The sequence below is a fragment of the Carlito syrichta genome, unplaced genomic scaffold (genome assembly GCF_000164805.1).
Source record: "Carlito syrichta isolate Samal-C Ts95f unplaced genomic scaffold, Tarsius_syrichta-2.0.1 Scaffold288979, whole genome shotgun sequence".
Classification (NCBI taxonomy): Eukaryota; Metazoa; Chordata; class Mammalia; order Primates; family Tarsiidae; genus Carlito; species Carlito syrichta.
Window position 1 is genome coordinate 633,992 of NW_007233075.1, and position 56,408 is coordinate 690,399.

Here is a 56,408-nt window from a genome sequence, read left to right on the forward strand (position 1 = left end):
AAAAATACTGATTAATTATTAAAAAAAAAAAAAAAAAAAGTGCTGTTAAGTTGCTGGTAGGTGATCCACGAGATGTCTCCAAATGCAAAGGGTTAATTAACCTATTGGCATTTAAGAACTTGTTCTTACTAAGAGGTATTAAAAACAGCAAGAAAATTAATTGACAGCAGGTCACAACAAGATATATAAAGCAGGGGTCCCCAACCCCCAGGCCACAGACAAGTACAGGTCTGTGGTTTGGGAGGAACTGGGTCACATAGCAGGAGGTAAGTAGTGGGCAAGAGAGTGATGCTTCATTTGTATTTATAGTAGTTCCCCATGGTTCACATTACCACCTGAACTCCATCAATTGTCAGTGGCGGCATTAGATTCTCATATACTATAATGTAATAATACTAGAAATAAAGTACACAATAAATACAATGTGCCTGAATCACCCTGAAACCATCCCCCTACCCTGGTTCAAGGAAAAATTGTCAAAAAAGTTTGGTGATTGCTGATTGCAGAGGTCCTCCAACTTTTTTTTTGAAAAACAATATCCTTCCGCTTAGTTACAAACATAAAACTTTCCTTAAGAGGTCATCACAGGGATGTTTCATCAGTATTATATCTAAATAATTATTTTTGAGTATGACAATACACAGAACTCATCCTGGAAACAGTCAGAAGCCACACTTATGGCGACTATAACATGATTACCCTACACTGTGCAAATTGTGATGTACATTTAGTAATTCTAACAAAAAAATCCAAGTGTAATGACTGGCAACAAGTCCTCATTCTTATCAAGTATCCTGCTAGAAGACTGGGAAACTCAGACAAGGGAAAGGAGTACACCAGACGTTTCATTTCCTGTGTCTGACTTACTTGGAAATGAGCCTGCTGCCCCAACACCTCTTGATGCAACATGGGGAACAGGAGTATGTGACCAGGGAAAGACTCATGGAGTTTTAACTCTGCTCCTAGTAACTAGTGTGATTCCTGCAGGTCTCTTGCCTAGGTCTCAGCTTTTCATGAATGAAAACAAAAGAACATCCTTTCCAAATAATAGGAACCATACACATTTAACCTTTTGTACCTAATCTTCATTATTTTGACATTTTCTGAATGGTTATTTGAAAGGGCTACTGGAAGGCAGGGATAAGAACACAGGTTTTGAAGTCAGACAGATTGGGTTTGTTTCCCCCTCAGGACTAGCTGAGTGGCTTTCAGCAAGTTACCTAACTGCCTGTACGTCTGTTTCCTCCATAACATGGGAATCATGCCGCCATCTTTGTAATGTTGTTCTGACAATTAGCCAGTACATCAAGTGCCTAGTATGTACGTGCTAGAAAAGTGCTAGCCCCTAAAATGATGCTTTATAAATCTAGGCCATAACAGCCACCAGACCTGCTGAGATACACCATATGTGAGTATAAATAATCGTTTCTAGCTAAGTGAATAACATGATAGAAGTGATGCTCTCACCATTGCATTTTTCTTTGCTGCTTGTCTTTTCAGTCGTCTTCCTTCCCGTCGACTGTCTTTCTTTAAAATCACTGCAATTTCTTCCCTTACTTCCTGACTGTCTGTTGCTATAATCTCCCTATGGTGAGCCATCTGTGAGTTCTGTCTCAGGTATTCCATGAAACCATTCACATCTTCATTTAAGTACTCTTTTTTCTTTTTGTTCTTTTTATGTTTTGCTTGGGGTGCCGCATTTTTAAGGGAGAGTCGACTGGCTTCAGGCTGTTTACACTGGCTTGTTCCCTCACAGGACCCCTTCTTCATGTCCTCCCATGATGTTGCAGGTAAGGGTCTTTTGCTATGTGTGGTAGTGACTCGTGCCCACCTGGTCATGGTTTTATCAGAGGGGCTGCATCAGTCCTTAAAACAAGCACAGTTGGTTAGTCATCATAAAAAAAAACAACACTAAAGATACATGCCATGTCACTGTATCTCCCATATGTTAAACTTTTAAATATTAAAATACTATTTACTTCATTTAGGTATCTGTATACATATTTAATTTTATAATATGCTGCATAGATATGCCTGTTATAAATCTACGACTTACTAGAGAAACTACCACACCAGTTAAAAATAAGAGTATATATAAATACTTGCTTAAAATTGGAAAATAATTGTTAAGAAACCAAATTATTTCATAAAACATAAAATCCCATAGTAATACAGTGAATGAAGTTATTCCTTCAATGCTTTAGTTTTCCTGGCTATTTTATCATCTGTAAGTTCCAGGGCTACTTTCCCCCAATCTTCTTGATAAGTCTGCATTTCAGTGTGACAATCTGCATAGCAGATTGGTACATTCACAAGATCTTGTCCTTTAGCATAAGGCTTGTTGCTCTACCTATTCCTGGCAGAGTTATGGGTAAAAAAATACAAAAGCGTTTGCAGTCATGGGATGACACTGGGTCTGCTTCTCCTACTGCTCTAGTTAGTGATTTCAAATCATCTTCAAATCCATTTAAAATTATGGTTTAAATCATAAGATACATTTCATACAGAAAATTATATCTTGTTTTTATACCCTTAACACATATTCCTTAATATTCAGAAATAGGTCTCATTTTAGAGTACATACACATTTTAAAGAGGTAATTTATCCTAAGACAAATTATCTGCCCCAACATAAAATGAAACAATGGTTTGGTTACTTTACATACTACCTAGTAATTTGGAGGATTTTTTTTTCCTGCAATGAGTGAGAACAGCAGCCATAATGAAAGATTAATCACTACAATCATAATGCTTAGGTCATAGCAGACCACATATACCATAGTAGTCCCTTATGTTCACAATGGAGGTGAAAAACTCCTATTGCCTCATGACTCTGCTGCTGAAATAATGTCATAGTGTAAAGAATTACTCAGTAGGTGTAAACACACCTACCGCACTGCCAGTCATACAAAAGTGTAGTACTTATAATTCTGAACAGTACATAAAACTTGATAATGTCAATAAATGACTATTAGCAGTCTATGTATTTACAATGCTTTTTATCATTATTTTAGAGTGTACTCTTCTACTTATAAAAAAAGTTAATTGTAAACAGCCTCCGGCAGTTATCTCAGGAAGTATTCCAGAAGAAGGCATTGTTAAAAGTTTAAGAAGGTAAAAAAAAATTGAAAAATGTACAAATAGAAAAAAAGCTTATAGAATAAGGATATAAGAAAAAATTTTTTATACAGCTGTATAATGTGTTTGTGTTTTAAGCTAAGTGCTATAAGAGTCAAAATTTAAAACTTTTTTGTTTATAAAATAAAAAATTAACAGTAAGCTTCGATTTACTATTGAAGAAAAAAAATGTCTTATAACATTAGTGTAGCCTAAGTATACAGTGTCCATAGATTATACAGATTTTTCAGGTCAGCCTGAGCTTCCAGAGTGTCAGCTCAATGGGTCAGCTAGACAAGCCCCAGAGAGTGGTCAGCTCAATGAGCTGGCAAGCCTAGCCCTAGGAGTGTTGGCTCTAATGGACTGGCAAGCGAAGCCCTGAGAGTGTTGCTGATTTGGCGGACCCAAAAGTGTCTCAGCTTCAGAGTCTCTCCTACTGCTGGCAGCTTTTCTGGTTCAGCCAGCTCTGTCAGCTGGCAAGCCAGTCTCTGAAGTGCCTGGCTCCTCAGCTCTGATGATCTTCTGCAGCTCTTCAGGTCAGGGTTCTTGTCTCACATCCAAGAGGAATGAGGGACACTCTGGCTGGATGTTGAGAAAGCAGGATTTATTGAGGACAGAAACGCTTCCAGAGCAGGAGGGAACTGAGGGTTGCCAGTCTAGGGCGGAAAACAGGTCCTTATATAATCCCAAGATTGAGGTGATTGGTTAGCATTAGCTGTGAGCTGACAGGTTGTTTTCCAATCTCAGCAGCAGAAAGTCTGTTACTTTGTCATGGGGACTGCTCAGTCTTTCTGCTTAGTTGTTTACTTTGTTACCAGGGCGGCCCTGTCTGTCGGCCTGCCTGCCTAGTTTTTCTCTAGCTATCTCATCTCTCATAGAGACCACAGTGGTGAACAGTGATGTCCTAGGTCTTCACTTCCACAGACCATCACTCATGGACTTACACAGAGCAACATTCATCCTGCAGGGCTCCACTCATGGTCAGTCCCCTACACAGGTGTACTGCTTTTTACATTTTTTACTATACCTTCTCCTATGTTTGGAAGTGTTTAGACATAAAAACACCACTGTCTTACAGTTGCCCACAGTACTCACAGCTGTGCAGCGGTATAGCCTAGGGGCCATAGACCACAGCCCAGGTGTGTAAGGGCCACACCACACAGCCCAGGTTTGTACGGGCCACAACTCATAGCCCAGATGTGCAGAGGCTACAGCATCCAGCCCAAGTGTGCAGGTGCCACATCTCATAGGCCAGGTATATAGGGGCCACACATCTCAGCCCAAGTGTGTAGGGCCCATACCTCACAGCTCTGGTGTGTAGGAGCCACCATCCAGCCCAAGAATGTAGGGGCCACATGACCCAGTCCAGGTATGTAGGGGCCACATGACCCAGTCCAGGTGTGTAGGAGCCACACCACCCAGTCTAGGTGTGTAGGGGCCACAGCATCTAACCCAGGTGTGTGCAGGGGCCACACCATCTAGCCCAGATGATCTGGCCTAAGTGTACAGGGACCACACCATCTGACCTAGGTGCGTAAGGGCCACAGCTCACAGCCCAGGTGTATCACTCTGTGATATTCACACGACTTCTCTGGTCCATGTTGGAAACGCGGGCGCACTGAGCCCTCGGAGAACGGCCTCCCTCCCCTGTCGGTGCAGGGGGGTCCCCCGCGATCCCCCACATCCCGGGGGCCAAGCCGTCCGCAGGGCCTCTCCTGTCGGGCACGGCGGCCTTGCCGAGGCGACGAGACGCCCGGGTCCTGCGCTCGTGGGGCTGCCGCCAGCCCCATCCCTAGGCCTCCGCCCCACGCCCCCACGCTCCCCGTCAGGCCTGGGGACACCGACGGGGACCCCCCATAGCTCCGGGGCCCGGGACGTCGTCACACCGCGCGACTGCTTACCGTTCACAAGTCGTCCAGAGCTGCCGAGTTAGCAAGCCAGAGAAACCCGTCCCCGCCTCCGCCCCACGCCGGCCTCCAGACCGGAAGCACACGGCTCTGGGAGTGCGTCATTTCCGGCGCGCCCGTCGCGTGGCGGCGCCAGGGATGCGTTCTAGATTCCTTCCTGGCGGTGGGCGGGGCGCCAATATGTGCTGGGCTCGGCGGTCACGAGCAAGGAGCGTGCTCGCCCCGCGGGCCGTGACCTCGCTCGCGGGCGAGGCGGACAGGGGCGTCGGTGGGTGGGCATGCCGGAAGGCTTTGAGAAGATGACCTTTAACTTGGGCCAGGAATGCGGAAGCCGGAATGACGCTAGCATGGGCGGGAGAGCTCCGGTGTAGCTGGGGGTGTCCTGTGAGTCTGGAAGGGACGCCGAGGCCCGGCGCGGGCGCCGCGGAGTGCGAGATGGAGCCGAACCCGGACAGGCGGCGCCCCGCGTCCTCCCTGGTGCCGTCCAGCGACGCTTGAAACGTCACCGTTCGTAGCCAGAGGAAAACCGCAGGCGCCCGAACGACCCTCCTCCGCACAGACGCCGCCAGCCGCGCCCCGAAAGAGGGCACGTCCACACCCGCCGGATGCCCTGTGCCGCCGAGCGCTGGCCACGAAGCCTTTCACCTCCGCGGCTGCTTCCGCCCCGGCCCCGTCGCTACAGCTGCTCCGGGGCCCACCTTGCCGACCCCTCGACATTTTCGGGCAGCGGGAGCAGTGTCATCAGAGCCACTCCACTACTGCAGGCTCCATGGGCTCCCTCGCCTCTAGGCTGAAACCGGGGCTCCTAGGCACGCTGCTGAGCCCCTGCCTGCCTCACCAGACCCGCCTTGCACAGGCCCTTCCTCTTTGACCTCTACGCAGAAAGTCTCAGTTTCCCCAATGCCCGTGTCTCCTCTGTCTACGGCCCTTTCCACGTGCTCGTCTCTTTCCATGGCACTCCTTCCAATTCTTTGCACTCACCCTTCAAGGCTTTATTCCCAAGCGAGCCCTCAAAGGCCCTATCCCGCCATCCCCTACCAGTCCAGTCCCCCCTTGCGTGCTCATGGCAATCTGTACTTACTTATGGCGCTTCACAGTGTAATTACACAGTGAGTCATGTGACCAGTCGTTTATTGTGTCCCGTTGCCTGGTACATCGCTGTTGCTCTCTTCATATTTGCTAACTGACTAAAGCAAAAGACTTTGTAGTGTTTAAAGCAAACTAGGATGTGGCCCAAAAGTCATTGCGGTAGGGACGTTGGAATTTGGTAGGGTGAATATCACAAATACCCTAGGTCCTATGGTGGAGAAAGCTTAAAAGTTAAAAGAAAAAAAAAAGTCTTCCAACTCCTGAAGATAGGAGCTTCCTGAAGGATGGACGGTGCTGCTAACCCCAGTGGCCTCCACCAGCTGGCTTGGGCTCTAAACACCAATCAGGTGTCTTGAAGTTTTATCTTGCAGGTGCCAGGCACTTGCACATAATGTCTGCCACTAGAGGGCGCGTGCAACTAAAATTTGTCTTTAGTAACATTCATTCCCGGAAGTGGAGGAACGTCTCAATTCGTTTTTGTGCAAGTGTGTCAAAGATTAGTAGTTGAGTAAACAAGTCATAGAAGAAATTCTTTGGAAGTCAGAAGATAATACTACTATTATATTACTACCTGTAGTAAACTATTGGTAGTTTACTATCATCAATTTTACTAATAGTTTGCTGCTACTATTACTACCAGTAGTGAACTATTGCATTCATTATTCAGCTAATCCACCCAGTGTCCTGTGAGGCAGGTACTGTTATTTTCTCCATTTTTCAGTGAGGACACAAGTTCAGAGAGCTGAAATAACTTATCCAAGTTCACACAGCTATAAAGAGGTAAAGCCAGAATTTGAACCAAGATCTCAGTCCAAAAGCCTGTGTGCTCTACTGCCTTGAAGTACTTCAGAAGATTGTCTGTCTACTTGATCCACTTTGAAACATGCTTCCCTAAGTTACCATCGCTTATAGTGAGATTTTTAAAGACTGCATTTACAGTCCAAGGGACTATCTTTTTATTTTGAAATCCTGTAAATGTATTATTTTCATAACTATTATCAAGCAAGGTCAGTGTTAAGTGAGAAGCAAAGGTTTCCATGAAGGTTTCTATGAAGGGCTGGTACTTAATTTCTAAAAAATTATTAAGAGTATTATGTGTACTGAAAAGGATATAAAACGAAGTGATTATAAGACACATGTCCATGTAGGCATTACCTGATTCAAGAAACTAACCATTGCCAGATAATCTTTTAAATTATATTAATGTAATTTTTTCATTGAAAATATATTTTCATATTTCTTTTTTTTTTTTGAGTTGGAATCTCACTCTGTCGCCCAGACTGGAGCGCAGTGACATATTCCCGGCCACTGCAGCCAAGACCTGCTGGGATCCAGCATGCCTGCCTCAGCCTTCCAAGTACCCGGAACTACAGGTGTATGCTACCACGCCTGGCTAATTATTTATTTATTTATTTATTGTAGAGATGAGGTCTTGCCAAGTTGCTCGAACCCACGGGCTCAGGCAATCCACTTGCCTCGGACTCCTAAAGTGCCGGGATTACAGGTTGAGCCACTGAGCCCGGCCCATTTTTATATTATGAACAAAAATAGTTTGATGGTGTAAGTTTTCTACAAATCATCTCTCATGATAACTGTAAATTCTGGATAAAATTAAAAAACAGGATTCTGTTTGTGAAGATTCTGAAGACAAGATAAAGGACAATTGTGGAGAGGAATCAAGCAACAGTTGGCACATGGATGAGTATTCCTTGAAGTGGGGGCTTGGCTTAAAGGGGAGGCCACAGTCATAGAGTTGTGAAGCACAAATAGCTAAAGCTGATGGAAAGTTCACCACCATCTTTCTGACTAGAACCAGGGAAAGGATCCCACAGCAGCCAAACCTAGAGAGAAAGAAATTCTGGAGGGAAAACAGTCAAAGAATCCTGTGCTTTAAGTTCCACATGAGCATCAAGCTGGCCCCTGAAACACGTACACAAGACAAATTCAGAAGCTTAAAGAGATGAACTGAGGTTGAAATTGCCACTCACAAAACTTGAGACAAAGCCTGTGACACAAGTCTAAACTAGTTAATTGCCTGCTTTTTTTTTTTCCTTAAAGAATAAAACAGAACTCACGGTACTTACAAAAAAAAAATTGACAATGTCCGGGATAAAATCCCAAATGAGTTGATAAGCAAAGAACTAGAAAAATTTGAAATACTGTCAGGGAAAAAGATAACCAACAGATGGCAACGCTAAGATACCCAGATACTGGAATTATCAGATAGGGCCTTTAAGGGATCTGTTTTACTATGCTCAAGGAGGTAAATGAATGCTGTAAATTAATTAAGAGATAGGAAAAATGCTGTAAGTGAATTGAAAGATAGGCTATCTCAGTAGAGAAATAGAAAATATCAGAAAGAACCAACTAGGAATTTGAGAGCTAAAGTATATTGGAAATTAAAATGTACTAGATAGGCTTAATGAATGGAAATGGCAGAAAAAAGAATTGCTGGGTCAATAGTTATATGAATTTGTAATTTTGATAGGTAGTGGCCATTCTTCCTAGAGTTTATACCAGTTTATACACCCAGCAGCAGCGGTGCATGAGAATACTAGCATCTCATGCTTCCCCAAAGAATATATTGTTACACTTTGGGGTTGGTGCCAAAATGTCATATGTAAAATTGAAATTAGTACTCTGATATTGTTTGAAGCTTTGATTCCATTATGTTAAATGAAATTGAGCATCTTTTTATGTGTTTAGGAATCATTTGTATTTCCTTTTCTGCGAACCAATGGTTTACATCATTTGCCTATTCCCTATTGTTTTGATAGTTTTTTCTTATTGATTCTACAGCGCTGTATATATATGTTTATAATCAAATACTAATTATAAATATTAGATTAGGAATAGGAGGAATACAAGGCCCCTTCTGTACTTTAGGCCTAGCACTTAACCGTACTCTCTGTCTCCCCCGCTAGACTATAAGCACTAAAGCATCAGAATTATATGAATCCTCTGTGTCTTGTTTTTACTATTTATGTCTTGCTTATGTTACAGGATTGGTATATAGAAGACATTACAGTTTTAGTGAATGAACATGAGAATAAATAGAAGAAGAAAAGTAGATACTTTTATACTTGATAAATGTGTGAATATTAAATCAGAATGTTTCAAAACCAGTTGTCCAGTGTAGTATAAAACAGTAGCAACCACCAGGAAAAACAAAAACAAACAAAAGTGGATAGCTCATTCTCTCATTAATTCATAGCTTTCAAAGTAGTTTTGGCACATAAAGCTTATGCCATGACTTTGTCTTGCCTTTGGTATTGTCTAAAACAGAAGTTATTGCCATTTCTTGATGGGCACATCTGTGAACTGGGATCTGTGTCACCAGAATGTACCACATGTGGTACGGTTAGATGCTGAAGAGTTGAGAAGAAAGGATACAAAACATGGTATTAAAGAATACCCCAGAGTATGAATAAAGGAAGTTTATGCATCAATACTTCAGTTTTGTGTTTGCTTCAGAACAAAACACAGCTTTAGCTATACTTTGAATTTTAAAACACCAGTTAATGTTTATTTTCTTTTGTCCAGAAATTGTCAATGATAGCCTGTGGAAATGGAAGAACATTTTAAGAACCTTTGGATTAATCTTAATTTTAAGAACCTCTGGATTGATCTTAATTCTACAAACAGATTGAATACCCTATTGTAATATTAGTAATAATTTATATTGTCATGGGACCCTAAGGTTTGGGAAGTATTTTCACATAAAATATTCAATTAATTTTTTTATTTACTTCACAGATATTTTACCAACTGACTCTTAGGCACATTTTAAGGTGCCCTCCTTGATGTCTGTTTAAATTCTTAATCTACATGTAATACACATATTAATATGATAAATCAATCTTATCATGAAGTCTACTCATGAGCCAAATACTTGAGAGATGTTCTCTGCTCTCTCTAGTTTGGGGTAAAGACTGGTTCAGCTTAGGAGACATGCAAACTTGGTTGAACTGACTTGTGTGTATTTAAGAAGAGGAGTTTGTGTGAAGCAGATGAGGATCAGCTCTTTTTTTTTTTAGCCAATCATGGCTCACCGCAGCCTCAACTTACTGGACCTAAAGGATCCACCTTCCTCAGCCTCCTGAGTTGCTGGGACTACAGGCATGTGCTACCACACCCCACTAATTCTTTTATTTTTTATAGTGGCTAGTGATGAGGTCTCACTATGTTGCAGAGGCTGATCTTGAACTCCTGGACTGAAGTGATTCTCCTGCCTAAGCCTCCCAAAGTACTGGGATTACAGGCATGAGCCACTGTACCTGGGCTAGGATCAGCTCTTACACTCATGATCCTCTGTGAGTAGACTCCAGAAGAAGGAGAATTTGGGAAAGAGAATTTGTTATTTCTGAACGTTGGACAGAAATGATGTAACAATTGCTTAAACCAGGGCCAAGTAGTGGAGTATAAATAGACTCCTGTTTATGACTACAAGGAGGCCTGTCTCATACTGCAGGGTTTCTACCACAACAAAATTAAAATTCTATTTTAGACTACCTGGGAGAATGTTTTCAGAATATCCACCATCTGTATGGAATTTGCAAGTAGGGAACCAACCATAAGCAAACCAAGTAAGATTTCATACTGTGTAGAGATGTTTTTGCATATTTTATAGCAGGGGTCCCCAACCCCCTAGCCCCAATACCAGTCTGTGGCCTGTTAGGAACTGGGCCACACTGCAGGAGGTAAGCAGCAGACTAGTAGAGCTCTTGCCTTGTCTGATAGGTGGCGGCATTAGATTCTCATAGGAACACAAACCCTATTTGTGAACTGTGCATACGAGGGATCTAGGTTGCCTGCTCCTCATAAGAATCTAATGCCTAATGATTCCCCTCCCCCCATCCCACTCTGGAAAAATTGTCTTCCACGGATCTGGTTCCTGATGCCAAAAAATGTTGGGGACCACTATTTTATAGAGTTGGACTTGGGTTTTTTGTTCAGCTGAAATGCAGAATTTACACTCTAACAGACAAGATAATTTCACTTTTCTATGAGACAGTTTTCCTTACTGTAAGTGCCAAAGTTCTGTGTAGTTAGAGTGGGGAGACCATCTTCTTACAGACTGAAATCCTTGTCAGCTTTGAGAGTTAATGACACGGGATGTTGTTGCTCAAAATATAAACTTGGCTGTTTATATTTTGCACACAGAAAGAATGGGAAAGAACTCTGGGGGCAGGGACTCTTACTGAATTCCTCTCAGTTCCCTCCTGAGAGCTTGCACAGAGGAGGCATTTGGTATTTAATCAAGTGAAGGTTAGACATAGATAAATACATTTCTTGTAGATAATTTTAAAACAAGGTGAATGTTTAGACATCTTTCACACCAGACCTGACCACCCTGTTGGTTGGAACGTGGACTTACAGCCCGCCTCCTCAGCTCATGGTTAGCATAATTATCATTGTAAAAGTATATCGAGCTTCCTGTCAAAGATAAATGTGCATTAAAGAAAGCCCATCAAAGATGGATAAATGGTAATCAGCTCACATTTTTGTTCATGGTTAACATAATGATCATTGTAAAAGTCTTTATCAGACTTCTGGGCAAAGGCAAATGCATGGTCTTTCTCTTAAGACAACCCAGTGTCAGCTACCTTCTGCTGTTTGTGGTTCCAGTGTCATTACATTTTTCAAAGTCTTTGCAGTAATTTGGATCTGCCCCATGTTACACTGCCCAGTGGTCAGTTTGGGACTTGAGCGATTATTTATTTCACAGTTTAATTCTCAAAGTCTGTTCGTGCTATTGGGGTCAATTCCATGCATGTACGACTCAGAGAGAGGAGAATTTCATAAACTTTGTCACTTGAGTACCTTCCTTTCCATAATCTTGGTACTTTTGGTTGCTTGGGGCTCCCTAGCCAGGGAGGTCCTCTAGCCAGAAATCTAGGACTTTAGTTACCCTGCTCTGCTGCCCACTCCCATAACTGTGCCTGCGTCTGGGCCAAGTGATGGGAGACAGTAAGAAAGAGGAAAAAAAAGTAGCAGGGGTTTGCCCCATCTCTTGGGACTTCCAATCAGAAAGGAAGCTTCCTTCTCTCCTGCTGCCTTCTGCAGGCTCCTGCTGATACCCCTGCTGGAAATAACTTGGGGGCCTCCGCAGGAGAGAATAGGAAGAAAATAAACAAAAAGCAGAGAGAAGGACAAGTGGAAGATTTTTTCTACTCCAGGTGCTAGAATTCTGCTCAAGTTTACGTTCTCTCTCCTCAGGGAGGAACAAGAAAACTCTGGAACTCTGCACCAGGCCCTTTCGGGACCAGCAGTTATAGCTCAGGCTAGGGGACACCCAAGGGAATTGTCAACTGCTCACTGTATTGGTGACACTTGAAAGTCCAATCTTTCTCCCCAGTTTCTGCTGCTGTTTATTTTTCCATCCACAAATTGCTGATCTATGGGTGGTGTTCCACAGTTGCATGCATTGGAGGAATGGGGTGGATGGCATGTGTCTGCCCCATCTTACCTGGAATTGGACCACTACCCTTAGGATTTAAACCCTCATCCTTGACCAGAATCCCCCTGGACAGAAGGTGTGTGGCCAGCCCAGCTGAAGGCACCAGTGTGTGCTGTGGGATAAGACACGTCTGAGACTTGGCCTGGAGCATCCCTCACGCTGGAGTGGGCAGCTTCAGGACAGCCAGTGTAGCTGTGTAGTACTTTGGAATGAAGGGCAAAGATCAGGAAAGGAAGGCTGGACCAGAGTTTGCCAAACTAATATTTTAAAAATGAGAAACACAAAGTGTTCCAACTTTATCCTTTATAACTTAAGTAGTGAAGAACTAAGGATAGTGTTTTAGATCATACAGTAGATCCCACAAAATAGCTCTAGAGAAGAGGGCTGTATGTGGAGCAGTATACATTATGTATCCTCGGCACTTACTGAGCTTTTTGAGATATGCAGAAAAATATAGCAGAAGACAGAGGAAATGAATTACTGACCTTGCTGCTGGGAATAAACACAAGATCCAGAACAGTCATGTGCCAAGATCTTTCTCAAAACAAGATCCAGGTCAGTGACATGCTGAGATCTTCTTTCTCAAAAATGAGATCCGGCCCAGTGATGAACTGAGATCTTCTTTCTCAAAAACAAGATCTGGGTCAGTGACATGCTGAGGTTTTTCTCAAAAATGATATCCAGGGTCAGTGATGTGCTGAAATCTTTCTCAGAAATGAGATCCAGGCCATTGATGTGCTGAGATCTTCTTTCTCAAAACGAGATCCAGGCCAGTGACATGTTAAGATCTTTTTCAAAAATGAGATCTAGGCCAGTGACATGCTAAGATCTTCTTTCTCAAAAATCTGGGATTTTTAAAACAATTTTAGGACCCTTATAATAAGGCTCTGGGTAATAGAATTACAAGTTTCTTTTTTATTCTTTATGTTATTTCACAAATGTTCTTCAGTGAGTGTGTTTGACATTTAGAGTCATAATTGGAGAGTTTTGTAATCCACAAGGGTTTTGGCATAGAACATGAGAATCTCTGATCATATGTAGCTTCACAGAAATACATACCTTTTAAAATTCCATCTTCTTGCTTTACAGATCAATAAACTAAGTCTCCGAGAAGTGAAGTGACTGCCATAGCACACAGTTCTGGTGACAGAGCTTTGTTACCTGACTTGCACAGGAGGTAGCACTGTATTTTCATTTGCATTGTTAGTTTCTCATCCAATAACAAAGTTACACATGACTTTTATTTTTGTTTTATTTCCAAAGTGAAAGAAAATCTATCCTAAGTGTCTAGCAGGAGAACCTCATTAGTGGAAGCTGCTTAAGGTTGCCAAGATGTAAGCAATAGGACCAATGTAAAGTGTGTGCTCACCACTGAAAAACTTGAATCTTGTTCATATTTGTGGTTTAAACATGACACAGAATAGCATTGGAACACTAACTACAGATGCGATGTATTCTTCTGACTTCCCTGTCACCCTCTTCTGTTGTCTCTCCTGTTCCTAATCATGCTTTTTGTGGTTAGGTGTTAAGTGCTTCAAGTGAATACTTAAATCTAAATTACAAGTAAGTAGCAAGATTTGGAGCTCTCTTTACTCTCTGAAACGAGTGCCTTTCCCTCCCTGTGTCTGAGAAAACCATACTTGATGTGGGCCATAGCTGGTTATTCAGAGGGAGCAGTGGGAAGTCCTGTAGTGACAAATGGAATGCCATAAAGTGGGTATCTACTGATATCTATGGCTTGCCAGTACCATAAGTGACAAATGTTTAATACAGATTTAGTGACTACTATATAAAATAACCTACCCATAAGTTTCTAGGTAAAACAGTAATTAATTATTGTGGATGAATTAATTTAAGAGGACCCCATAGCAGGAAAAAAAGTAGCAAATCAATGATCATGGGAAAGGGGTCCCACAAATATTTTAAGAAATATTGATGGCCCAAGAATATGTTCAGAGTCCTGTCTGTGACTATTCTGGAAGATGGAGAGTGTGGTGGTGAGCTGTGTGAAACTGAACTGGACACAGTCTGTGCCCCCAGAGGAGTCTCATTTAGTGGAGGAGACAGATATGCAAATAATTCCCCAAGGAGTGAATGATGGAGGGCACCTGTGGCATTGTGCCTAGGCACGTAAATACGGAAGCCACCGGTGAACTTTCAAATAGGAGTCTCAGTTGCGTTGGGCTTTTAGGTCTCTAAATGGTGTGGCTTGGTGGAGGAGAGAGACTGGATGTATGTGCAGAGCTCTCAGAGGGTTGCCACATATCCTGTGCTGACATTAGGATGGTGGTGATGGTCATGCAGCAGTGTGAATGTGCTTAATGCACAGAACTGTACGCTTAAAATGATTAAAATGGAAACTTTTGTGCTATGTATGATGACCACGATATTTTTTTTTTTTTTTGAGTCATCAACTCACTCTGTCACCTAGGCTAGAGTGCAGTGGTATGATCACAGCTCACCACAGCCTCAGTCTCCTGGGCTCAGGTGATCCTTCTGCCTCAGCCTTCCAGGTAGACTAGGAGGCACACACCACCATACCTGGCTAATTTTATTTTTTGTGGAGAAAAGTTCTTGCTATGTTGCCCAGGCTGGTCTCCTGGGCTCAAGCAATCCTTCTGCCTTGGCCTCCAAAGTGCTGGGATTATAGGCATGAGTCACCACACCTAGCTCAATGTTTTTAATGTAATTAAGTTCATGCTTTCCAAACTGAATTTTATCCCATTAATATGTTGTCAAATCAATTTAGTGGATTACAATTAAATTTTTTAAACTGGAAGAGAGTAAAATATATAGAATAGAAAAATATCAGAGAATATTTTAAATAGTAAATTTTGTTACATGAAACTTTCATGTGGATTTTACATATCTTCACTTGCATATTCATGTAGGTGTGTACTGATTCTAATGTAAAATATATTCTCACAGAAAGTAAAAGAAAAAATGTCAGCTACTGTTAGATTATGTAATCATTATAAAAAACCTTGTAAGGTAGAAATTGTCTCCATTTTACAGGTAAAACCAGGACTTAAGAATATTAGAGTATAGAGTTAAGTAATTTGCTTTTTGTCATATAGCTACTTAGTGGCTAAGCCTGAATTTAATGCAAATCTTTTGTCCTCAAAACAACTTCTTTTGGCTGCTTGCAGAACATTTTGACAGGCTTTTTTATGATGAGCCTGAAGAGAGAGTAGCTCAGTCTCCATGAATGGACTTGATGTAGTGGCTGGAAGATCAGGTGGAGACCCTTGGTTCTCTCCCCACGGAAGAGCTGGATGGTTCCCAGCTACCAAGGCCTGTCCCAATGTGCCTGCCTCAGGAGCAAGGAATGTGTTCTGTTTGAAAAGGCCTCTGACCCGGAACAACGCCCTGTTCAGAGCACTGCAGATGAGTCTCAGGTGAGTAAGGCCTTTGTCCGCAGGGGCTGCTTGTGTGCTGTGTGCCTGCTTTGGCTGGAGACAGGGCATTCGATCAAGATTTTAGCTCTTGGTTGCCAGGCCCTTTGCCTCTTTCAGCAGATGCATCCTTCACATAAACGTTCTTTGATTTTCATTGTAACATTGCCAGTGTGCCTTTTTCTTGTGATAAAATTAAGATTTACCACAACTTCTGCAACTAGGGCCACATCACTAAAATGCTTGGCACTGTTCAAGGGGAAGGATATTCTTGTATCCAACTTAAGTGCTTTTACGTAATCTGAAAATTGTTTGAAGAGCTGTCAGGAGGATTTCAAAGAAAAGCGAGGCACCGGATCCAGTGCTCAGGCATCCAGTGTGGACCTGGTGTAATAGCTGTCTCTTGGCCGGACATGGTGGCTCAAACCTGTAATCCCAGCACTTTGGGTGGCCAAGGCAAGAGGATTGCCTGAGTCCGTGGGTTCGAGATCAGCCTGGGCAACATGGTGAGACCTTGTCTCTATAATAAATAAAAAAATTAACTGGGTATGGTAGCATGTACCTGTAGTTCCAGCTACTTGGAAGGCTGAGGCAGAAGAATCAACAGAGCCCAGGAGGTTGACACTGGGGTGACCATGAGCATGCCACTGCACTCCACCCTGGGTGACGGAATGAGACTCCAACTCAAAAAATAATAATTGTCTCTTATTATGAGTATTTTGTTCCTAACGAGTAAAGTCACAAACGAGTGCATTCCTGGTGGTACTTCAAAGGTCAAATAGCCCCACACATCAGGGATGAAATACTGACAGTCTGTGAGCAAGCTAACACTGAATGCAAATCTCAGTGTGGTTATTGAGGATTTAAAGTAAAGGTTAAGGGTGAGAAATGAGTTATATAAAATTGCAAAAGGGAGGGAGCTGTTGCCTGGCACTCTCTATATCATCGACACTCATTTGATCTTTGTTGCTGATGCTGTGGAGTCATGGCCCAGTGCTCCCTTGCTGTGCTGGTGGCTGTGTGCTCTGTGCTAGGCTTGTCTTCCAGCTTTCTTCTGAAAAATGCAGCATTGGTGTGTGGTGTCGCTTGTACCTGTGTTCCTGCAACTGTAGGAGTTTTCCCTCACTCACACTTAGCTCACACAGCCTTTCAGAAGGGGCCATCAGTCCTGCTGGCTCACCCTGAAGGATGGTGTTCAAGAATATTCAGAGAAAGATTACAATATGATAGTCGTGATTTCTCGATTTGTATTATTTATTCAGCAAATACACAGTCCTTTGTGTTGAACATTTCTGTTTGATGTTATCCTTCAACCACTTATGAACAAAGGAATCATCAATGTTCCCATATTACATAGAAGAAACAAAGGAACTAGAGGTCAAATTGCATGCCACATAGTGGGAGAGTTGGGATTTGGACCCCAGCAATGTGGCTGCAGAGTCTAGGTGCTGACCATGACACCACAGTCTTCCCACCCTTCATCCCTCTGTGCTCTGATGCTGCAAGCCTTCGTGTGTCTCCAGGTGTCAGCTGGTGGGACAGCCCTCCACCCTCCCATGCAGGGGACTTAGCTGGATGTCTCAAGTTATACTGGCATGGTTTCCTCTTCCAGATGTCTACCATGTGCCAGTTTGCCACTCAAGTTAAGGTAGTCCCTATTAGCACCAGCACAACTGTGTTCTTTTCATACATTATTTTTCTCAGCATAGCAGAAGGGAAGGCATGCTGGCTTACAGCACTGACGTATCTTGCCTGTGGCACTGCAGGACTCACTCACTGCAGAAAGCAGAGCTTAATCTCATTCCTGTGCTTCAAGTTAGCAATAGTGGTCTCGTGTATGGAGCAGTTTCATAACTTGTCATGTAACAAATTGCTCCCACCTCTTCCATCACATCCCTTTAGATTACTGACACCGCAGGAGGGATAGGAAAAAACAAGATTCGAGGTAAGATCTGCATGCCGAGGGAAGAATCTAGCTTTCAGATTATATGAAAACATTCTGTATTGCAGACAGCAAATTTTGAATTGTTTTTGAGAGACTGAGTATACACATGGACAATGGCCAGACAATATATGACAACAGAACTCTTGCCCCAACCTCTACAGCAACCAGTCCAGGAAGCCAAAAACCACAGCTCTGAGGCAGGCAGTGCAGAGTGATCGGGACATGGCCAGTGATGGCCAGCTTCCCCAGTGCTTTCTCCTGCCTCCAATTCAGGACCTCACAGATGAAACCAAGTTTCCCAGATGAACCACATAGAATACTCCCTCCAGGTGGCCTGTGACTCAGGGAACAACCAACCTCCATGCCCCTGCCTGCATTCTAGCCTACTCCAAATTCAAGGACAGAGGCTGACTCCCTTATGTAGCAAGCTCGGAATCAGCAAGTAGCCTACGTGTTCCCATTTGTATCATCTTTGTTGACTACCACACTTTCAAGACAAATCGTCTCCTCTTCCTCCACTGGCCAGAAAATGTTTATTATATTAGTTCCCACTTCCCAGTGGTGTCCCTAAGGGATCTGTGAAGGGTTGGCTAGATTTAACATCTAGACATTTGGAGGGATATCTAAATGTGCAAGTAAGTAGAGAGTTCTACTTTCCTGGTGAAATTGTCTCCATGTCTTCTAATTGGATATTTGCCTTCCTTCTCCTCCTCCTCCTCCTCCTTATTATTATTATTCCAGTTCTTATTTCCAAATTTATTTTAAAAATCAGAGAATAAACCAAAGATATTAAGGAGAGTTTTATTGTGAAGATAGGCAAGACCTACAATTTTACATCTTTCCAAGTCTACAAAAACTCTCAGAGTAGAGACTTCTATACATCTGTCATACCAGCAGACAGGTTATTATGAATTGGGAAAGGGAACATTCACTTCTTGCTGAACTGAGGCAGTGGTGGTGGCACCTTGATGTCCTGGCCTCTTTCCAGCTTCTTTTCACAGTCCACTAGGTAATTGACTCCATCGATGACGATCTGAACGAGTTCAACCTTTGATAGTGAAGAAGATGAATGACAATTTGAACAGGAGACAACTATGAACACTGACCAGCAGGAAGAGTATGAAATGAGCGAGAGCACTTCACTAGGTGGACCAGAGCAACGTCTTCTCACTGTTTCCCTAAAGGGTTGAGAGGCGGGTTGTCCAGAGGTCCTTCTCAGGCTATTCCAACGGTTTCTCTCTGTCTTTCCTCAGCTAAGATGGGTTACCACCTTGTATGTGACACGTGAAAACATTCTTTGCCTATCAAAACCTTAGGTTGCATCCCTGACACTTCCCCATTGGTTTCTGCTGTAAGATCTCAGAGTTTGTCTGTAAGTGAGACACCAGTGACACCCTTGTGTTGTTCTTTGGCCTTGACTGGAACCCTGGCCTGCCACTAAGCTGTCTGAGCATGGAGTATGTTGAGGCCCAGATATCATCATTACACGATGGGTGTCCTTCTAAAAAATGTCTAAAGTCAAAAGTTTGGCAACTAAGTCAAGTTTGCACTGTGCCATGCAAGTTTATTAATTAAAGGAAGCCTTGCAAATTATATTAAGGTATACTTTCTAAAATTCTTGATTTAAGAAAAATAGGTTAGAGCTTTGGATTCCAAATACGGATTTTTTCTTAACTAGAGTACATCAACCTATGATTGTTTTCCTGAGATCGCCTTCCAAATGAATGACTCGCACTGCTCCTAGGAAAGCCCAAACCAAGACAGTAAATGATGAGCATATTCCAGATAGCCCTGAAATACATAATGTCATCCTGGAAGGAGCAGCTGGGATAGAAGGGACCATTGAGTGTCTTAGCATGATTATGTCCAGTGCCCTCCCCATCTCTTCATGTGCATGAGGAAACTGAGACCCCAGAGAGGGCTGCAACAGAAAGCTGGTCACTGCTCATTAATGAGACATTTTCTGATTATTCAGTTACTCATCCCAGTGTTGGTGAGCACGAGGTGGGAAGGGGTTCTCATCCACTGCCAGGGAAGTCTATCTTCATGTGTGTCTTCTGGTAGAAAACTTGGTCATAATAGGCCCCCTGATAGTTAACTTAGGAATTCCTTTCCTAGACATATATTCTAACTGACTGGGTTAGCCTATCAGTCCTCAGGTAACAACGTGGTCACCTAAATGCAGGTATTTCCCATGAAGAGGAGCACTTGTGTGAATCACAGGATGCTGGAGTGACTCAGGACATAGTGGGGAAGTGGGGGCCTCAAGTTTTGCGGTAATAGGAGGCTGTTGAGGCCTTTTCCGTCTCTCCCCCTCTAGGCTGGCCTTGAAAGCTCACATGAGGAGACAGAGGCCTTACCTCCGATCGGCCGATGCGATCGATGTTGGAGATGTCATACACGTCGGCCACTGCAGCCGTGTCCACACCTCCTGTGCCCCGCTTCTGGAGTCTGAGGTTCTCCAGGATCTTGGAAAAGCGTGGGTCCTAGGACAAGGGGAAGACTTAGTGTGGGAGGTGCAGTCGATCGCCATCAATGGTGCATCCACATGGAAAAGACCAAAAGCATCCCGGTGGTTAGTGGCAATAAAGCCTTTCTCTACCTTGCGCTGGAAACCTTCAGTCTTAACCCAGTGAGGCCAGCAGTGCCTCCACCCCATTTCGCAGAGGACGAAACAGAGTCTCAGAGACACAGACTTGTCAGGTCACACACCAAGAAGGTGGCAGAGCTGCCACTGAGCCTAGTGTCTGACTCTAACCGTGTGTTTGTAATTTCTACATTCTTTGTCTTTTTTTTTTTTTTTTTTGGTGTCCAGATGCTGGCTTTGGAGTGTTTATTACCCATCTACATAACAGCTGTCATTGTTATCATTAAAATTCTGATACATCACTTCAAATTATTTTATATCACTTCAAATTATTTTACATCACTTCAAATTATTTTCTTAGCATTGAAGTTTTGAATAACAAAATTGCTCGTGCTTTCTTTTGGCAGGAAGCATGTTCTCAAAAATGACTTTGTATTTGGTTAATCAGATGTGCTTGCTCCCACTAGACTTTCCTTCTCCTTCCCATTGGAGCTGAGGGGGTGACTACCGCCACATCTTGCTGATGGGATGCACAGAGGGGATGCCTATGTGACCCAGACCTGCGTGTTCACGCACCCCTGTATGCTATTTCCTCACAACTGGGCGAGGTCTGGCAAGGGACTGGGGAGGGACAGTCTCTGCCACAATCTCTGTGTCTCCTGCAAGCGGGAGGAATACAGACCCTGCAGGGATCACCAGGCAAAGACTGTCACTGGGAGAGGCAGGAAAGGTGTGGAAGGAGGTGCTACAAGGTGTGAGAAGGTCGTATTCTTGAAGCCACCCTTCCTCATCCCTGTCGCATGACCTCTTTGCCTTTATTTTATACAGATGCCGCTTTCTCGTCAGTTTCCTGTGCCTGTAGGTGGCGGGCTAGGGAACAGGTGGTGCCTTTCTCCTTCCACACATCCTGAGTGCATCCTGGCGTGACCCGCTGGCTGCAGGATGTTACCTTGCTGAGCTTTGGGATCCTCACATGGACACCGGCCCGCAGTCCTGTCCCGAGGTTTGAGGGGCAGGTCAGGATGTATCCCAGGCGCTCGTTCCACATGAACTCCCAACCGCGCTCTTGGATCAACCGTTCCACCTGCAGGTGGAGGGAGCAACAGAGACCAGATGGTGGGCACCTTGAGTTGGCCACTCACTCCCCTGCAGAGGGATGGCCTGTGTACCCCACAGTGGACATAAATAAGTTCCAGGTGCACTTATGGCACTTTTTCATAGAAAACAATGCCTCTCAGAACATTAAAACAGTCCAAGCAAATGGAATGAACATGTAACACACTGAGCACAATGGCTAGCACATACATACTAAGCATTCAAATGCTGGCTGGTAGTGGTATTTTTCAGGCCAAGATAGTGGGGGAGAACAAAGGAATTCTATCTGCATTTGGGTTATATCCTACATTGTCTTTATGCTTAGAATAGCCAGGAGCAATATTGAAGAAATCAGAAAATAAGTAACCACCCACAGATGTCCCCAGTACTGTGGAAGGGGAGGAATGCACAGGAGCCTTCTAATAGTAAGAGACAGTCGCCCATTTGCTGAAGCGCTGTTCTGAAATTCCGCTCCAGAACAGTGTCTGATCTCTAGAAAAGCTAGCTCCACTTTGAAAGTGGCCATAGCATCTTATTTTGAGAATGAAAACTAAAGAGACTATATTCTAATGACTATTCCGACATCTCGGACAACACCTTACCTCTTTCAGTCCACGGCAGAATCGCTCGAACACGCGTTTCATGTTGCCTCCCTTCTCCATGGAGATGACTCTAGTGTGGTCCTCCTCATTTATCCAGATGAGAAACGTCTTGTCGTAGTTATGCCTGGTGAGAGAAGTGCAGTGTTGAGTGTTGATATGTTACTGTTCCTGGCCCCTCTCCAGTCCAAAGCTTTGGCTCACCTTCCTCATTTCCTCATCTCTTCAGTGTGCCTGAACAAGGACCACACAATCATGTTACCTCGACAGAGGAAGGAGAAGAGTGACTCCAACCCTTAAAGATGTCCCGTTTTTGCCCAACAAGAATATGTTCCCCTAGTTCTTCAGACTAGGATGCCAACAATTCAGCTATGATAATATTTGGCTTTGACATGAACAAGAATATTTTGTCTCCTAATAGATTCAACCAAAACCCTGTGCTTAAAAAGCAGAGAGGGGAGGTTCACCTGCAGTCAAGTTGTTCATGGCATACATGGTTTAACATGTCTTGCTGTGTACACCCTGCTTGTCCACCCCGACTGAGCACTGCTCATGAACACATTTATGTGGGCCTCCTGTTCTCCAAGACACAGAGGTCAGAGTGCACCAGGACTGCTGGCCAGGAGAAGATATGTATAGACCAGGCAAATCCCCTTCTTCCTAGGATTTTTCTTAGATTCTCAAGATTTATTTTTCATTTGTTGCTCTTTTGTTTTAATACCATGAAAAAAATTATCTATGAGGTTAAATAATACGAAGTAGTCTTTTTTCTCATGCATAATTCATGCTAACCAGCTCACATTCTTATGCACCTTAGAAATGTTACAGCACTTAGGTACACACACACACACACACACACACACACACACTTAGGTACACACACACACATCCAGGCAGTCTGTCTGCTCCTGAGCTTATTGGGCATGCTATCAGCTGAAACTCACAGCAGCATGGGGTTAGACAAGCAGGCGTTCCGAGAGATCCCCCGCAATACACCGCAAACATCAAATACTCTGTCCTACCAGATTCCCCGGGCATCTGGCCAGTCACGGGCCATCCCAGCACATGTGAGCAATGGGGACACTGGCTTGTCAAACAGAAAGTGGTCCTGTGGCCGAGGTGACAGAGTAGAGAGGAGGGACTGGTGAGATCACACCTGTCCACGCACCAGCCTCCTGGGTCCCAGCTCACTGGTGTTGACTGAGCCACCTCAGCCATGGTCTCAGCCTTACTGCCCACTGGAATGACCTGGGAGCTTAGAAAACATGAACACCCAGTTCTCATCCACCAGAAAGCTGTCCTAAGTGTTAAGGAGTGTGATCTGGGCATGGGACATTCAGAAACTCTTCAGGTGGTTCTAGTACACAGCTAAGGCTGAAAACCACCAGCTGGTCCAGGTGGAAACACTTGCTAAGTCACTATGGAGTATCTACACCACCACCAACCCCATGCAACGAGGAATGGGCAGTGGGTGAGGGCCCCATCCTGAAAGTCTGTTTACATAGCCACTGCTCTTTATGTTTTCAGCATTAGTGGTTCATTGATTGTCATTTCTTTCATTAAAAAGTGTTATAGATGTATAATAATGATCTATAAGTAAAAGTCACTACCATTCACTTGGTGTGCACCATGGCTCAGTGTTATATTCTTTTAATTTCTTTCTTTAATCTTCATAAGCCTATGAAGTAAATGCAATTATTCTACTTTGTAAGTGAAGAAAACTGTGATTCAGAGAGAGAAAACAACCTATCCAATGTCACTGCCAGGAAGAAGCAGAGCCTAGATGCAAGCCCAGACCTCTGTGACTCCCAAGTGTGTACCTGTACCATGACAGGACCCTCTTCCACACAGCACAGGCAGTGGCAGGAGATTGCATGTCCTTCTGTGGGTGCACCGCTCACTCCTGCACAGCTGTGCGTGGATACTCTACAGTAAGTCGTGTAGGCACCATATGTTCAGGCGTGACTCCACTGAGGTAAAAATCAAGAGGGTATGCAGAGAAGAACCCATTTGCAATCTCTAGGTGGAGTGATCGGAGACTTGAGCCAGGAGGGACTGTGAGCCATCACCACCCAAGAGGCAGCACATCCCCTAAGCAGAAGGCAGAGGGCTATTGAGGTGGAGGAGGGCCTGGTTCTGTGATCAGGCAGGATAGTGGCCTGGTAGCCACAGAGGCCAGGAGACGAGTCCTGTGGACCACACAGTGGGCCTGTCTGGGTTGGAAATGGGGCATATTTCATAGCATTTGCATCTTCCAAAAGAACAGTTTTATTTCTGTCTTCCTTGCAGTTTAGTTAATAGTTCCTTTGGAAACTACCAACCTGTTTCAGCTGTGCTGGGGGAAAGAAGTGAGGGCCATGGATCTTATCTGTCTGGTGCCAGAGAGAAACCATGGAGGCCATGGTGGAGGCAGCAGGAGTCAACCAGCAGGAACCTGAGACCAGCACTGTCAGGGTCAGGGTAGGCCTTGTCTGGGATCTCCCTGCTATATTTCCCCACATCCACGGTTTGCTCTGGGTGTGACTGGAGACCATTCACCAGGCACACATAGGATTTCCACACATTTACCAACTCAAGGATCCTCCATCCATCCACTTCCCATCCCTTCACCAGCTCCTACGCAGGCTTATCCACAAAATATGTCCATTGACAGGCTCCATGGAAACCTTGAATTTCTTCCTCATATTGAGCCTCTAGAAGCCCTACAGAGCCACAGTGGAAGCCAGCAGCTCCCAGCAGGGCAGGGCCTGTGTGATCCCAGCAGGTGCTTCCCGATTCAAGACTTGGTCATGTGACCTCAACAGGGGCCTCCCAGATCAGGAAGGGGCTATGTTACCCTAGCAGGGTTAGGCTTGATTGTCCTCATAGAATGGGGCCCTCCTCACAGGGAGTGACCCCAGCAGGGGTCTCCTGGGTCAGAGTGCATCCCAAGCGACCCCAGCAGGGGCCTTCCGGGTCAGGGTGGGGTCCATGTGACCTCCCAGGGGTCTTCTAGGTCAGGGTGAGCATCACCCCTCACTAGTGATGCTGCCAGGCTCCTGGCCATCACACCTGACTGAGTGCCTGTGGCTGTGAACGGGCTTTCCTGGGGGCTCTGCCCTTGTGGGGTGCCTGTGGGACACCAGCAAGGGTCTCCTGGATCAGAAGGGGGCCCTTGTGACCCCAGCAGGGGCCATCTGCCACCAGGCCCATGCCTGCCCCTCCCCAGCGGCCCGTCCACTTTCCCACTCACGTCTATGAGCCGCTGCTGGTCCACCTCCGTCATCTCGGACAGCCTGTAGTAGCGGCCAGCCAGGTCTCCCTTGAGGCCCCCCAGGGCAGCAACAGCCACATTCTCCACCTCCCGGCGCTCGGCTCGCGAGCAGGCAGGCGGCAGGCTCAGGCCTCGGATGCTACGGCCAGTGCGCACCCGTGAGGACAGCACATAGCGCTCATCAAACTGGCCATGGGTGACCTGCAGGCAGGGTGGGGTCACTTTGGCCACAGGTCTGCCAGGCTCAGGGCTTCCTCCCACAAATCCTCAGTATCCTGGCTGCCCACACCTAGACATATGGGGTCAGTGAAGGGCAGGCTGGCCACAGCACTGGGGCCACCCTTGCTGGGGCTCTAGAGGGAACAGCACTGCTCTGGTACAAGGTCCCACAACCAACTCTTCCCCAAGTACTTATTAAGGAAAATGCACTCTGGGACCTTCCTGCAGTCTCCGTGGCCTGCCTGCAAGAAAGTGCTGTAGGGAATCACTACCATCAGGGGCATCAAACTTGGGGCCCCGCCTGCTCCACCACCCTGGGATCAGTGAGGCCAGCCTTGGGGAGGCACGGCAGAGGCTGTGGCCTACCTTGGATGCATCCAGGTCTGTGGGGTGCTTCATCACTCTGGGATCATAGCCGTTGTGCCTCAGTTTGATGACGGGGTCAAAAAGGTCCGCAAACACCTGCAGGACAGGATGTAAGATGCTCTTTCTCCCCTCAGTGTCTCCCCTACTACACAAAGACCAACCCTCCCCCCCCCAGTACTTGTCTTGAGTCTGAAATTCCAAGAGCATGGCTGTGAGGGTGGGTTGTGAGGGTGGGTTGTCAAGTGATAAAAATAGTCCAGGAGCATCTGGCCCTAGAGAGAGGCCAGGCTGCTATACTTAATCCCTCACTAGTGATGCTGCCAGGCTCCTGGTCATCACACCTGACTGAATGCCTGTGGCTATGAATGGGCTTCCCTGGGGGCTCTGCCCTTGTGGGATGAGAAGTGGCCAGGTCACTGGCTCACAGGTCACTGGCTCACAAGAGAAGGTCAGTTTCTAAAGTTTAGGCTTCATATTAAGTTCGTGAGAAGCCCAGCTGCCCCAGAAGAAAAGCAGACAATGCTATCAAGGTAGGGCCTGGTTACCTTGTGATCCCAGGTCACAAGGCATCCTGCAAAATCTAATCTAAAAACAAAATGTTCAGAATGTCCTTTAGGCAAAATGACATTAAGAGAGTTGCAACAGGGCAGCCTGCAGGCTGGGGACTGGGGAGTGGGGAGGGCTTAGGGTGCGAAAGGAGCTCCAGATTGGTCCCAGACTTGCCCAGAGTGGTAGCAGCTATGACGAGGTGAGCCCAGTAGCAGCTATGATGAGGTGAGCCCAGTCTTGTTCTAGGGGATGGCTCTGTTCTTGTGACTGCCCACCCTTCCCTTCCTTCAGCCCCTGACAGGATAGCAGAGAGGGTGCATGGAGCACTGTAGGCATCCCCACCAGGAGAAAACCTGGGGTACTGCAAGTACAACCACCAGGAGAGGAAGGTGGGCTGCAGACATTCCCACCAGGAGAGGACCCGGGTTTGGTCTGGTCAGTGGCAGGAAAGAACTCCCACCCGGAGCATTATGGACCCCCAACCCCCAGCTCAGCCACAACACCACAGCCCTGTCAACTCTCCTTGGGGCACACACGGTCACTGGGGATACTCAGTCACTAGGTCACATGGTCTCTGGGACACATGGTCACTGGGGACACACAGTCTTTTGGGACACACTGTACATCTTACATCATGACCAAACCCCATGTGGAGGACCCTGGAAGCAGAGAAAACTGGGTCTTGAGAGCTGTGGACTGTGTTGGAAGCACTCTCAGTGGCCCTGCCAGAGGCGCCTCCCTGTGGGTGCCCCTCCTGGGAGAGCATGGAACCCCATGGAGAGGAGGATTCTGACCACAACCACACCCTACACTCCCACTGCACCCATGTCCCACCTCATAGGATTCTTCGTCACCGGCTACCATGCCCACGGTTTTGATGAAGGGATGGCCAGGGTTGTCCACACCAGTTTGGATGCACTGGTCCAGAGTATAGCCGTTGGGCGTCACCTTGTTGCGCAGCCGGGCATAGATGGCAGGCGTGAGGCACTCTGCCATGCAGTTGTTGTGGTGGCGTAGATCAGGGTAGTCAGCACTGTGGGGACAGAGGCATCAGCAGGGAAGATGGGCTCCAGGCCTCCTGGCCAGTGGTGCAAGGACATGTGGCTGCAGCTGCCCAGGAGCCACAACTGGAATGGCCAGGTTAAGCATGAAGAGGGACCCTGCCCTGCCTGGGGATGCTGTGACACTGGTCGTGGACACCCAGGGATGGTGGTGCAGAAGGAGGCGAGAGTTGTTCAAGGATGGGTGAAGTCTGTGCAGGTCTGTGCTCAACCCAGTTTTGGTCTGTGCCAACGACAGCCACACTAAGTCCCTCAGGTCAGTGGGGGAGGCTGGCGGGGTCAGCGTGACATTCAGTTATTCTCTGTCCTCATCCGTCATGCACCCCCCATGAGCAGCATTGGCCTTGTGAGGACAGTGCCACTATTCATGGGCGTGGCCACCCTGGATGTGGACAGGCAGAAGGATCACCCCAGCTCCAACATGTTTCTCCCCCCAAGGAATCCCCGAGGCATGTGGGGGTTATCAGGACTCCCTCAGAGATCCTGGCTTCCATGGGAGACTGTGACTGTGTCTGAGACCTGCCCCACCATCTTCTTGACTTTGTCGCCCACATACCCATCTGGACCCTAGAAGTCCCCAGCCACTCGGGCATTGCTGGGCGCATGGTGTTCCATCTGTGACAAGGCCTGGGCTGGGAGACTCTGTTGAGCACCTGTGCCTCTCCTCTGCTTCCTGACTGCCTCTGATGTCAATGCCATGACATGACGTTTTCTAGAAGATGGTAGAGAGGGGCAAGAGTCTAGACCAGGGCCTGGGCTTGTACTTGGCAGTTTTTGCCATTTGAACTTGGGTATGACTTAACTTTTTCCAGCCCTGAGACAAAGAAAAGATGCTGAGACAAAGAAGACACCCCGTGTAGCATGCTCAACAAGTACTGATGGTCACTGTTTTCACTAGCCTACTGGACCATGCACTCAGGCAGGAATGAGTACATGTCCTGTATGTACATGGGCCATGGGCTTTGTGCATCCCCAAAGTGGGTGTCACTTGACTCAGTCACACTCAGGGGAACAAAGAAGGGCCATTGCTAGCAGCACCCAGTGGGGAGCACAGTTTCTGGTGTTGTTCCTGGCGGTCTTACCTGGCAGGGAATGGCCTGTGGGGCCCCTGGGTCTCAGCACACACCTTCTGCTGGTTCAGCAGGTACCCAGTGGTCAGGGTGCTGGTGCCCAGGGTTGCCAGCAGCAGGGAGGCATTGCGGCCAGTCAGCAGCTTGGAGAAGGTGCTGGCCATCTTCCTCCAGGCGGGTGTCTGGAGGGAAAGCACTGGGTTAGACAGGCCAGAAAGAGGGGTCAGACAGGAAAGACCTGCAGGACATAGCCCCTCTCCATGCATGTTGTTTCTATGCTTCTCCTCTCTCTTTTCTTCATGCTGCTTGGGAAAGTCTGGGTGGTTTTCAACATTGTTCATGTCTAAACCACCAGGAGTCCAGCCCACTCTGTCTAGTAATATGATGAAGGGAAGTCACAAAAACCACAGGATTGCCATGCCAACTGTCAGGTGGAGCAGGGCTCATTTGAACTCTGCTTGGCACAACAGCTAGACTCTGGAGTGGGTGGGCTTCTGGGCTTCTGAGATGTAGCGTCCCCAGGCACCACCCTCCCTCACTCACCTCCAATGAGTCAGGGCTCATCAAAAAATTTAAAAAGTCACAAGGTGTGGTGGTATGCACCTGTCGTCTCAGTTACTCAGGAGACTTGAGTCAGAGCTTAGAGTTGTGAGCCAAGGACTGGGTCACCCTGATGGTGGAAGCCACCTGAGCTCTAAGGTCAGGACATCAATCATGGGCAGGGTTGGGTTTGAGACCTGTCTCATTGAATTAGGACCTTCAAAAGGGGCTGAGGTATTCACAAGTCCACAGACCCCCGCCTGCTGGCTCCCACAGAACCAGCCTCAAAAGCTCTCTCAGGAAATCATATTTGGTTTAGGCCCTGGGTTTGTCGAGATGAAGGTAACCACAAGCCCCAGCCAGAGACCGCCAAGGACACTTGGAGGCGCAGTGAGTGAGTCCACAGAAGAAGCCACTGCAGACTTAGACCTCCAACAGCTGATGATGCTGGGATTATCAGACAAGAGTATAGACCAGTCTACACAGAGTGCTTAAAGGACTGCATGTTGAACCCATTATCATGAGTGAGCGACAGGAGACTAAGGATGGCCACATTGATCTGAAAGAACCAAACTGAACCACTTGATGTAACACGGCTGAGTATAAAGTAAATGAGGTGGGAACAGTGGTTCACACCTGTAATCCCAGCACTTTGGGAGGCCAAGGTGGGAGGATCACTTGAGACCAGGAGTTTGAGACCAACCTGGACAATATAGCAAGACCCTACCTCTACAAAATATTAATAATAATAACAATAAATGAATAAATAAAATAAAATAAATGAACAAGAAGATATACCTTAAGAAATTTATCAGAATGTAGCACAGAGAAATAAGAAAATAGAAAATATGAACCAGGTGCAGTGGCTCATGCCTGTAATATCAGCACTTTGGGAGGCTGAGGCAGAAGGATTGTTTGAGCTCAGGAGCTTGAGACCAGCCTGGGCAACATAGTGATACCTTGTCTCTACAAAAAAAAAAGTAAGTCACAGGTGTGGTGGTGTGCATCTGTAATTGCAGCTACTCAGGAGGCTGAGGCAGAAGGATGACCTGAGCCCAGGAGATCAAGGCTGTAGTGAGCTGTGATCATGCCACTACACTCCAGCCTAGGTGACAGAGTAAGATGCTGACTCAAAAAAGAAAAGAAAAAGAGAGAACAAATGAAAAAAGAATAGAAAACATGAGACACAAGTTAAGAGATATGATGAATAGAAAGTCAAGGTCATATACATATCTTACTGAATCACTGAGGTCCAGAAAGAGAGAATCAAGAAAACAGAGAAGTCAGACTTAAAGAGAAATGACCCAGAACTTTCCAGATCTAATGAATGACAAGAACCCATGAATAAGAGGCACAACATTACCCAAACAAACCAAGAAGGAATGGAAGTCTAGACAGCCAGTAGTGAAACTGCAGAATATTGGTAACAAACACATTAAAAGCAGTCAGAATGAAAAGATGGTTTATCTACAAAGAAATGACAAGCACAAGCTGATTTTTCAACAATGAGCCCAGAGAAGTAGTATTTCCAGAAGCAATAATTATCAACCTAGAGTTAGGGATCCAGTCCAACCATCTCTCCAAAATGAAAGTGAAAATAGCAAACAGATAAAAATCAATAATGATCAATATACTTAACAGCAGAAGACAGCCTGAAAGACAGACGATGGAGAAAACATATGCAAATCCAAAAAAAATTATATAACTATAAGCAAGTGATGTAAATCAAGATCAACACTCATAGATGGGACTCCTCCCTGCTCTGTCTGCTACAACTGGGGATCAGAAGGGCCCATGAGCCCCGCAGTGTCTCCTAGTAGGGAGCCCCATCATGTAGGCCTTTAAAAAAAATATCTTTAGAAATAAGGTCTTGCTCTGTTTGCCAAGGCTGGAGTGCAGTGGCACCATCATAGCTCACTGCAGCCTCGATCTTCTGGGCCCAATCAATCCTCCCACAGCAGTCTTCCAAGAATCTGGGATTACAGGCATGAGCCATGGCATCCTACTAAAATAATGTGGTTCTTTGGTGGAGAACAAGAGAGCAGGTAGCCTAATTACTCTCTTTCTAATTAGTGTCCATGAGGCCCAGAGAAAGAGAGTGTGGGTTACCCTAACACTTAGAAGGCTTCTGGGACTCAGCTGCGGGTGCTACAAATGTAGACAGATCAACTGCTTCAAAGAACTCATTGATGTGTGTGACTGTGATTTAACAAGAGCCATGCAGGGGAGGACAAACTCCTCCTAATAAGGCAGATCAGCACCTGGAAGTCTCTATTAGCCTTGACTGTCCAAACTGAAAGTATCCAAGACTCTGAAAACATCTGAGAAGTTGTCTTTCTGCACTACCCCAGGCAATCAGATTGTTAGCTTTTCTTCTGTGCTAATGTCTGCAAACAATTCTTGCAATCCTAAAGACAGTATGACTTACTAAAAACAGACAGGATAGATCAGCCATTTCTTGAAATTGTCCAGGAAATGGTAATGATCCAACATTCATCTCATCCCATACATCTCATTTTCTTTCTTTCTTTTTTTTTTAATGCATTTTTTACAATTACATTTTTTTAGTACAATAGCTTTAGGGGTGCACGTGGATTTTGGTAACATGGATGAATTGTATAGTGGTAAAGTCTGAGTTTTTAGTCTACCCATCACTTCAATAGTGTGCATTGTACCCAGTAGTGTTTTTCATCTCATTCTCTGTCCCCCCTCCAGTCTTCAGTATCTATTGGACACTTCTCTTTGCCTTTGAAGGCCCATAACTTAGTTCCCACCTATAAGAGGGACTTGTAGTATATGGTTTTCTGTTCCTAAGTTACTTCACTTAGGATCACGGCCTCCAATTCCATCCAAGTTACTGCAAAAGACATTATTCTACGGGTTCGAGAACAGCCTGAGCAACTTGGAGAGACCTCTACAATAAATCAAAAAATTAGTCGGGCACAGAAGCGTGTGCCTGTAGTTCCAGCTACTTGGAAGGCTGAGGCGGAAAGATCGCCTGAGCCCAGCAGATCGACGCTAGGGTGGCCACGAGCATGCCACTGTACTCCAGCCTGGGCGATGAAGTGAAACTTAAACTAAAAAAAAAAAAAGGACGTTATTCTTTTTATGAGTTAATAGCATTCCATGGTATATATCACATTTTCTTTATCCAATCCACTGCTAATGGAAACTTGGGTTGACTCCATGTCTTTGCAATGGTGAATTGTGTTGCAATAAACATGGGAGTACAAGTGTCTTTATTGTTTAACAACTTTTCCTTGGGTAGATATCCAGTAGTGGGATTGCTGAGTTGAGAGGTGAACCTACTTTTAGTTCTTTGAGAAATCTTCACATGGATTTACTCTCCCACCAGCATGCATCACACGGACTTCTTTGCTCTGACTAGACTTCGGACTCCAGTCACTGTCCTTCCAAGAGTAGGCGAAGGGACTCCAAGGAGCTGCACATGTGCTTCCAGCCCTTGCGTGTGGCCCCAGCACAAATGTCTCTCCCCTAGGCTGCCTTATGTGCAATCACACCTAAGCCCACTTTCTGAGTAGAGGCTGGGCTGTTCCCCTGAGGTTTACTGTAGAAGTCACCAGAGTACAAGAAACTTCTACCAGATTCTGTCCAGGCCATCAAGGCCTAAGCAAAGCTAGGACATGGGCTCCTTGAAGGCCTAAATGTAGCCAGAACATGGATCCCCCAGGCTGATAGGAAGTTCTTCATTTCCAAGGCTCACCTAAAGGCCTTGGTTATCACTTCTCTTCCCTTGAGCTGCCTACGTATGGATCTGTCTGCTGGAGGTAAGTCCTAACAAGCAGAGTTTGGGAAAGGGAAGGGCATGGTCTCCATGTACAGCCTTTGGAATCCTGCCCCCTGGGTGGTGACAGCAGGTGTCTGGTTCAAAATCCTCATGTCTGAAATGCCATCATATCTATATTTCAGTTTCTAGAAATGATAAATGAACTTGCATGGCACGTAGCATGGCCTAGTTTCTGAGCGTGGTGTCCTAGAGCAGCGTCTTATGAGGCCATGGAACTAAGTTCAGGGCTCACTTGCAGTGTCCTTTCCTTCTCTCTACCCCTCTACAGTCGCCTCCATGTTCTGAGCATGGCCATCGCCGACTGAGGGAGGAGATGGAGCCAAAGGTCCATGGTGCTTCTCCTGGAACACATTCCCGCAGGCTCCACTTGGTGGCCAGAGGGCGCTACTAACGGCAGGGGCGTGTCCACAAACCTCTGGAGTGCATCTGGGCCTGAAACGTCTCTGATTTGCTCTTGGCTGGTGGGTTCTGTGTCCCCACATGCGGCAAGCAGCTGGGTGAGGAGATAGAGGCTCCACCACACTTGCCCAAGGCCCTGGTGCCGGGTTACGAGGCAAAAGGAACCTTCCGGACTTTGGTGCCGGGTCATGAGGTGCAGGAAAGCTTCTGGACTTCCATGCTGCCCCATCCTTCCTGTGTCCCTGGTTCTGGGATGAGCTCACCTTACCATGCCATGAGCTAGCACCTTACTCACACAGGAGCCCAGAGACCTAGACCGCAAGGTCTGGGCCACGCAGCATTCCCAGCAGGAGGTGGGTCGTTCACCAGGGGCATCTCAGCTCCACTGCCTGCTCAGCAGCACAGAGTAGAGGCGGCTCCCTTCAGGGACATCCAGGTGACTCTGGGAGGTGGTCAAGAAACAGGAAGTAGAGCCCTGGTGGGTGAGTTTGAAGTGGGTAGCGGGGGCAGGCATCACTTTGGGATGGGTGCCACTGGGCCAGGCCAGCCAGGAGGTAGAGGAGGGTATGCTGGGCCTGAACTCCAGGAGCTTGATGCAGGGGACAGTCAGGTGGCTAAGTTCGTCTCCACTATAGACTCAACCCTGGCAGCCTGGAGGGCAGCTTCAGGGGCCACAGGATGGAGACACAGACAGTGCTGGCAGGTTGGGAGGCTGTGGGTGTTGGGGTTGGCAGGAGGAGTGTTTGTGAGGACCCTCCATGAGTGCTGTGGGTGGAGGGGCTGAGGTCTCCCTGTGAGAACCCGGGCCCTGCATCTGCCACCCTGGGACCTGGCTCTGAGCTCCTAAACTGGCCACCTCCCCCCCTGCTGCCCATAACTCATCCCCTCCCTCTCCCATCTGTTGCCCTGTTGCAAGTCCCCTTCCCTGCTGTCCCACCTCAGGTCCCTCCTCCTCCCAGCTGCTGTACCCTCTCAGGTCCCCTCACCTACCCAACTGCTGTCCTGCCTCAGGCTCCCTCCTTTCCCCCTCCCAGTTGCTGTCCCCTCTCAGGTCCTCTCACACACCCAGCTGTCTCCTGCCTCAGATTCCCTTCCCTCCCTCTCCTGGCTGCTGTCCCCCTCAAGTCCCCTCCTCCACTTAGCTGCTGTCCCCTCCTCAGGTCCTCTTCCCCTCCCAGTTACTTCCCTGGCTCAGGTCCTCTCCCCTTCCTAGCTGCTGTCCCCCTTCAGGTCCCCTCCCCTTACCAGTTGCTGCCCTGTCTCAGATCCCCTCTCTCCTAGTTGCTGTCCTGCCCAGTGTCACTGTCCTGCAGCTCCCGGGACTCCTTCCAAGTCTCTCTAAGACCCAGAGGCAAGGCCTGGCTGCAGGGTCTGATGTCGTTTGGGTGTTTGTCTCCCTACAACCTCCTGTTGCAATGTGGTCCCAGTGGTGGAGGTGGGGCCTGGTGGGAGGTGTTGGGTCAGAGTGCCATTCTCTGGTATTGCTGGGTTCTTGATCCTAGTTCCTGCAAGTTCTGGTTGTTGAGAAGAGCCTGGCAACCCTTCTTTCTTGCTTCCTCTCTTGTCATGTGACACACCTGTGCCCCTTCACCTTCTGCCATGACTGTAGTTTCCCAAGGCCTTAGCAGAAGCAGATGCCGGTGCTATGCAGAACCATGGGCCAAATACACCTCTTTTCTTTATAAATTACCAGACTTAGCTATCCCTTATGGCAACAAAGAGTGGACCAAGATGGGGCTCCTTGCTTCTGCCCAGCAGCACCGTGGAGACTGCTAGAAACAGTGGGGATGCTGTACCTCAGGAGCTCCCCATGTCTCCCATCTCTCAGAGGCCTCAGGGACACAGTTCTCTGGGACCTTAGGGCACACGTGTGCCCCTTCACCTTCTGCCATGACTGTAGTTTCCCAAACAAGTGATGTCTCCACCGGAAGGAGGAAGGTAGTGGGGAGTGGTGGCCACCATGCACCTGCTGAGCTGCATGTCACAGAGTCGCCCCTACTGTAGGTGAAGACGGAGACTCCTCTATGAAGTTGGGTGACATGTCCAGGGTCTTCCTGCTGGGGAGTGCAAATGTGGAATCTGGATGAACGCCAGTCTGAATCCACGTCACACACTTCCTTCACATGGCTGGAAGCCCATGATGACAGTTGCAGCATGTTGCCTCCCCCTCGGCTGGGTCCTGACAGGTGGCTCTGCCTCACCAGCCATTGAGACCAGTAGCAGCAGGCAGGGGACCCTTGCGTGGGTGCTTCTGGGGCCTGTTTTGTGTGTTTAGGTCACAGATGCTGTGCCTGGTATGTGATCCTTTGATCTAAAGTTCAGGAGAAGGGAGAGCCTCCCTGATTGGCAGAGGTGGAGGTAAGTAGGACGTAAGTGATGGGTTATCTAAAGGCATCAGAGGGAAGAGGCGCAGGGAGAAAGGTAGGGTGGGCTCCACAGGAAGCATGCATGTCCACACAAGGGAATTGTCACAGGAGGAGCCACGTGGTCTACTCCCTTCTGTGGTGGGTGATGCCTTTCAGGGATGTTCCTTGGTGGAGGGTTGTTTCTGGAGTTGGGAGAATCCAACAGGGGCAGTGAGGGAGCATTTGAAGTTGGGCTCTGAAACCCACATGCATCACACCACGGCACCCCTGAGAGCTGCTACAGTGTACCAGCTCCTCTGGGTGAGAGACTGTCCTACCCACAGCCTTCATTTTCAGAATCAAAATTCATTTGTGTACAGCCTAAAATAGAGCTACCACGTGTCACTAGTGTATACAAAGTCTCCAGTGCAGCAGCTCAGGGAGGGCTGAGAGCTCCTTCCAGAAGTCCTGGGCAGGGGACTCTGTGCTGTTCTTACTTTTCACCACCAGGCTGTCTCCACCATCACATGCCTGGACCAGCTTGGCCAGGGCCGGCAGGTGGACAGGCTCACGTGCAAGACCTTGAGACCCCCGCCAGGGCCCCCAGGGCTGGGGAAGGGTAGGTGGCATTCGGAATGCTAGGCAGCGACATGCCCCATGGTTTCCTGGGGGAAACACAGCCCTCTGAATGCTTTCATCTGACTCTTTCATGACCTGTGGCCCTGCTGTGGACTTGCAGGAAACCATGACCATTGGGGAGGGGTCTTCCCTTCCCTAACTCCTCCCTAGGCCATGCAGAGTGAGACCAGACAAAGAAGAACATTTCATTTTATCTTTTTTTAAGAAAAGAGGCAAATTGAGCAAACAAGATCATATTAGCAGTCTCACGCACACTCCTGTGGTTGGCGCATGCATCATAACACAGTGGCAGCCTGATAGTGAAGGCTCGAAAGACCTGCATGCTCTTCACTTGCAAAGCATATGTATCCCTGTTACATACTGCATGTGACTTTTACAAACACTGGTTTGTGGTTTGTACTTTTGTGCTAATACAAGAACCCTACTGATCGCTTTAGCAAGGGCATCAACTGTTGCCGCTGCTTCCTGTCCTACAGTTTGGACTCTGCCAGTTTCCTTTCCTGCCTGAGTGGGCCACAGCTTGGTGCCTCAGTATCCCTAACATCTCTGTTCCCCTCTTGCTCCACATGACCACATTATCTGAGTTTCTGCAGTGCTCACATCCATGTGCACATTCACCTTGTGCTGTTCAGTTTTGTGACATCTGCTGGTGAACACAGCCACCACATGTCTCCCATGCTGCAAAGGACTCTCCTGTTTGTATTTCTTCCCATTGGTGGTGCAGGGAGCCCTCTTAGGGGCCTGCTGGGCTTCTCCAAAAGCATGGAAAGAAAGAAAGAAAAACCTCCTAGGACTTTCGGGGAAATCCCAGGCAACTCACTGGCCCTGCAGTCAGTAAGAGAGAAGTGCGTGGATAACCCATGGGACAAGAAGAGAATGACAACTTGAACAGTTTACCCAAGCCCTCAGTCACAGACATTTGGTCCCTATAGAAACTAGAGACTGCACCCTGACATGTGCAAGAGCTGTTTTTCACAAACCAGAACTACTTCCAGATGGAAGATGCCACCCGCTGTCACACAGACCTCAGACAGACTGACGTCAAAAAGTAAGTGAGAAAGTTGCAGAAATTCCCCAGCCATTAATTCACTTGGATGCCCCTTACTTTCTGCCTCAAAAACCTGGGTTTTTGAACCATCAGGGAATTTGGGTCTTGAGCATTAGTCACCTGTTCTTCTTGCTTGGTGCCCTTATAAATGCCTTGCTTTCTCCCTGGCATCAGCATTTGGCTTTTTCCACACTATGGGCAAGCAGACCCAAGTTCACATCAGTGACGCAGGTTCAAGGGTAAATTCTTCAAGGACAGGAATTCTGTCTGCCATAGTTCCTTGCACACAGTAGTTGCTCAGTAAACATTCCCTCCTGACTACATATTCACAAGCAGAGATGGCCTGACTTTCAGAAGGAGGAATCTGTCCAGCCTCAGTGCTCCCACCCATGTGCCCTGTGGAGAGACAGGTTTTCCTGGGCCCACCCCTGGACCTTTGCTGACGTTTCCTTTTGCCTGGAATCTCTTTTCCTGCTTTACACTGGGTCAAACCTTCTGCCTCTTTTGAACCTAACATTTACTGAGCTCTGGTCATGAGCCCCACATCATGCCACGGGCCTTATGAACGTTAATCTTTGCAACAGTCCTGCCAAGCTGACGTTATATTGTGGGTGAGGAAACTGAGACCCAGGAGACATTCAGTGACTGCCCTAGGTCTTAGTACCAACATGTTAGAGAGCTGGGATGTGAATCCAGGATGTGCGCACGCATGCAGTCCTGCATGGACCAGCAGTTGGGGGTACTCCCTGAGCCTCAGGACCTGCAGGACACAGACTGCAGAAATACATAACCACTTGTGTGCATGGGACCGCCACTCCGGACATGACACCTCAAGGGTCCTGAAGTGGCATGAGCCTGCCATATTCCACTGAAGCAGTCATGTGCTAGGGATAGTTCTGCCCACTCCACCAGGCCTTGGGCACCTTGCATGCCTGCCCAGCCCTGCTGGGGTGCTGGGCTGCCTGCCTTTCTGGGGCTTTCTCTCTCCACCCCTCCTCTCTTCTCCTCATAGAGAGGGATTGCAGAAAGTGAGAAGAATCTCTGGTTGTCACCCTATAGGAGCTTCCTGACTTAATTTCCTAACATGAAGCACCTGTGTGCCTCCTGCCATGAGAAGCACTGTTCACAGTCTCTGGACTGACATTGGCAGCAGGCCTGGCTCTGGATGGACTCTGCATGGTGGAGGGCAGAGCAAACAGCCAAGGGCTGTAGCATCCTGTGTGCTCCCTTAGGGCCTCCCATTAAAAGCAAGGTCCCCCATAGCAAGCTCTGTGTCATGTCCCAGGCAGGTATGGCCTAGGCATTGCTCTGGCTCTGTGTCCCATGGAGTGGAGGCCTTGGCTTGAGTCTTTTCCTGTCCAGGCCTTCCAGATGAGCCCATGTGACCCTCTGCTGACTCAGGGGCTTCTCTGGACAGCTGTTCATGTCATCCATGTGTCTAGGCACCTCAGCTGGAGGGCAGGTAGAAGGTCGAGTGGGGACCACGTGTCAGCTCTCCATTCAGTCACCCCCAAACAGAGGATGTCCTTGGGGTTGGACGTGCCATGGAACACGGTGAACACATTCCCGTAACACTAGAGTGTCTAAGGAGCACATCACCTCACAGCTACTGGCATGTGTACAGCCCAAATGGACGCTGTTGGTGTCCCTGTCCCAGTCCACAAGGAGAAAGTCACAGAGGGAGGCCTGCACCATTCTACGCTGCAGAGTAGGCCCCTCCCAGACCCCAGGGAGGAGACAGGCACCATCACAGCCTTGGCTTCTGTGCAAATGCTTTCAAGACAAGGGGTCCTGGGTGCATGAGCCCTTTGGCTGGCTGTGGACACATGAGCTGCTTCTACCTAGCCAAGGGGATGTCTCAAGGCACTAGGGCAAGGGTGTGACCTCCCTGTGGGCTCCCTAGCTCGGTGGCTGGTCTCCCAGAATGCCAGACATGCTCTCTGTGGTTTCCTCTAGGGAGAGAAATGATCCCTGCTCTAGGCTGAGAAAGCGACACCAGAGCCCCTGAGTGAGGGGCTACCTCTCCCACAAACTGCCCCAAAAGCACCAACCCCTATTCCATGCCTGCCTCACCCATGGTGTCCTGGGCCTGCCTCAGCCTCCCCACAGGGAAACCGACACACTTGAAGCCTGGGCCCTAAAGATGAGATGTGGTCATGGAGCTGTCAGGACCCTGGACACATATGGCCCTCCCAAACCTTACTGGGCAAATGAGTACTCAAATCTGGGGTCTCTGAAAAAGTTGCCTCCAGGACATGCAGTGTGATATCCAGTGCCTTCTGGGAGAGGTTGTCCAACAGGGGGGCCTTAGCCACATCCTGGTGGCAGCTGTGCCCTTCTCCATGGGAGACGGCTTAGCTAGTGAGGACGTGCATTCAGAAGCAGAGCATGAGAGCTGCAGACGGGACAGGCACCAGCTCAGCTAGTGAGGCCTTGTCAGGAGGCCACCACCTGCCCTCCCTGATCACACTGGCACTGGGAGGGAAGGCGGGGGGGGGGGGAGAAGTGGGGAAGAACCTGGAAACACTTTCCATAAAGTCTAAAGGGCAGCAGCATGGAGACCAAAGGGTTTTGGTCTGTTTGGTAAATGTCACCGCACACTCAGGTGGAGCGTCTGAAGCAGAGATGTCCCCACCCAAAGGACAAGAGCAGGGCTGATAGGGACCCCTGAGGGCAAGGCCAGCAAGAACACAGCTAGGCCAATTTGGCAAGTTTTTCTTAACCTCCCACAGGAAGAGTGGAGGAGGTTGTGGGGAGGAGGAAGAGTAGGAGGGAGAACAAGGGAGGAGGAGAGGGAAGGGGAGAAGGGGGGAGAGGAGGGAGAGGAGGAGAGCTGTCAGGCTTATCATCAAGGTGAGTCTGTGACATTCACGTATAACAAGGTTGGCTCGTGCCCATTGTTACTATAAGTTCCTTGGGGCCTCAAAATTGTCCTGCTGCCATAGTTCACCCGTCACTGATCTGTAGCTCCGAGAACGCTGCTGGGGAGTGCATCCCCAGAAGCCAGTGGCTTCCTTTCTGCATACCACAGGGAAGGAACTTGCGGCTTGACATTGTCCTGCATTTAGTGCCCAAATCCAGGCTGTGGATTCTTTCCCTCCACCCAAGAACAATTTCTCATTCCCCATCACAGACTGGTGCAACAGGTATAGGGAAGACGCGTGACTCCTCCAGACTTCAGTCACCTCTTCCAGTAGCTGTCCTAGCTGCCCTACACTCTGGTCCCCAGCCAGTGTCCCTCACCAAGTGTTCCTCCCCAGCCCCACTGTGCCCAGCAAAGCCCTGCTGGGTCCAGCAAAATCCCCATGCAGGAAGAAAGCTGCGTTTGGGACTCAGGGTTTCACTGACCTTGAAGTTGCGTCTCTGTGTCCTGCAAGCAGCTGAGTGAGTGTCACCAGCAGCAGCTGACAGTGTCACCAACTGGTGGCCTGGCCTGAAACAGTCTTCCTGGGGCGGGGCAAGCGCCTCCCAATCACTTCTCAGGACTTGCTGGCAGCTGTGCCTTTGAGGCACCGCCCTGGTCCTGCCAGCCGCTGTCCTTCTATAAACGCCCTTGCGCTGGAGGGAGGGCCCAGGCCAGCTTGGTTGTTGGGCTCTGGGGGTGCCTGGGCCTATTGTGGAGGGGCCAGTAGGCACACCACACACCCATTGAGTGTGATCCCCCTCTCTCTGGGGATCCCAACTTCAGCCTGTTGAGCTCCGGGGAATAAGCCCCATGCTAGGGTGTGAGGGACACCTGGAGTTGCCTTGACAGGTCTGACGGGGCCTGGCTAGGGACTGCTTGCCAGCAGCTGTAGGGCCTGCATCAGGGACAATCAGTATCTTTCAGTTCAGTTCAGGTCTCTGAAGCAGCTGGCTGGGCCACCTCCCTCCAGCCCATACACACACTAGCTAAATCTACAACCCCAGCCTGCATACCTTCCCCCAAATCTGCTAAAAAATAACCCTGTCTGGGCTGTGCTTACAGCAAACAGCACCTGCAGACAACATGGCAGGACTCAGATGGCAGGGCTGCCACTCCAAAGAGTCTGTCTTTGGCCTGGTGACTCTCATGCTCTCCTATCATGTGGTCGTGGGAATGCCACTGGCTGGCTGATCTCTCTCCCTCCTAGGGCCAGCCATGCTCGAAAGGACTGGTGAAGCCAGGAACAATCTCCTGCCTGGCATGGGTCTCTCAGTTTCCAGTTCCTGTGAACATGACAAGCAGCAAAACCACCTACTTTCCCTCTGCAGGAATGCAGACTGGGAGAACACATGCAGGGCTCCTGGAGCTGGGCAGGGTCTTGATTTGGGGGCTCATGTGGTGTTTGTCCATGTTGACCCCCTCAGGCCTGAGACTAAGACTCTGTCACTGAGTAGGTGCTGATTACGCTCATGGAACTTGCAGGTGGCCCAAGTCACTTAGGATCTTCAACTTTGTGACTGTGTGTTCAGTGGAAATCGGACAGGAGGAGGAGGAGGAGAGAGAAAAAGAGGAAGAGAAGGAGGAAGATGAGGAGGGTAAGGTCATGTTTGGGACTCAGGATTTCACTGACCACAGACACTCCCCCCGACCATAGACACTGGAGGGGGGTGGGATGAGTAGAAAGAGCAGGAAGAGAAGGAGGAAGATGGGGAGGATGAGGACACGTGTTCAGTAAAAACTGAAGGAGAAAGAGCAGGCAGTGAAAGAGGAGGACCAGGAGTAACAGGAGGAGGAGGAAGAGTATGGGGAGGATGAGGGGGAGGAGGAGGAAGAGAATGAGCACATGTGTTCTGTAGAAACTAGAGGAGAAGGAGGAAGAGGAAATGCATTTAACAGAAACTGAAGTAGGAGTATGAGACGAAAGAGGAGGAGGACTTGCGTTCAGTAGAAACTAGAGAAGTAGTAGGAGGAAATGGAAGCAAAAAAGGAAATGGAGGAGAAGGACATGTGTTCAGTAGAAACTGAAGGAGGAAGAAGAGGAGAAAGGGGACAAAGAGGAGAAGGAAGATGAGTATAAATGATCTGCTGAAACTGAAAAAGAAGGACAAGAAGAAAGAAGAGGAGGAGAAGAAGGAGGAGGAAAAGGAGGATAAAAAAGAGGGATGGAGGATGAAGACATGTATTTGGTAAAACTACAGTAGAGGAAGGAGGAGGAGAATACGCTCAGTAGAAACTGGAGCAAGAGGGTGAGGAGGAAGAGGAGTTGGAGGAGGACATGTATTTAGAAGAAACTGAAAAGAAGGAGGAGGATGGGGAGGATGAGGACATGTGTTCAGTAAAAAGAAGGAAGTGAAGGAGGATGAGCATATTTACTGTGTAGAAACTGAAGGAGGGGGAGCAAAAAAAAAAAAACAAGCATCGAGTAAAAACTGAAAAGGAGGATGAGAAGCAAAAGAGGAGTAGCAGGAAGAGGGAGAGGAGGGAGAGGAGAAGTGGGAGACCAAGGAGGAAGATGAGGAAAAGAAAGAGGAAGAGAAGGTGAATGAAGACATGTAGAAACCATAGGAGAGAGAGGAGGAGAAGGAGGATGAAATGCATTCCATAGAAACAGGAGCAAGAGGATGAGAAGGAAGAAGAGGGAAAGGAGGAGGAGGAGGAGGTCATGTTTCCGGTAAAAGGAGGACAAGGAAGAAGAGGAAGAGAAGCATTCAGTAACAACTGGAGGAGGAGAAGGAAACGCTGCATTCCATAGAAATTGAAGGAGGATGAAAAGGAAGACCAGGAGAATGAGGAGGAGGAGGAGGAGGAAGAGCAGGATAAGAAGGAGGCTGACTAGGAAGATGAGGACATGTGCTCAGTGGAAACTAGGGGAGAAGGGGGAAGAGGAAGGGGAAGTGACAAAGGGGAAGAGGAGGATAAGGACCTGAGTTCTGTTGAAACTGGAGGGCAAGGAGGGGGAGGAGGACATGTGTGTAGTGGACATTGGAGGAAGAGGATGAGGAGACTAAGGACATGTGTTCAGTAGAAACTAGAGGAGGAGGAGGTTGACATGGGTTCAGTAGAAATTGGAGGAGGAGGACAAGGAGGAAGAGCAGGAGGAGGGTGAGGAGATGTGTTCAATAGAAACTGGAGGATAAGGAGGAGATTGAGGATGAGGACATGAGTTCAGTAGAAACTGGAGCAGTAGAGTGAGGAGGGAGAGGAGGCAGAGAAGGAGGAGGAGGAGGAGGAGAACATGTGTTCAGTAGAAAGGAGGATAAAGAGGAGAAGTAGGAAGAGGAGAATGAGGGTATGCATTCATTAAAAACCGGAGGAGGAAGAGGACATGCGTTCGGTAGAAACCGAAGGAGGAGGGTGAAAAGGAAGAGCAGTAGAGAAGGATGACAGAAGAGGAAACAGAAGAGGAGGAGGAACAGGAGGGGGAGGGGGCCATGTATTCAGTAAAAATGGAAGGAGAAGGGTGGAAAGGAAGAGAAGGAGGAGAAGGAGGATGAGGACACTTGTTCAGTAGAAACTGGAAGATGAGGGGGAAGAAGAGAAAAAAGAATGGGTTTAGTATCAATTAAAGGAGGAGAAAGAGAAAATGAGAATGAGGAGAATGAGGAGGAATAGGAGGAGAAAATGAAGGAAGAGGAGGAGATAGAGGAGGAGGAGGACAGGCCTTCAGCAGACACTGGAAAGGGAGGAAGAGGAAAAAGAGGATGAGGAAGAGAAGGAAGGGGAGAGGAGGACAAGGAGAAGGAAGCAGAGGAAGATGAGAGGAGGAGGAGGAGGAGTCCATGGACTCAGTTGAAACTGGAGAAGAGAATGGAGAAGGCAAGGAGGAAGAGGTAAACGAAGAGGAGGGAGAGGAGGATATTCATTCAGTAGAAACTGCAGGGCAAGGGTGAGGAGGAAGAGGAGGAGGGAGAGAAGGAGGATGAGGAGGAACCAGAGTTGGAGGATGAAGACATGCCTTCAGTATAACCGGGAGGAGGAGGAAGAGGAAGAAAAAGAGAGGGTGGGGGAGGTAGAGAAGGAGGAGGAGAATGAGACGTGTGCACAGTATAAGTGGGACAAGGAGAAAGAGTAGGAGTAGGAGGAGGCCATGCAGAAAAATTGTATAAACTGGAGGAGGAGGAAGAGAAGGAATACAAGAGAGATGAGGAAGAGGAGGAGGAGAAGGAGGACTGGCAAGATGAGGACATGTGTTCAGTAGACACTAGAGGAGAAGGAGACGGACAGGCATTTGGTAAAAATTGAAGGAGGAGGAAGGGGTAGACCTGCATTCAGTAGAAACTGGAGGAGGAGGGTGGGGAGAAAGTGGAGGAGGAGGAGGGGGATGAGGAGAACATGTGCTCAGCTGAAACTTGTGGGGAAGGAGGAGGAAGAAAGGACACGCATTCAGTAGAAATTGTGTCTTAGTGACTGAACATTGGTCTCTCCTGGGCCAGCCATGGGTGCGCCTAAGCTCTCCCTGTTCAGGCAGGCCAGCCGTGTGCTCCAAGGCGCACAGCAGGTGCTAGGATGTTGTTCAGTATGTTGGATGCAGACAGCAGGTGCTAGCATGTTCAGTATGTTGGATGCAGTGAATGCACCTCCACTTATGACGATTCCCATCTTAGATGAGTTCATCAGGACGTGGCCCCACCTCAGTCATGAAGACTAGCTCACACCCAATCTGAAATGTCACCAGGTGATACCCTTTATATACACGTGGTCTACTCAGGTGTTTCTTAGCTCTTCAATGTGATTTCATTAAGAAAATTGCAGATTAGGGCCAACCAATGGATATCATGCTCCTCTGGAGAGTGAGCCCAGTTTGTACCTTCTGTCACTAGGGACCCCCAGAGGATAGGGCCAGAGGCTATGGCCCATGAGCAGCTGGGGAGATGGGCCTGTGGAGGCCAGAGCAGCCTGGGCTTATTTCTTTTCAAAATAGCTCTCCTGCACACACGTGTCTCAAGTGGACTCAGCCACCAGCTGGAATCGACCCATGACACTGAACAAGCCCTGCTACAGGTCAGGAGCTCACAAGGCTTTTAAGAGCTGGCACGAGCAGAGCCTCTCTTTACCCAGTTTCTCATCACATTCAGGGCCCCTGTTCCTCAGGGTAATGGTGAGCTGGTGAGTGAGTCAGAAAAGAGCTAGGGCCAGCTGAGAGAAGGAGACACATGACTCTCTGGGTGGATCCCCTTCAGCTTGACAGTGCTGTGACAGGAATGGGGCCTCTGGAGGGACCCACCAGAGACTCCAGACTTCCTAGAACCTCCCAGCACCATCTCCACCATATGTCACCCCCCATGCTCCCCAATGTCATCCCCAGACACACTGTCTCTCCCTTTTCACTGCTATAAACCCCCTCTGAGGCTCAGGTTCTGCCCTGAAGTGTGGGCTTGCAGTTGGCTCGGCTATGGGGACAGGCACGGAAGTGATAAGCACAGTTGCCACATCACCTGCTTGGAGTATCCTCTTGTCCTAGCCTCTTCTCTCACCTGTTCCCGTCTAGCAGGATTGTGCCTGGAGCAGATATATGACCTTGAGGGTGAAGACCATGCCTGTGTGATGGCCAAGTACCAAGAGGAAGGAGTCTGGGTCCTGACCCTCATCCTGGATAGCCGCCTCAGTTGGGCAGAAGGGGTCTTCCTCAGGCAACCCTTTGGTATATATTTGTCCACAGAACCACAGCAGTGGTTCTGGGGTGGATTCGAGCCTTATTTTGGAACCCATCCCAGGCAGGGCCCAGTGACTGTGGTGCCAGCCCACCCCACCCCCACCCCCAGTTTCTCTCGTCCCCACAGCCATCAGGAGCAGGGGCTGCTTGGGCCTGAGCTGCTTGGGATGGTAGTGAGGCCACTATGCCTGGAAATCACTGGAAAGAAACGTAACTAGCTGACTTCTCTACCCCCACAACTGCCTGATATCTGACCCACACAGCAGCTCACCCTCACTGATCCAATGCAGCTCACCTGGCTGGGGGCAGATGTGCACAAGGGCCTTTGCACCTGCATTTTACCTTCTGACACATGGAGCGTGATTCCCTATTTCAGTGTGAAGTCTCCATTCCAGTGTGGGGGGGCACCCATAACACCTGTGTTTCCTCACTGTGCAGGTGTCGGGCCTTCAGCTGCTCAGCAGAACCTCCTGCAGCCTCTGAAACATGGGTCATCTCGTAGGGGCAATTCAACCTCATCCCCCATCCTGGCTTCCCCAGGTTCTGCTTCCCACTCACAGGCCAGGGCCCTTTCAGGAAACCAAACACTTCCTTTCATAGATATGTAGACCTCATGGTTTTAGTCACAAAGACAATGTTGAAAGATGAGACAGTGTTAAATGAAGACACCAGTGAGACTCTGAGTATTCGAGAAAGGCGAAGTTTAATTTGCATGTGGGCATAACTGACATCTTGACAAGTGGTAGTCGCAGCAAACCCCTCTGTCCACATCACTATATCCACAGATTTGCCAAATAGCTGGACATACATGGCACGCATCTCAAACCAACACACATCTGTCCATCACACACACATAGTAAGGACACACACAGACATCCTCTACTACAAGTAGAGGACAATCGCACCACCTCACACCTGGACAGCACTTTACAGTGTACATACAGCCTCACCTGTCTGCTCCCCAGGACAGCCTTGCAAGGGAGCAGCACAGAAATTCCTATTCATACCATTGTGCAAATGGAGAAACTGAGACTCAGGATGTGTACACACTAGCCTCAGGTTTTCCAGTATGTGGAGATTGGGCCTCAGACTTGAATTCTTTCACAGTGGGCTTTCTGATGACAAGTGGAAGGGGCCTGTGGAAGACAGTTGTTGAGTGTCACTAAGGAGCACCATTCCACTCCTGGGGCAGCAGATCAAGCACAACAACCCTAGCATCAGTGCCACTCACAACACTGCAATGAGGGCTTCTCAGGGTCACTCATGTGTTCACAACTACTGCAAAGGGACTGTTTTCCATTTCAGTCTTGCCCTGTCTTCACTTTAAGTCCCCATTGGCCACTGAGGAATGACATGCTGACTGGATTTCCTTGACTCAGGTCTTATGCCAGGAACCACATGTGGTGTCTGCAGCCCAGTTGTGACTTCAACACACAGTCCGACTTCTCATGGAATGAGTGACCCTTATGTGCAGGTTCCTCCTGGCGTGGACGCTGTCACTGGAATGAGTGAATCGTATGCGTTGTTCCTCCTGGCATGGACACTGTCAAGTGACACTCTTCAGCTATGAATGGTGTGCTACCTCATGCCATCTCAATAGTGGTAGAAATGATAAGTTTTGTAGGTTGGATTTTTTAAAAACTCCCACACTTTCAAGTAAAGGGGAAAATGTTTGTTTGGGGGAATAAAGTCAAACTTGGAAAAGAAAAGTGAAACTAAATCCTTTGCTTTTAAAAAAAGTCAATTTTCCTGGGAACAACCCTTCATTGCCATACTCTTCTAGCTAAGAATTTGCACACAGGCGCTGCTGACCCCAGGCCCGTCTCACAAGACCACATGGGAAAGGGTGTGATTCATCACTACATGCCATGAGGGGCCAGTGTGGACCTTCCCTTTCAAGCGACGAAACTTCTGTGAGTGTCACTGTTTATGAGCAGTGCTTTAGCGTGTCCTGATATCTCATGGCCAGCCCTGACTCAGCAGGAGGGCCCATGGAAGACTGCGGCAGCAGCTCAAAATTCCCTTTAGATTCCTTCAGGAACACATAGGAAGGAGCACACAGTGGAACACACAATGCTCAGCTTCAAACTTGGGTCTGTCAAATCAGATATGGGCTTGGGTAAGAGATGTGTCCCCGTAGCAAAACTGATGTCTTCATTAATAACCAAAGGCATCCCCTGAAAGCCCCAAAATGATTCCATTGATGACACAAAACCAAGTACTCACTTGAGAGCAGGAATTGGCTTTTGCTTCTGATTTTCTAGGTTAATTTGATTGTGTGCGTGTTTGCTACTTGGCTGTGAGAGGCTGACCTCCCCTCTGCTTTCAGGAATGACTCGTAGCACAGAGCATAGGTTCACCATGGCACAGCAGAGATCACAGACAGGAGGAGACAGAGCTTCAGCTGGTGGAAGACACACTGCAGACTGCTCTTGGGGTTTAAGTTGGTCTGATGGAAGTTTTTAAAACTGCACATTCCTACCCTGGCTGGCCCCAAATGGTGCAAGTCATCTGGAGGAACTTCTGGTTCTGTCTCCCTTCTCTTCTCTTCATCTCTGTCTCTCTCTCTCTCCCTCCCCCCCTTCTCTCTTTCTCTCCCTCTGTTCCACCATCCACTCCCCTCCTTCCTTCTCTCTCTTCCCCTTCCATCTCTCTCTCTCTTCCCCTTCCATCTCTCTCTGTCCCCCTCTCCACCCCCCTTTTTCTCTCTCTCCCACACTCCTTCTCTCTGTCTCTCTCTCTCTCTCCCAGTCTCCTCTCTCTTTGTCCCTCTCTCTTGCAGCTCCGCAAGGCTGTAGATCCTGGAAACAGAGGAGGGCGGTGTCACCCTCAATCAAATACTAAAGGATCCCCCAGTGGAGATACCTATAATCCCAGCTACTCAGGAGGCTGAGCAGGAGGATTGCTTGAGCCCAGAAGTTTGAGGCCAAACTGGGCAACAAAGCAAGACCTCATCTCTCAAACAGATTAAAAACAAACCAAAGCCCCTGTAAGTCAGCATAGCAATTGGTAGGACCCACAGATGACCCCTGCAGACACTTGCCACATCCTGCAGGAAGCAGGTGTGAAGGCCTCATCACCAGCTGGGGAAAGTGCAACTCAAGCGCAGGGCATTTGGAAACTCCTCCATCTCTGATTTTCCTTTGATAAGAATGGCTTCAGTGCTTCTGGAACATCTGGGTCACAGAATGAGCTCACATGTCCAGAAAGCATGTGCAGAGCCATCCCTTCCCTCTGAGGGAAGAGCAGAACTTGTGACTTCTCTATATGCCATCTGCCCCAAACCAGGGTATGTGTCCTTCCACGGCTCATCCTGGGTATAGTTCACATCCCAGACTGCTTTTGAGCCAAGAAAACCAACCTTCACTGTTCTGCAAGACTTTGGGGTGTTTGGTGCAACTGACATTTGTTATTCCAACCCTCAGTTTCTGAGCACGAGAAACAGGTCATGTGTGATGACCGTGGGGACTGGAACAGCATGCGTCTCATGCGTGGGATGTGCCAGCCTCTCACCTGAGCTAAAGAGGACAAGCAGGCAGCTTTTTAAAAAGAAAAGAGTGTCGTGAGCAACCTCACGGTCAGGAGCTACACCGGCTAGTATGAGCTTTCTGGTGTATTCTTGGAATGTCCTCAAAGATGATAGAATTTCTTCTACTCAGCTGACAGTTCACTCTGGCTGATGCAGAGATGGCCCAGCCTTTGCGGGAGCCACACACCCTTCACCCCAGTGATGCATTCGGCACTGGCTCCTCCCGCGTCAGGAGAGGTGGCGGGTGGCATGTGAGAATCAGCTGTTCATGTAGGAGGTGAAACAGGCAATGGTCATGGCCACCCTCCAGGTCAGCATTGGTGACCTCCTGCAGAGAGCACAGGCAGGGTAGCAGGCTCCAGTGACCACATGATATCTTCCTCCTTTGGGGCAGTGGCTCCCTGAGATGGGAGGGAGCACCCACCAAACAACACTCATGATGATGGCCTGGGAAGGGGACAGATCCCTCCTGAGGGCAGCACGGCCAGTCCCACATCCCATGTGCTCATGGCCTTCCCACCAGAAGCCTCCCCAGACAGCCTCAGAGATGTCCACGACAGCAGGGAGGGTGGGCCTCCAAGAGGAAACCCCTCAGCAGACTTGGAGCAAACAGTGCCTTCACAGGGGGCCTGGTGAGGGCAGGGCCAACCAGCACAGCCCCTGAAGCACTGTGGGGGGCTCCTGCAAGTCGAGGTGCAGCCCGAGTGTCAGGGCATAGCAGAGTGACCCCTGCTATGAGGTGGGCTCACACTTCTGTAAACTCTGTAGCTGCCTCTGGGGTTGTGTGGCTGAGGACACGTGTCCGCCCACCGTGGCTCTAGCCTGTGGTCTTGGAGGGTGGCCCGGAACACACACCTCATACACATGCATCATGCACAGAAACATGCACGTGCAGGGCTGACACTGCTTGCTGGCCTGTCCACATGGAGGAGCCTCATTCTTCCATGATGCTTGTGACAAAGGGAAACACAATGGGACCAGCTAAATCTTAGGAAGAGGCCAGTGGACGTGGAGGAAAAATGCCCCCGTGTCCAGGATCCTCGTCCCTGGTTCCACCAGACAGGGATGGAGTGTGGCATCAGCCTTCCCACCTGTCTTGCTGAGATCCACAGCCCTTCCCCTTCACGTCCCTCCTGCATAGCGGCCACTGTGCTCTACACAGCGACACCATCCCCACTCAAGCCCTTAGTATCCGGTTCCCTCTGGCTGGAGACAGTCCCATCGCTGTGATCCCTGTGCCGCACTGGGAGAGGCATGCACCATCCCATCAGCCCCGCTTCTGTGAAGGCTCCGCGGACTTGACTGGGTCAGATCTTCAGGCCGGAAGCCGCGGCTCTATTTTCAATGACAGCTCGTAGAGCGTGTCTTCGTCTATGATGAGTGCTTTGTCCAGCAAGTACTGCGTGACCTGCAAGAGAGAGAGCCAGCTTGACTCCTTCTAGAACACCACACGCACATGATCTGGAGGATTCGACCCACTCGCATTTCCCTTGATGGTCAACGTTTTATGTGACTAGAAAATCATACAGATATTCTCACGGTAAAAACAAAACAAACAAACAAAAACCACCCTGAGTCCTTTCCTGAGCCCAGCCCTGGCACCTCCCCGAAAGGCCTTGAGCCATTTGTTGCGTGTCCTCCCAGGTGATTGACTGTGTCACTATGGCATTGCATGCACAGACAGAAATCACCTTTCCCTGGTAACCCTGGGGTGGGGGTGCACCAAAGCACATCTCACTCTGTCCCGTCTCTCAGTAAGTTAGGATGGCGCCTGCAGTGGGACGAGCACTGCACCAGCTTCTCATGTGGACGGGGCCACAATACAGCACAGCCCACAGGTGACCTCTCAGCTTGGCGCAGAGCCGTCTCCATGCCTCACCACCACCCGGGGTGCTGTGAATCTTCATCCGCACACTTCCCAGTGCGTGTGCGTGTGCGTGTGCCAGGGTCAGCAGACATAGGAGAGGCAGTGATGCTTGAGATGGGGATGCTGGACATTTCCAGGAAACATTTCTTCATTGCCATTGAAATGCAACGTGCAAGAGGGAAATGGGGGTGTGCTCAGCTCTGACACACGCACGCACCACGTACCACACGCATTTCATAGCATGGAGCAGCCTTATTACCCCAGAGCCCCCACACCCCTTCCCAGTCGACCTACTCCCTGGAGAGAGTGCTGCCTGACCCCATCACACCCTGGACCGGCATCTACATGCAGTCTCCTGGTGCTGCCCCTCTGTGCATGACATCCTCACTCCTCAGGAGCTCTGGGAGTCATCCAGCCATGGTGTGTGTCAGTGGCCTGTCACTTCTCACTGCTGTGTCGTATCTCCTTGCAGAGATTCAGCACAGTGTGTGTATTGCCACCTCTGAGCTCTTCCCAGCATGAAATTGTTGTTAGGACACATGCAGCTGTTCATGGATGCGTTTCCCCCTCAGATGACATGGGGGAGATCCTCTCTTGGATCAACACCTTGGAGAGAAGCTGCTGGATCATGGACGGATGTGCATATCTAACATTTTGAGAAATCTCCAGACCTCCCCGTTTTCCAAAGTGTCCCATTTTATTCACCCCACAATGCGTAAGAGTCCCGGCCCTCAGTGTTCCAATGACTCCCTTTAACAGGTAATGGGGAATGGCCCAGAGTTGTGGCACTGGCAGTGCTAAGCCTGGTTTCCACAGCCTCACCAGCGTTGGCCAGGATCCATTACTTATATTTTTGTCAGTCTGATACATGAAAATGAGGTCTCATAATTTTCATTTTTTTTTTTACTAGTTGAGCATTTTTTTCTTCTTTAAAATTCTTTATTTTAAATATATGGGGTACAATTTAGGGTACAATCTGCCCGGCAGATTCCCACTATTGCCAATCCTTTTCTTATAGTATTACGACACTATATGGTCAGCTTATGAGTAAGAACATGTGATACTCAGTTCTTTGTGATAGATCACTCAGTATTATAGCCTCTAAGACCATCCAAGTTGCTGTGAAGTTCATAATTTTGTCCTTTTTTATGGCTGTGTAATATTCCACTGTGTATATGTACCACATTCTTTTCATCCAGTCCTCTTTCAACGGGCAGCACAGTTGGTTCCATGTTTTTGCTATTGTGAACAATGCTGCAACAAACATATGTATGCAGGTATCTTTTTCATAGAATGATTTGAGTACCTCTGGATATATTCCCAGTAGGAATATAATCCCAGTAGGGGGATTGCAGGTTCATGTGGAAGGTCAATTTTTAGATCTTTTAGAAATTGCCAAACTGTTTTCCACAGAGGTTGTATTAGTTTACACTTCCACCAACAGTATAGAAGCGTTCCCTTTTCCCTGCATCCTCTCTAGCATCTGTTGTTTTTTGAGTTATTGATGATGGCTATCCTGACTGGAGTTAGGTGGTATCTCAATGTGGTTTTAATTTGCATTTCTTTGATGACTAGTGAGGCTGAACATTTTTTCATGTATTTGTTGGCTGCTTGTATGCCTTCTTTTGTGAATTGTCTGTTCGTATCTTTTGCCCACCTTGTAATGGAACTGTTTGTTTTTTTCTTTTTGGCATGTTTGAGTTCCCTGTAGATCCTAAATGTTAGGCCTTTGTCAGATATACAGTTGGCAAATATCTTTGCCCATTGTGGGCTGTCTCCCTGCTCTCTTGATGGTTTCTTTGGCTTTGCAGAAGCTTGTCGGTTTGATGAGGTCCCACTTGTCTATCTTATCTCTTATGGCATGGGCACTTGGGGTTTTTTATTGGCCATTTTTGTTTCTTCCTCTGAGTTAACTTTTCACAGTTTTGTCAATGTTTCCATTGAGTTGTTTACGCTTTTCTTACAGACTATAGGCATACTTTTATTCTGCCTTGTTTTATATGTTGCAAAGGGTGTCTCCTAGGCTGCTACTTGCGTCTTAATTTTTTAAAACAATTACCTCTTGTAATATAGAAGTTTTAAATTTTGATGTAGCAAACTTTATCAAGCTTGTCTCTTATAGCTTTTTCATTCCCTACTTAAGAGAGTGTTTCAGATCCAAAGGTCATGGATATTTTATCTTATATTTCATTCAAGTAATATAAATCTTTCTTTTCATATTCAGGTAATGAACTTACCTGGAAATTATCTGTGTGAATAGCATAACACAGAGCACCAACTTTTCTCCTCCATGTACTAGATGGTCAGGTTCCTTCTGGTACTTTCTCTGAGTGCCTCCTTTATCCATATTCGGTGTTCACATGACAAAATCTGCATCTGGCCTGCTGCCCCTGGTGTCTGCAGTGCCATGCAAGGCCCTGTTTCATGCACCTGGTTCAGGGCATGTCTATATCTGGCAGGGAGCTCTCTCTTTACTATTCATCTTTTTTTTCTCAAAAAGCTTCTGTCTGGTTTGTGATTTAAGCTTCCTTAAGAGTTTCAGATAAACCAGTCAAGTCCCATGGAAAACACTATTGAGATTTCATTTAGAATTTTAGTGAATCACAGATTAAAGTGAGGACAACAGACATCATTACAACAGCCAGCCTTCAGATTTGTGAGTGTGACGTGCTCCATGCACAGACTTCACTGCTTTAAGTCTCATCTTCTTGTACCACAGGCTCTGCGGCATTACAAATTTGAGATTCTGAATGAGTGTTTTATATTACACTTGAACTAGTTGTTACCGAAGTGCTGGAAATTGTTGGCTTTCATAGGTCATGTTGCTCCCTTAACAGTTGGTCAGCTTGCTGCTTGGATTGTCCGGGCAGCTGACCAAGCACCTGTGGGCGACAGCACGGAATTGTCACCACCCACTTCCACATACTCCCACCACTGCCTCACTCCATGGCTAGTCTTTCAACTCAGCTCTGAGCAGCAGTAATGGGGTTGGTGGCCTTGTCCTGGCCCTGATGTGTGTCAACTTCATCCAGAAATGCTGATTATCCACGGTGGCCCAGGCCTGTCAAGGTGTTGGTTTGTACTGGTGACCATGCCAGACATGGCTCCCAGCCTCTGGGGATCATTACATGTGCACAGAATCACACAGCAGGGGTGTAGTGGTGCCTCCAGCCTTAGTGCTGGAAGGGGGAGGACACAGTGCAGTCATTCTTAAAGGGTGGTATGGGGCTGGGAAGGGACGTGACACTTAGGTCACGTGCAGGTCCACTGCGCACTGTGGAAGGAAGGGCGCCCCAAGAAAGAGGAAACAGCCCATGCAGAAGCCCCAGGCTGTGGAACAGGGGAATACCAAGGCTACTAGAGGAGTATGTAGTTGGGGCCATAGTGGGGATTCCGAGAAGCACTGTGGGAGGGCTGGGATGGTGCATGTGCAAGTACCAAGGACCACACACAGAAGCACTGGTAAGTATGTACATGTAAACAATTAGTACACACACATGTATTTCTGCACAGGCATGGTATTCCTGTGTACACACATGTGTTCCTGCACACATGTATTCCTGCTTGCACACATGTATTCCTGCATAACACATATTTCTGTAAACACATGTATTTGTGTACATGCACATATATTCCTGCACACATATATATTCCTACACATATGCATGTATTCCTGCATACACATGTGTTCCTGCACACAGACGTTCCTGCGCACAAGTGTTCCTGCACACACACACATATATTCTGCTCACACACATACTCCTGTACACACACATATATTTCTGCACATGCACACCTATTCTGCTTACATATATGTATTCCTGTGCACAGATATATTCCTGCACACACACATTTTTCTGCATACATACATATTCTGCTCACCCACATGTATTCCTGTGTATACACATGTATTCCTGCATATGCACACATATTTCAGTATGTACATGCATTCCTGTACACACATGTATTCCTGCACACACACATTCCTGCCCCCACAAACATTCCTGTGTACACATGTGTATTCTTGCACACACACACATATTCCTATGTGTACCCATGCATTCCTGTATACACACACTCATTCCTGTGCTCTGTCAGCTTAGAGGGCTAAAGAAATGATGCCTCTATGACACAAGCACACCTAGACCTGTGTCCTGGTTTCTGAACCATTCCCTAAAAAAAGAAAATAGAGCTTTTGGGAGAAATAGCTGACTCTAAGATGGGAACAGAAATGTACAGGATGAGTCTGGAGCATCTTATAGTATCAGAAAGTAAGAAAATGCTCAATAAGGAAAAAAGAGAAAACCCCACACCAACAAGGGTATATCAAGGAGTCACCTGAAAGAGAACCCAATGATCAGACCTGTAGCAATCTCAGCAGCAAAATATGGTGTGACTGGGTTAAAGACCTAAGTGTAAATCTATTCCCACATATGGACAGGTATACATGCTTGGAGGAAGTAACAGGAGAGGAGAGACACAGCTCCTTGCAGAAACACTCAAAGGGAGGCCAGCAGGCATCTGCTCTCCAGGTGGGGTCTAAGCCCACTCCTCGGGTATGGGCCACACACAGGGACTTCACAGAGCAGGTATGGGAGGGAAGGAAGGAAAAAGGCAACGTCTGGCAAACATGACCTCATCTGGAGCTGAAGTCGACACCCACAGTCACAAACTGTTGGGTGGGAACAATGCTACCTCTGGGGGCATCCCCTCAAGAACCCACAGCCCTGTCACAGCAGGAAACATCAGGTGGATCCCAAGGATGCGTTGGCCTAGTGCTCCTCAAAACAAGGAGAGTCTAAGAAATGACCATGAGAGAAGCCCGAGGGTCATGACATGTAGAACATGTCCTGAGGGACCTGAGGGACCCCAGGACAGGAAAGGACACCAGGTAAGAGGCAAAGTGTTCCGAATGAGTGACTGCCTTCAGTTAGCATACTGCATCAGTGTTGCCCAATGATTC

The 56,408-nt window shown here is 47.9% G+C and overlaps 2 protein-coding genes across 2 annotated transcripts in view; both read right to left on the minus strand.

The window, feature by feature from the left end:
- ZCCHC9 (zinc finger CCHC-type containing 9) overlaps window positions 1-5,094 on the minus strand; it is a 12,268-nt gene extending 7,174 nt beyond the window's left edge. The window contains exons 1-2 of the mRNA XM_008054046.1: window positions 5,019-5,094; window positions 1,468-1,866 (exon numbers count right to left, since the gene is read on the minus strand). Coding sequence (XP_008052237.1) covers window positions 1,468-1,839 — 372 coding nt within the window. The 5' untranslated portion in view covers window positions 1,840-1,866; window positions 5,019-5,094. The remainder of the gene's footprint in view (window positions 1-1,467; window positions 1,867-5,018) is intronic.
- Window positions 5,095-18,699: 13,605 nt separating this feature from the next.
- Window positions 18,700-28,890, minus strand: CKMT2 (creatine kinase, mitochondrial 2). The gene is made up of 9 exons (XM_008054047.1): window positions 28,725-28,890; window positions 27,416-27,614; window positions 26,033-26,128; window positions 25,427-25,648; window positions 23,217-23,302; window positions 22,198-22,321; window positions 21,450-21,584; window positions 20,274-20,399; window positions 18,700-18,961 (listed from the first exon to the last, which is right to left on the minus strand). Exons 1-9 carry the CDS (start codon window positions 28,874-28,876, stop codon window positions 18,842-18,844), a joined length of 1,260 nt encoding a protein of 419 aa, XP_008052238.1. The 5' UTR covers window positions 28,877-28,890; the 3' UTR covers window positions 18,700-18,841.
- Window positions 28,891-56,408: the final 27,518 nt, after the last annotated feature.

Excerpts from the sequence above, each read along its gene's own strand:
- CKMT2 (XM_008054047.1), bottom strand. The coding sequence starts at position 28,876 with ATGGCCAGCACCTTCTCCAAGCTGCTGACTGGCCGCAATGCCTCCCTG. Across the intron at positions 27,615-28,724 it reads CACAGGCCATTCCCTGCCAG|TGCTGACTACCCTGATCTAC; the intron begins GTAAGACCGCCA and ends CTGTCCCCACAG. Across the intron at positions 18,962-20,273 it reads ATCGCATCGGCCGATCGGAG|GTTGAACTCGTTCAGATCGT; the intron begins GTAAGGCCTCTG and ends TCACTATCAAAG.